This window comes from Sciurus carolinensis, chromosome 11, assembly GCF_902686445.1.
Source record: "Sciurus carolinensis chromosome 11, mSciCar1.2, whole genome shotgun sequence".
In the NCBI taxonomy this organism is placed as follows: domain Eukaryota; kingdom Metazoa; phylum Chordata; class Mammalia; order Rodentia; family Sciuridae; genus Sciurus; species Sciurus carolinensis.
Genome location: NC_062223.1, coordinates 123,864,654 through 123,936,742, shown reverse-complemented (window position 1 = coordinate 123,936,742; position 72,089 = coordinate 123,864,654). Strand labels below are relative to the sequence as shown.

Here is a 72,089-nt window from a genome sequence, read left to right as displayed (position 1 = left end):
GCTAACAAGGTGAAAGACCTCTGCAATGAAAACCGTAGAACACTAAAGCAAAATTTGAGGAAGATCTTAGAAGATGGAAAGACCTCCCATTCTTAGATAGGTAGAATTAATGTTGTCAAAATAGCCATATTACCAAAAGCGCTATACAGATTCAATGAAATTCCCATCAAAATTCTAATGACATTCTTCATGGAAATAGAAAAATCAGTCATGAAATTCATTTTGAAAAATAAGAAACCCAGATAGCCAAAATAATCCTTAAAGAGAAAAGTGACTCAGGTGGCTTACAATACCAAACCTTAAATTATACTACAGAGCTATAGTAAGAAAAGCTGCATGGTACTGGAACCAGAACAGGCAAGAAGACCAATCGACCAGAATAAAAGACACAGAGATACACCCACATAAAATGCAGTTACCGCAACCTAGACAAAGGAGTCAAACACATATATTGGAGATAAGATAGCTTCTTCAAGAAATGGTGCTGGAAAAACTGGAAATCTTGTAGCAGAATGAAATGGAATCCCTATCTCTCACCCTGCATAAAACTTAACTCAAAGTGAACCAAAGACCTAGGTATTAGACCAGAAGATAATGCTAAAAGAAAATGTAGGCCTAACATTACAACATTTCAACTCAGGAAATGACTTCTTTAACAAGTCTCCTAAAGCTTAAGAAGTAAAATCAATGACCAATAAATTGAATGGAATTTGACTAAAAAGCTTCTTCACAGCAAAGGAAATAATCCAGGGTGTGAAGTTAAAGCCTACAGAATGGGAGAAAATCTTTGCCATCCTCACCTCAGAGAAGGTGTTAATTTCCAGGACATGCAAAGAACTCAAAAATCTAACAAAATAATAAATAATCTAATAAATAAATGGACAAAAGAAGTGAACAAACACTTCACAGGAGAAAAAAAAAAAGATCAATAAATATAGTTAAAAAGTTCAACATCTCTAGTAATTAGAGAAATACAAATTAAAATCATACTGAGATTTCCCCTCTCTTCAGTCAGAATACAAGTAACAACAAATGTTGGTGAAGATGTGGGGAAAAAGATACTCGCATATATTGTTGGTGGGACTGCAACTCAGTGCAACCACTTTGGAAAGCAGTATGGAGATTCCTCAAAAAACTAGGAATGGAACAACCATTTGACCCTGTTATCCCACTCCTTAATGTATATCCCAAGGAGTTAAAATCAGCATACTACAGTGATGCAGTCACATCAATATTCTAGCAGCTCAATTCACAATAGCTAAGTTATTGAACCAGTCTAAGTGTCCTTCAACAGATGAGTGGATAAAGAAAATGTGTTATATATACATAATGGAATATTAGTCATAAAGAAGAATGACTTTATGACATTTTTCAGCAAATGGATGGATCTGGAGGCTATTCTGCTAAGAGTCAAATGTTGAATGTTTTCTTTGTTATGTGGAAACTAGTCCACAATAAGGAAGCGGGGTGAGAGGAAGAATAGAATTTCAGTAGATTAGACTATAGGGAATGGAGGGAAGGGAGGGGAATAGGAAAATAAAAGATTGGAATGAATATAACATAATTTTTCTATATACATATATGAAAATATCAGAGTGAATCCAGCCATCGTGTATATCCATAAGAATGGGATCCCAACTAGGATAAGATATATTCTATGCTTGTATAAGTATTTCAAAATTGATTCTGCTGCATGTATAATTAAAAAGAACCAATAAATTATTAAAAGTTAAAAAATGTGAATTCATTTTGGGGTACATTGAGCTTGAGGCACGAGAGGTATTAATTTGAACTGTTTGTGGGGTAGACAAAGCAGAAGGCCAGGATGCACAGAAAGAGCAGTGGTTCTCAAACATGAACCACTGTGGTCTGGTGGGGATAGGAGGCTCTGCTCTCTCCCCCTAATCTGCATTTTAAGGGTCATGACCAACATTCTTATGATGAAAGACAGGTTAATGAGAAAAAATATAACATATTTACTTAATCAAAATTTCATGTGACAAAGGGGTCTTCAGAAATGAAGACTTAGACCCTAGGGAAACCTGATCATTCCTATTATTATTAGGTTTGATGAAGAATAATGGGCTGTTATGTAGAAATGCAACTGGACCAAAATGTATGAACTAATGTAATATCTGAAAGGGGAAACCCAGCCAGGCCTGTCATTTCTGATTCTTCTTCTTGGCCTTTCTGTATGACACTCCTTCCTCCAAGGTCTAGGCCTTTCTAGAATGACCTCTTATGATCGTTTCTCAGAGAATAAATATCTGAAAATTTCTTCATGGCCAACTTTTATTCAGAAAGGAAGGGGGAAGATGAGAGTAATATTTCTATGATTTAGGACTGACTTGGAGGAAGAAGCATTCTATTTTCTAGAACTTATTTGAGGAATGGGAGTTCTTGATTTTTATAGTCTGCCCTGTGGAAGAAGGAGAAGGAGGGAGAATTGTATCACAAGATCAGAAATTGACTTTGTTCTGAACCTTCCCAACAACCTTTAGTTAAAATTAATCAGCATGCCAATGCACCATACATTGGTGTATCATTTTATGACCCCTGATACTGCCCAAGTTATATTTCACAATGTTTGGAGAAATTATTGTTGCTCTCAAATTGTGTGTGGGCATAGGTGGGAACAATAATAATAGCTAGGACAACACCAAAATTTACCCCATTCAAATACCAATGGTGCCAAAGATGAGAAAGACCTGATTCATATGAAGAAGGACACAGAACAGGGAAAAGGGTGCAAACATCTATCAGACTCTTTACATCAAGTACAGTTTTAATTATTCATTTTAATGTTCTCATTTAATTTCCAAAACACAATGAGATAGCTTTTTTATTTGATTTTGTTCAATTGCATTTTTTGTTTTGTTTGTTTAGTTGCTGGAGCTGGGATCTAACTGAGGGCCTTGTGTATGCTAGGCAAGAGTTCTGTCATGAAGAAACACCCTTTGCTCTCTTTTACTATTCTCATTTTATAGATATACCCAAGTATACATGGATATACATGCAATGAATGAAGGCAGAGAAGTGATAAAATATAGCTACAGTCTCAAAAGATGAAAGGATGACTTTAAAAATTTACTGCCTTCAGAGTCTATTCCTATTGTTTTCAATATATTTGCTATAAGTTCTGTTTGGTTCATTGTTAAACATAAGATCTAATGCCTCGTAATGCAATCCTAAAGACTTGTAGGAACATACTAGAAGTGGTTAGTGATTCTTTTTAGACTTTCTTTTTAGTAGCTTGGCAGGGCATGATGAGATTGATGATGGGGACCACACACTAATCTCCACTGGGATCAGGAATTCCTGGTGGGAAATTATAAATTGAGTAGAATTGGAGTCTCAAAACATCCAATGTTAGGTCTATTGTACAAGATGCAAATACTGGCTCAGTAATTTTCTTGGAGCAAATCGTGAAGGAGAACATAATTTTCTGTGCTACTAATCAATATTTCCAGAACCATGGAGCATGTAATAGGTTCTCATGTGGGTGAGGTGACAATCTGAAGTTCCATCACAGAGCTGTTGTTTTCCTTTGTGCAAATGAGAGAAACTTCTGGAGATATTTTTAGGTACAAATTATGGCATATTCCCTAAGGACCTTTTCTTGCACGTCACGATCAGATCTGAGCTGATTGCTATTCCTCCTCATCACCAGAAACTTTATCCCCCTGAGAATGGTGGGGATGAGGAGCCTTAAGGTTCAGGATAGTGAGGTCTCCAGGGGAAGGAGGTGAGCATTGATTCGTATTTGTGTCGACAACTTACCTTCAAGTCCAAATCTATATAAATTACAGACTCTGGAGAACACCACTTACTTGTTTCTCTTTTCAGTCCTAATTCTTAGAGTAGACTGAGGGGCAAGGAAAAAATGCTTATCAGAGATGCTGGGAGATCAACCAGCATTCTTCTTGGACAGAGACAAATCATGGGTGGGGAAAGCATGAAGGAAATGGAAACTTCTCAAGGATCAACATAGGAAGTCTTGCTCTTTGGAGACCTTGCTGTGAGTTTTCAGACAAACTTGAACTTGGAAACCAGCAGCTCCTGCCCTCCTGGGGTCAAAGATTTGAGGTTCATGGTCAACATCACCTTCTGCTCCCGCTTCTAAAGATCCTACTCCAGAAGCAATGGCTATGGAAAACGACTCCTCCGTTTCAGAGTTTATCCTTATGGGATTAACAGACCAACCTGAGCTCCAACTGCCCCTTTTTTCCCTGTTTCTGGTGAACTATGCAGTCACTGTGGTGGGAAACATGAGTTTAATTAACCTAATTTGCCTGAATTCACACCTTCACACTCCCATGTACTTTTTTCTCTTTAATCTGTCATGCATTGATTTCTGTTATTCATTTGTTTTCACCCCCAAAATGCTGATGTGCTTTGTTTTGGAGAGGAACATCATCTCCTTTGCAGGATGCATGACTCAGCTATTTTTCTTTTGCTTTTTTGTCCACACAGAGTGCTATGTGCTGACAGCCATGGCCTATGATCGCTATGTGGCCATCTGTCAGCCTCTGCTATACACAGTCTTTATGTCTCCTAGAGTCTGTTCTCTGTTTATGTTGGGCTCTTACTTGATGGGGTTTGCTGGTGCCATGGTCCACACAGGGTGCATGATCAGGCTTAACTTTTGTGATTCCAACATCATCAACCACTACATGTGTGACATCTTTCCCCTTCTCCAGCTCTCTTGCAGCAATACCTACTCCAATGAGCTTGTGAGTTCTGTTGTTGTGGCAACTGTTGTCATTATATCTAGCCTCCTTATCTTAATTTCTTATGGTTTGATTCTTTATAATATCACTTGTATGTCATCAACTAAGGGTTGGTTCAAGGCCATGAGCACCTGTGGTTCTCACATTGTAACTGTTGGCCTCTTCTATGGATCTGGGCTGCTCACTCATATAAAGCCATCATCTTCTGGGTCTGTGGGCCAAGGGAAATTTTTCTCTGTGTTTTATACTCTTGTGATACCCATGCTGAACCCCCTCATTTATAGCCTCAGAAACAAGGATGTCAAACTTGCTTTGAAGAGAACCTTGAAGAGGATAACAAGTTAAGCAGAGCCCCTGGGAATGCCTTGGTTCCAGTGTCCGTTGCTGGATCTTTTTCTCTGCTTCCTGTTATTCCTGATTATCTTTCTTCTTTTGTTCTTTCTTTCTCTTCATTTTTTATTCTACAATATAGGTAGAATTTCTAATGAAATATCTGAATATTTTTAGTGAAATAATGTCAGATAACCAGGTGGATTTATTCTTGAACTTCAAACTCATCCTTCATCCTAAAATGGCATTGGTATTGGTAATCAAAACAATGATGTATTGTAATCAAAACCATACTTAGTGAATCTGACATAACTTTCCTATGTACGTTTATGAATATACCACAGTGAATCTCAACATCGTGTACATCCACAAGACTGGAATCCTTATTAGAATAAAATATATCCCATGCTTGTATAAATGTATCAAAATAGATTCTACTGTCATGGATAACTAAAAAAACACAAATAAAAATAAAAAAGAGAAAAATGACACTTAAGAATATTTATAACTAAAATTGCTTAAATTCTAGAATATTTTTTAAAAAGTATATGTCAATTAGATTGAAGCTAACTTTAGAATATATAAACTTATTTGGTGATTATTGAATATTTGGAAGGGTTTATGTATAATTTACTAAAATACTAGTACTCCTCCGAGTAGTTCTCATTCCTTCTCATTCATGAATAAAGTCTGGGACATAACTTCCTAATGACTGCAAGGCAGACAGAATGGTAAATGGGGGCTCAGGTGGAGGTACTGTGCCCAGGCCAGTCAGGTTGGACCTGGTACAGATGGGGTTTCTGTCTAGTTGCTCTGGCAGATTTTATCCCAGAAAGAGGCTCCTGGGAGGCCAAGAGTAAAGAGGTCTCACTATGACTGTCAGGAACAAGAACAATGAGCTAAAATAGCTTCTCTGCTCCAAACAAAGTGGTTCCCCACCACCTGCACAGGAGCTACTCTGTCACAGGTAGAGGTACACAGCACCCTGTGGGCAAGAGGCCTTTGGGCTGCTGGTGGAGTATAGTTTCTCTTGTGCCAGGGCCAGGCTAGCTCACATGCGGGGTAAGGGTGTGGAGTCAAGACCCAGACTCCGGGAGTTGGGTGGAAGCAGGCTTGTGATGAGCAGCCTGCAAACTCGTTTATTGCTGGAATAGCTATACATTTTATAGGTTTCTTGCCCAATCACAATGTGCCACAGGGCATCATGCCACCAGGTTCCCATATGTGTTCCCTCGGTAACACTGAGTCAATTTGGGGCAGTTATTACTTTCCTAGGTAGCTGAAGCAGAACGCTCCTCCCTGCAAGTTTTCTTTATGCACTTGAGATGTACACTGCTGCCAGCCAAGAACTAGGATTTCTCCCAACAGTGGATTTTGTGTTTTGGGTGCCCAAGGAGCACAGGGCTGAGTCTCAGGCGCTGTCCTGCATGGTGGTGGGAATTCAGATGGGGAACCCTGATGATCACTTCTCTAGGTGAAAGCCCGAACCTTCATCTCCCTAGGGAAGATACTTCTGCCCATCTACAGTGACAGTCTTCAAGTGGAGTGTGAGACAGTTGCAGTATGATTAATCCAACAATGTATAAGGCTTCTACAAATTAGGGGTTCCTTGTTATTTTCAAGGACTTAAAATGAAAAAGTGAAACTGATTCTGAGTTTATTCAAAGTGAATGTGAATTCAAAGTGTGAATGAGAGACAGCTCTTACATTATCTACATATAATTCAATAAGAAAGTTTTAAATGGTGCTAACACTGATTTAAACTTGATCACTTTTTAGATGTCACGTGTAGGTGAGGTCAATATAGAGCCTGTCTTTCTGTGTGTATTGACCTCACAGAACAGAGAGTGGGATGATGCTTAAGAGAGGTGGGAGGTGGGTAGAAGAGGTGTTGGTCAAAGGGACTAAGGTTCATTTTGGAGGAATAGATTTTAGTTTACTGCAGGGAACAATGACTATAGTTAATAATCATATAGTACTTATTTCAAAATTGTTGAAAGATGAATTTTAAGTGTTCTCACTACAAATAAGAATAACTATGGGAAGTGATAATTATGTTAATTTGTGTGATTTTATCACCCCACAATGTAAATGTAATCATAACATTACATTGTATCCCATGGACTATATAATTTTATTTGTATTAACTAAAACTTAATCTTTATCATATGTCCTTTCATTATTTATTATTGAGGGTGATTATCAAAGAAATTAGAGATATAATCTTTAAAAATTCTTGATGAAGAATTATAAATATCTGTTTCAAGCACAAAGCATAATACAACTGATTTATTCCAGGAAAGAGTTTGTATTTTTATTAGTAATTATGAAAATGTCTCATATAAGAATATTATCTAAGAAATAGGAAAAACCATTTGTCTCCTCCTAAGGATATTTTAAATTTGGAGCAATTTTATTAGTATAGTATATAATGAATATTCTAGTGTTTTTTTTGCCATCTACAACATAATCCTTAAAAATTTACAAGTTTATGAAACATATCATAGATTCTTAATGTATATTATGAAACCCATGTAATCACAAACCAGGTCATATTTTATTCAGTAGTTTTAACTGTGTTTAATGGGTGGTTAGGTCTCAATAATGTAGACCCAAAATATCAGAAAATGAAGTTGTTATTTAACTTATTTTGTCACCTTTCAATCATTGTTACAAAAAATAAAAAAGGAAAATCATATCTTGGAATAAGAGGTAGTATATGCAAAACATAGAGACTTGTGTCCACAATATAAAATGAACATTTAAAATGCAACAATAGGCGATCCAAGATGGCGGCCTAGAGGGAGACTGCACCTCCGGTCGCTCCACAACCCAGGAGTTAAGAAGGGGAGGCATTGAGAGACTCGGACTGAAGTGGAGCCATGGGTGAGTCTGCCCACTGGGTAAAGCTCGGCCCGGGTGGCAGGCCCAGATAGAGGTGGCTTATCGGAGCCGGGCAGGGCAGCTAGAGTCATCCACAGGCAGTCCTGCGCACTCCGGCGGTGGGCCCCGCCCACACAGCCAGCTTCTCCAGGTTCTCGGAACGGAACTGGCCCGCTAGTGAGAGCCTGTCTGAACAGAGCACGCTCCGAGTCCCGGAGCCCCTGCAGTGCAGTGTACTCCTGCAAAGAACCAGCAGAGAGCCTTGATCTGCAATCAGCCTCAGGGATAAGGGCAGGGCAGCCGGAGACCTCTTCAGGCGGCTCTGCCCACTCCGGCTGCGGGCTCTCTTCACGGGGCGATCCAAGATGGCGGCCTAGAGGGAGACTGCACCCCCGGTCGCTCCACAACCCAGGAGTTAAGAAGGGGAGGCATTGAGAGACTCGGACTGAAGTGGAGCCACGGGTGAGTCTGCCCACTGGGTAAAGCTCAGCCCGGGTGGCAGGCCCAGATAGAGGTGGCTTAGCAGAGCCGGGCAGGGCAGCTTGAGTCTTCCCAAGGTAGTCTTCCACACTCCGGCAGTGGGCTCTTCCCACACGGCCAGCTGCACGGTGCAGGCCCACAGTGAGAGCATTTCCGCACAGAGCCAGTTCCAAAACGTGGAACCAGTATGGGGCTAGGGGCAGTATTCTTCGAATGAGCTGCTTTATCAGATTCCTCCAAGACATCAGGCTACTGAAGGCTGGGAGGTGATACACTGGAAATCTACTGGGACACTATAAGCCAATAGTGGAAAACTGCAATATCTCAGGGTCCCACTGACAACTGACCATTATGAGAAAACAAGGGAAGAAAATGTCCCAAACAAACCTAGATACTACATCAATAAAACCCAATGACAGCACAGCAGAAGAAATGTCAGAAAGGGAGTTCAAAATGTACGTAATTAAAACGATCAGGGAAGCTAATGAGGAGATGAAAGAGCAAATGCAGGCATTGAAGGAGGAGATGAAAGAGCAAATGCAGGCATTAAATGATCGCACCAATCAACAGTTAAAAGACCAAATACGGGAAGCAAGAGATCATTTCAATAAAGAGTTAGAGATACTGAAAAAAAACCAAACTGAAATCCTTGAAATGAAGGAAACAATAAACCAAGTTAAAAACTCCATAGAAAGCATAACCAATAGGATAGAACACCTGGAAGACAGAACCTCAGACATTGAAGACAAAATATTTAACCTTGAAAACAAAGTGGAACAAACAGAGAAGATGGTAAGAAATCATGAACAGAATCTCCAAGAACTATGGGATATCATGAAAAGGCCAAATTTGAGAATTATTGGGATTGAGGAAGGCTTAGAGAAACAAACCAAAGGAATGAACAATCTATTCAATGAAATAATAACAGAAAATTTCCCAAATCTGAAGAACGAAATGGAAAACCAAGTACAAGAGGCTTATAGAACTCCAAACATACAAAATTACAACAGACCCACACCAAGGCACATTATTATGAAAATACCTAACATACAAAATAAAGACAGAATTTTAAAGGCCGCGAGAGAAAAGAATCAAATTACATTCAGAGGGAAACCAATAAGAATATCAGCAGATTTTTCAATCCAGACCCTAAAAGCTAGAAGGGCCTGGAACAACATATACCAAGCCCTGAAAGAAAATGGATGCCAACCAAGAATCTTATACCCAGCAAAACTTACCTTCAAATTTGACGATGAAATAAGATCCTTCCATGATAAACAAAAACTAAAGGAATTTACAAAAAGAAAGCCAGCATTACAGAACATTCTCAGCAAAATATTCCATGAGGAAGAGATGAAAAACAACGATGCAAATCAGCAACAGGAGGCGCTAGCCTAAAGGAATAGCCAAATAAAGGAGAAACCAAATCATGTCAAAAACAAATATGAGTCAAGTGACTGGGAATACAAATCATATCACAATAATAACCCTGAATGTTAATGGCCTGAATTCATCAATCAAAAGACATAGACTGGCAGATTGGATTAAAAAGAAAAATCCAACAATATGCTGCCTGCAAGAGACTCATCTCATAGAAAGAGACACCCATAGACTAAAGGTGAAAGGATGGGGAAAAACATACCATGCACACGGACACAGCAAAAAAGCTGGAGTATCCATCCTCATCTCAGATAATGTGGACTTCAAACCAAAACTAGTCAGAAGGGATAAAGAAGGACATTACATGCTGCTTAAGGGAAGCATAAATCAGCAAGACATAACAATCATAAATATCTATGCCCCGAACATTGGCTCATCCACGTACGTCAAACAAATCCTTCTCAATTCCAGAAACCAAATAGACCACAACACAATAATACTCGGCGATTTTAACACACCTCTCTCACCACTGGATAGATCGTCCAAACAAAAATTGAATAAAGAAACTATAGATCTCAACAACACAATCAGCAATTTAGACTTAACGGACATATATAGAATATACCATCCAACACAGAATGAATACACTTTCTTCTCAGCAGCACATGGATCCTTCTCTAAAATAGACCATATTTTATGCCACAAAGCTACTGTTAGTAAATACAAGAAGATAGAGATACTACCTTGTACTCTATCAGATCATAATGGATTGAAATTAGAAATAAATGACAGAATAAAAAACAGAAACTTCTCCAATACCTGGAGACTAAATAATACACTATTATATGATGAATGGATAACAGAAGACATCAGGAGGGAAATTAAAAAATTCTTAGAAGTAAACGAGAACAAAGACACATCATATCAAAATCTCTGGGACACTATGAAAGCAGTACTTAGAGGAAGATTTATTTCATGGGGTGCATTCAAAAAAAGAAGTAGAAATCAACAAATAAACGAGTTAACACTACAGCTCAAAGCACTAGAAAAAGAAGAGCAGACCAATACCAAAAGTAGTAGAAGACAGGAAATAGTTAAAATCAGAGCCGAAATCAACGAAATCGAAACAAAAGAAACAATCGGAAAAATTAATAAAATAAATAGTTGGTTCTTTGAAAAAATAAATAAAATTGATAAACCCTTAGCCACACTAACAAAGAGAAAGAGGGAGAAAACTCAAATTACTAAAATTCGGAATGAACAAGGAAACATCACAACAGACACGAGTGAAATACAAAACATAATTAGAAGCTATTTCGAAAATCTATACTCCAACAAAACAGAAAACCTTGAAGACATCAACAAATTTCTAGAGACATATGAACTACCTAAACTGAACGAGGAGGACATACACAACTTAAATAAACCAATTTCAAGCAATGAAATAGAAGAGGTCATCAAAAGCCTACCAACAAAGAAAAGTCCAGGACCAGATGGGTTCTCAGCCGAGTTCTACAAAACCTTTAAAGAAGAGCTCATTCCAATACTCCTCAAACTATTCCATGAAATAGAAGAGGAGGGAACCCTACCAAACTCGTTCTATGAAGCCAATATCACCCTGATACCTAAACCAGACAGAGACACATCAAGGAAAGAAAATTTCAGACCAATATCCTTAATGAACATCGATGCAAAAATTCTCAACAAAATTTTAGCAAATCGCATACAAATATATATTAAAAAGATAGTGCACCACGATCAAGTGGGTTTTATCCCAGGGATGCAAGGTTGGTTCAACATTCGGAAATCAATAAATGTCATTCACCATATCAACAGACTTAAAGTTAAGAATCACATGATTATTTCAATAGATGCAGAAAAAGCATTTGATAAAATACAGCATCCCTTCATGCTCAAAACACTAGAAAAAATTGGGGTAATGGGAACATTCCTAAACATTATAAAGGCCATCTACGCTAAGCCCATGGCTAATATCATTCTAAATGGTGAAAAACTGAAAGCGTTCCCCCTAAAAACTGGAACAAGGCAGGGATGCCCTCTTTCACCGCTTCTATTCAACATCGTCCTTGAGACTCTAGCCAGAGCAATCAGACAAACCAAAGAAATTAAAGGGATACGAATAGGAAAAGAAGAACTCAAACTATCCCTGTTCGCTGATGACATGATTATATATTTAGAGGAACCTGGAAATTCCACCAGAAAACTTTTAGAACTCATAAATGAATTCAGTAAAGTAGCAGGTTACAAGATCAATGCTCATAAATCTAATGCATTTTTATACATAAGTGATGAATCTTCAGAAAGAGAAATTAGGAAAACTACCCCATTCACAATAGCATCGAAGAAAATAAAATACTTGGGAATCAATCTCACAAAAGAGGTGAAAGACCTCTACAATGAGAACTACAGAACACTAAAGAAAGAAATTCAAGAAAACCTTAGAAGATGGAAAGATCTCCCATGTTCCTGGATAGGCAGAATTAATATCGTCAAAATGGCTATACTACCTAAAGTGCTATACAGATTCAATGCAATTCCAATTAAAATCCCAATGATGTACCTTGCAGAAATAGAGCAAGCAATTATGAAATTCATCTGGAAGAATAAAAAACCTAGAATAGCTAAAGCAATCCTCAGTAGCAAGAGCGAAGCAGTGGGTATTGCAATACCAGATCTTCAACTCTACTACAAAGCAATAGTAACAAAAACGGCATGGTATTGGTACCAAAATAGACAGGTAGATCAATGGTACAGAATAGAGGACATGGACACAAACCCAAATAAATACAATTTTCTCATAGTAGACAAAGGTTCCAACAATATGCAATGGAGAAAAGATAGCCTCTTCAACAAATGGTGCTGGGAAAACTGGAAAACTATATGCAATAGAATGAAACTAAACCCCTATCTCTCACCCTACACAAAACTCAACTCAAAATGGATCAAGGACCTCGGAATCAGACCAGAGACCCTGCATCTTATAGAAGAAAAAGTAGGTCCAAATCTTCAACTTGTTGGCTCAGGATCAGATTTCCTTAACAGGACTCCCATAGCACAAGAAATAAAAGCAAGAATAAACAACTGGGATAGATTCAAACTAAAAAGCTTTCTCTCAGCAAAGGAAACTATCAGAAATGTGAAGAGAGAGCCTACAGAGTGGGAGAATATCTTTGCCAACCATACCTCAGATAGAGCGCTAATTTCCAGAATCTATAAAGAACTCAAAAAACTCTACACGAAGAATACAAATAATCCAATCAACAAATGGGCTAAGGAAATGAACAGACACTTCACAGAAGAAGATGTACAAGTAATCAACAGATATATGAAAAAATGTTCAACATCCCTAGTAATAAGGGAAATGCAAATCAAAACTACCCTAAGATTCCATCTCACCCCAATTAGAATGGCGATTATCAAGAATACAAGCAACAATAGGTGTTGGCGAGGATGTGGTGAAAAAGGAACACTCATACATTGCTGGTGGGGTTGCAAATTAGTGCAACCACTCTGGAAAGCAGTGTGGAGATTCCTCAGAAAGCTTGGAATGGAAACACCATTTGACCCAGCTATCCCACTCCTTGGCCTATACCCAAAGGACTTAAAAGCAGCATACTACAGAGATACAGCCACATCAATGTTCATTGCTGCTCAATTCACCATAGCCAGATTGTGGAACCAACCTAGATGTCCTTCGGTTGATGAATGGATAAAGAAACTGTGGCATATTTATACAATGGAATATTACTCCGCAATGAAGAATGATAAAATTATGGCATTTGTAGGCAAATGGTCGAAATTGGAGAATATCATGCTAAGTGAGATAAGCCAATCTCAAAAAACTAAAGGACGAATGATCTCGCTGATAAGCAGATGAGGACATATAATGGGGGGTGGGACGGGCTAGCATTAGGTTTAGAGTTAGGCTAAGGAGAGCAGTAAGAATGAAGGAAAGAAGGACTGTGTAGAGGGAAAAGAGGGGTGGGAGGGGTGGGAGGGGTGGGAGGGGTGGGGGAGGGGAAAAATATAATAAACATCATTACCCTATGTAAATGTAAAAAAAAAATAAATAAATAATAAAAAAAAATAAAATGCAACAATAAGGAAATAATTAAATCATTTAATTAAATTTTTGAATTAGGTTAAGTAAAAAATGAACAAAAGGGGTGAAGATGTATGGCATTGAAGAATGCTTGACTAGAATACAGAATTCCTGGGTTCCATGCCCAGTCCTGTCCAGAACAGCAACAATTTAACTAATAGAGCACTCTTTGGTTCAATCTCTAGTATGAAAACATTTTTTTTTCAGAACATAAGACTATGCACTCCACAATGGACTTAATAATCCTCTTAATGTAAGAATTTCACACATGTAAGGTACAACTTTGTGAGTGTTCAGATCAATGGAAACAAATGTCAGACCTTAAAACTTTCCATGATGTATGGAAAGTAACATAAAATTTTTTTATAAAGAAAAGAGAGATTAGGTATTGAGCTCAGTTTGATGAACATCTTGAAGATTTTGAAGGACAGTGTGGGGTAAACACTAATCAGTGCCTAGTAGAGCTTGCAGTGGGATAAGAAGGACTCTAAAGAATGTGGTCATGAAGGAAATGGAGGGGGAAACTGGTCATTTCCCTTATCTCCACTCTTTAGGTGAAAATCGAAGCAGAGCGACTTGTGGATGTAGTAAAGATACTCATAAAACACTGGAAGAGCCCCATCTGCACAGTAGGCATGCAACCTAGGCTATTAATATTCCTCTGCTTGTAGGTGCAGTGTGGTCTTTGATTGTATCCTGTCCTACTATCAAGGAGCCAGCAAGTAATAAAATGTTCAAGACCTCTCTGTTGAGTCCTCCGAGTTCTTGCTTTGGGATTGGTAAATACTATGCTGAAACGCAGTACTTGGGCTGAATGGATAGTGACTTCTAAATCATCTGAACATTCCCATGCAAAAGGACTACATGTTATGGTGCCTAAAGATAATTTCAGACAAGGAAGCTAAGTATAACTGCTATCCAGGTACTGTATTTCAAGGATCTAAAGTGTGATGTCTTATGACCAATGTGATCCAGGAAATATAAGTTCCAGGACATGATAAATAAAGGTAATCCCAAATATGAGGATGACAGATCTTAAGAATTCAGACTTTGTATCACAGTTAGAAGATAATCTATCAATATGGGTGTGGGTAAAGAAGCTCCTGAAAATCTTATTTAAGATGAAATTGAATACTCATGGCTGAAGGTATTAAAGGGATATTTATAAAAAATGGGGAAGAAAATGGGAAAAGACAAAAAGAATACAGGGAATAGTATGAAAACCAACAAAGAAGTGAGTTATGGAAACAAAAACAATCACAGTAAATGATGGATTCGCTGTGGACATGTTTTTAAAAAGTCTCAGTAACAACAAGAATATTGATATAACTAAATTTATGATTCCAATCATTTGTTAGTAATTGTGAATGGGGAACAGGAAGAACAGCAGTGTGTATATGAAGTGGTGGTGTGTGGTTATAAATCCTCAAATTTTGAAGGTAACTGAGCAAATGATGATCTCATGATGACAGCCCTGGAAATCATAACAAAATCTAAATTTGGTTTTGGGCACGTTGAGCTTGTGGTACATGATAGGTATTAAATAGAATTGTCTGTAACACAGACATGGCAGTAGGACAGATTGTACAGATAGACCAGTGGTTTTCAAGCATGGAGGATTTTGGCACTGTAGGGGTAGAAAGGTGGGGTTTACCCCCTTCTCCCCATTTTAAGGATCAGATCAGCACTCTTAAAATGAAAGAGATTTATAATAGAAAAATACAATAGATTTACATAATCAAAATTTCACCTGATGAAGGAACCTTTCTTTAGGAAGACCCAGAACCCAGGCAAACCTATTTATTCTTATGGTTGGGTTTGATGAAGAATGGGGTGCTATGTAGAAATGTGGTTAGACAAAAAGGGTATGTAATATCTGAAAGGGGAAACCCAACAAGGCCTGTCTGTTCTGATTCTTCTTGGCCTTTCTTTATGGTCTTCCTCAATGATTTAGACCAGAAGTCTTTCTGAAATGAGGCTTTAATGATCTACTCTCAGACAAGAAAGTTCTGAGAATTTCTTCATGGCCAGCTCTTATACACAAACTTCTATGTTTCAGTACTGACTTTGTGGAGAGGAGCTCAACTTTCAATAACCCACCTTGAGAAAGGAGAATTCTTTTTAATGGCTTTCCCTGTGGGAAAAGTAGAGCACATGAAAAGGTCAGAAATAGTCTGTGTTCTGAGTCCTTCCAATGTCCTTTGGTTTAAAGTACTCAGCATGCCAACGTGCCACACCTTGGCACATCATTTTCTGAGCAGTAATAAAAGGATATGTCATTATCTGGAGAAACTGTTGTTGGTCACAACTGTTGTGTGAGCTTGGGTGGGGTGGGCAGGCAGGATAGTACTGAAATCAAAAGGGAAGTGTGTAGGGAACTGTGCATTCCATATTACATAGAACACCCCCATGTAAGACTCACCTTACTCAAATTTCAAGGGTGCCAATGTGGAGACCCTTTGAGTCATATGAAGAAATGAATGGGGAACTGGGATGTAGCTCAGTGGCAAAGTGCTTGCCTCAGCCCTGGGTTTGATCCTCAGTTAAAAAAAAAAAAAAAGAAAAAAGAAAAATAATGGAGGAAGGGAAGGGGTATTAACACTTCTTATAGTGTTTTTGTATGTCAACTATAGTTCTAATACTTTATGGGAATTATTTCATTTAATTCCCACAACATGATGAGACAGCTCTTATATGTTTCTCAGTTGTATTCCTTTTACTATTATTGCTGGTTCTGGGATGTAACTATGTGTAGTATGCAAGAACTGTCATAGGGACATCCATTTTTATGATTTTCATTTTGTGGATATGCACAAGTATATGTACATATAAATATAAATGGAATCTAAAAAGTAGATACTATGTATGCATAGTACCATAATGATGAAAAGTTGGATTTAAGCTCAGACTGATTTGAAGAGGTACTCCTATTGTTTTAATCTCTTTGCTACAACTTCTCTTTTAACATCATGTTAAACATATGATGTAATATTTCTTAATGCAATCCCAGAGGCTTGCAGAAACATACAAGCTCTGTAAGGTTCTGTAGGGCATGAGGAAGAAATTGACAAATGAGGTCACACCCTAATCTTCCCTGGGGATCAGGCATTCCTAGTGGAAAATGACAAATTGTGTAGAATTTTGAGTCTCAAATGACCCAATGTTAGGTCTACTACACAGGTTGTAAACACGGGTTCAGTAATTTCTGCCTCCAGGGACTCACCCAATTTGGGAGGAAGGCATAAAATACAGCAGAAAGTTTTATGCTTCTACTCATCTTCCCCGGAACCATAGGGAAATAAATTCTCAAGTGAGTGAGGTGAGGTTCTGGAGGTTGATATGAGGCGACTGTTTTCCTTTCTACAAATGATGAGTAACTACAGCAGAAATTCTAAAATAGAAACCATGGCATCTCCCCCACAGTAGCTCTTCTAGCATGTCAGAGAAAGATCTGAGCTGACTGTTATCGCCCTCTTCGTCCTCAGAAACTTGTCTCCTCAGGACAGCAGGGAGGAAGCCCTTGAGGTCCTGCATCAGTGAGACCTGCAGTGCGTCAGGTGAGCACTGAACCATCTTTGTCATAATTTGCCTTCACAGCCAAAACTATAAAAATCATGGGTTGTGGAGAAAACCACCTTTTTATTTTTCTTTTTAACCTTAATCCTTTCAGAAGAATGAGGAGGGAAGGAACGATGTTCAGAGACACTGGGAAGTCAGCAAGCATTCATCCCTGATGAGACACACATGAAGGGTGGAGGAAGTAGGAAGGACATGGCAACTCCTCAAGGAGCAACATCGGAAACTGTACACTTCAGAGTCCTGGCTGTGTGTCTTCAGACCACCCTGAGCTTGGAAACCAGCAGCTCCTGCTCTCCTTCTGGAGTCAAAGATTTGAGTTTCATTTAAACATCATCTTCCAATCTGGCTTTTAAAGATCTCGCTCCAGAATGACAGCTATGGAAAATGACTCCTCTGTGACACAGTTTATCCTTAAGGGATTGACAGACCAACCTGAGCTCCAACTGCCTCTGTTTTTCCTGTTCTTGGTGAACTGTGCAGTCACTGTGGTGGGAAACATGAGCTTAATTGTTCTAATTTTCCTGAATTTGCACCTTCACACCCCCATGTACTTCTTCCTCTTTAACTTGTCCTTCATTGATTTCTGTTATTCATTTGTCTGTACCCCTAAAATGCTCTTGTGCTTTGTTTCAGAAGGGAACATCATCTCCTTTGCAGGATGCATGACTCAGCTATTTTTCCTCTGCTTTTTCGTGAACTCAGAGTGCTACGTGCTGACAGCCATGGCCTATGATCGCTATGTGGCCATCTGTCAACCTCTGCTGTATGGGGTCATCATGTCCCCTAGGGTCTGTTCTCTGCTGATGTTAGGCTCTTACTTGATGGGGTTTGCTGGTGCCATGGTCCACACAGGGTGCATGATGAGGCTCAGCTTTTGTGATTCCAACATCATCAACCACTACATGTGTGACATCTTCCCCCTCCTTCAACTTTCCTGCAGCAGCACCTACGTCAATGAGCTTGTGAGTTCTGTTGTTGTGGTGACTGTTGTCAGTGTATCTAGCCTCATGATCTTAATCTCATATGCTTTGATTCTTTATAATGTCATTCACAGGTCCTCAGCTAAGGGTTCATCTAAAGCCATGAGCACCTGTGGTTCTCACATTTTAACTGTTGGTCTGTTCTATGGATTTGGGCTGCTCACTCATATTAAACCATCATCCCCAGGATCTGTGACCCAGGGGAAATTTTTCTCAGTGTTTTGCAATTTTGGGGTTCCCATGCTGAACCCCCTCATTTATAGCTTCAGAAACAAGGATGTCAAACTTGCTCTGAAGAGAACTCTGAAGAGAATCACAAATTGAACTCTCCAGTTGGACTGCCTTGGTCCCTGTTCCCATTGCTGGTTTTTTTTTTTTTTTTTTTTTTCTGTAATTCCTGCTCTTCTTAATCACTTTCTATTTTTCTCCCCTGCCCCACCTTCATCTTTCATTCTATTCTATAGTTTGAGCTGGAGTTTTACTACAATTTTTGTTTTCACACTATGCTATGTGACTATATGGGCTTATTGGAGTCGAGACTTGTTCTTATACCAAGAAGACACCAAATTTGTCTTTATTCCTTGTGCAGATGGAGACCCTAGAGTGAAGTCTTTTCTATCTGTATGCAAGACTATCTAGTATGTTTTTTTATGTCTTCTCTATCCAAGGAAAGTTGGTGAGTTGAATGCTTTCTGACAAGTTTATGTCTTTAATTTTTTCTTGAGATTATATTGTTAGGTCCATTTTGTGTTTCAAGGTTTTATTGTCTAATAAATGCCTTAAGAAAGAGGGATCACAATGTTGTGGATGTTTAAAGTAAAAATTCCAAAAATTATTCAGTTTACTTAAAGAATGGTTCTTCTTCTAGATATAGAGGCTCCTATCTGAAATGGAAATGTGTACTTGTAGAAATAGAAATAGCCTTAGTGTTTATTTGTATTGGTATTTGAGGATATCCAATCCCAACCCTCTTTCCAGGTTTCTCAGACCTCACCAATAATTACAATGTATTGGTCAATTGATATTTTGACAGACACGGACCTGATATTTTCACCAGTTTGTCTCTGATCTCTAGATTTTTGTCATTGTTTTAAAATTTTCTTAATGGTATTCCTCACTACAGATAGTAGCATCATCAGTAATGTCAAGATTTTTTCCTGTTACATTATAAGGATTCTCTTTTGCAAAAAGAGTTCAATTTATTGTTTTAAAAATAAACAAAGAAACAAACAAACAAAAAAACTCTTACTTAGTTCGGAGGTAGAGAGATGCTTATGTATGATCCTGGATCTGATCCTTTGCCCACCAACAAAAAAGGAAAAACAACAAACAACTCCCCATATGCATGGGTTTTTGTCTTTACCCTATAAACATAAATCTCCTCATCTTATTCTATAGATGATAAAATATTTATGTAACTCATTCAAAGACATAAAGCTAACTATACAGAGCCTTGTTTTCAATCCCATTATGCATCCTGTAAAGAAATAGAAAGAAAGAAAGGAGAATTTTGAAAGAACAGACAAAACTTTTGGAGAGTTGTTCAGAGTGAACCTAGAAGTCCGGATTATATAGGAAAAATGACCTGAGCCAAGATACCAACAGTAGAGAGATAATATGCAAGACTTTGATGCCCTGGTAGAAACATCCACATCAGTTGTAGAGGTTTCATCTTAAAATAAGGTCACTTTTCATTAGTACTATTTGTATATTTTGATTGGTTTATAATAGTTATACATAATGTTAGGATTTATTTTGACATAACTATAAATGCTTGGAGTGTTTTGCTCCAATTAAGTTCCCAGTACACTTATTCTCCTCCTCTTCCCTTTACTCTACTGAGCTTTCTATTTATTTACATCAAAAAAATAGTGTCCAGTGGATGTATGTAAAGGTGAGATTCACTGTAGTATATTTATGTATGTGCTTACTAGAGTTAGGTTAGATTCATTTCACTGTTTTTCCTTTATCCTGTCCTTCCCGTGACTCAATCCCCTTCTTCTACTCCCCTGATCTTTCTTTTGTTTTGATGGAATTCCCCCACCCCATTTCTTTTCTCTCTTTCTCTCTTTTCCCCTGTAATTTTAGACTAGCTTCTGTATATCAGAGAAAACATTTGGAATTGGAGACTATAATGCTAAGTCCAATAAGTCAGACTCAGAAATTCAAGGGTTGAATGTTTACTCTGATATGCAGAAATAGTACTTTTCAAATCTATTAGATATTATAGTATTGTTTGGAGACAAAAATGGATTATTAATATAAAAATAATGGAAAACTGCTCTACAGATGTTTTTATTGTGTATATTGCACAGAAATGTTGTTGCACAGAAATATTGTCTGCTGTTCATTATTTTCCTGAATTGGTTCAGGGAAGATGCTCTTCAGTGGAAAAATCCTAGTCACAGGACCCCAGTCCAGCATCACTGTAGTTTTCATATTTATATAAAGATGATTTTTGAAAAGTTCTGAAACATTGATTTATATGAGTAGTCTTAGAAGAAAATGATGCAAGCTATGAACTTGAATTGACTCTCATTAAAATTATTGCTCCTAAAACAGAATAAGAACTTCTACTTATAAATTTATTTATTATAATGCATTTAAAATTTACTTTATCTAGCATAGTCTGAATGTTTAGGATCAACTTCTGCTTTTCTGTTTGTGTTCATTATGGGTATGATTAGACAGAGTTTTAAGAAAATTTCTCTGAAGCACATATTTGAATAAAGATATAGAAGACACAAGGAGGTATAAAACATCCATGGCTATGAAGCTTAGGTACACAACAAAAATTTAAAATATTAGTCACAGGCATAGCACAAAACTTGTGGTCTTAGTACCATGTTGTTGTCAGCAGCGCATTCTGAAAAAGAATGAATCATCCAATAGTGTGTCTCAGTTTTATAAAGTCTACAGGGTTATTGTACCAGTTGAACTGCTGGCATTTATTGCAAGTCTAATTGAGTTAACTTTTTAATCAAATCCACATTTGATGATATTTCTTTAAAATATTTTAAAATTTTAATCAATTAATTTTAATTTATTTAAAATTATTTAAATTTGTTTTTTTTTTTATTTATTTTTTTTACGTTTACATAGGGTAATGATGTTTATTATATTTTTCCCCTCCACCCCACCCCTCCCACCCCTCCCACCCCTCCCACCCCTCTTTTCCCTCTACACAGTCCTTCTTTCCTTCATTCTTACTGCTCTCCTTAGCCTAACTCTAAACCTAAATTTGAATGAAAAATTTTTAAAAGTCATGTGATTAAACTAGAAGAAAAATAATTTTAAAGCATTTTAACTTATTTGACAATTATGAATATTTGGAAGTGTATGTGTAATTTGTTAAAAATATGGATTATTCTTTCTTATCTTCTTTATGTTTGATAGTTCCCTATCAACACAATTTAAATTTTTAAAAACTGTCCTTAAACCATATTAACATATTAAGGACCTTTAATTTTTTTTTACATAAAAGCTTTTTCCTATTATAGTAATTTAAGTAGATAGGTAAAAATTAATTTAAAAGAGCAATAACCTGAGATTTAACTTCCTGTGAAAAAATGAAATTAGAAATCTCAGGTACTTCATATTTTGGTACTCATGGAATAGTTCCTATTTCCCACCTAGTTCATTCCATCACTCAAAAGTAATTGAAATGTCATTAATCTGATATGTTACCAACATTTTAAGGTACTTCTCACACAGTTCTTCCTTGTCTTTCATGAATAAAGACCAGAACAGAGCTTTCTAATCGTTGCAAGACAGAAGGGCACAGGTGAAGGCACTGTGCCCAGGCCAGTTGAGTTGGACCTTGTATAGCTGGGGTTTCTGTCTGGTTGCTCTGGAAGATTGCGGCTGAGAATGGGGCTCCTGGGAGGTAAGAGGGTCTGAAGTGATTGCTCACCAAGAGTTTGGCAGGAGCAAGAACAATGAGATAAACTGGATTCTGTGCTCCATTGTAATAATCTAACCAAAGAGGTGCCCTACCACCTGGGCAGCAGCTGCAGCAGTCACAGGGAAAGGGACAGGGTTCATTTTTGGCAAGAAGCCTTTGGGTTGCTGGTGAAGGATACTGACCATCACTTCTCCAGGCAAAACCTCTAACTTCTATCTCCCCAGTATAAATACTTCTGCCCATTTCTAGCTGAGAGTTGTGCAGAGTGTGAGGTAATTTCAGTGTGATGACTTCAACATTGCAGAAGACTGGTGCAAATTCAAGGTTCTTTTATTTTTGTTGTTTGAAACACTTGAAGTAAAAGAAGTGAAACTGATATTTGCTCAAAGTTAAGTGTGTCAACAAGAGAGAAGAGTTCTTACATTATTTAAATATAATTCAAGTTCAAAGTTTCAAATTGTGGTAACAATGATTTAAAACTGGATCACTAGATTACATAAGATCACACAGAAGCATCTTTTGGTGCCTGTTTATCTCATAGAACAGAGAGCAGAATGAAGAAGAAAGAGGAGATTTTGGTTAAAGGGGACAATGTTTCAGTTTGGAGGAATACATTTCAGCCTATTGCAGAGCATGGTGATTATAGTCAATAACTATGTATAGTATACTTCAAATTGCTAGAAGAATAGATTTTAAATGTTTTTACTACAAATAACAGTGAGGATATGAAATGATAGATATGTTAATTTGTGTGACTCAATCACTTCACAATGTATATCTGTACAATAACATCCCATTGAACCTTATAGATATATACAATTTTATTTATCCATTAAAAATAAAACTTAATTTCTTTCATTTATTTTTTCACAATTTCTCACTGATTGTACAGTACCCACCAGTCCAGGTGCCTAACAAAAGATGAATGGATAATGAAAATGTGGTACATATATAATGGAGTTTTACTCAACCATAAAAAAATGTTACTATGGCATTTTCTGGTAAATGGATAGAACTGGAAAAATCATAAGTGAAATAAACTAGACTCAGAAAGTCAAGGATCAAATATTTTCTCACATATGTGAAAGTTAGACAAAATAAAGAAAAAGAGGGAAGTGGAATTCCATTGAAATAAAAGGGAGATCAATGGAGTAGAGGAAGGGGATTGAGGGAGGGGGGCAAAAATGGGAAATTAGAGGAATGGTAGAATCGAACTGACCAAATTATGCTATTTATATATTTGAATATACAACAGTGAATTTTACTTTTATGTATATCTATAAAGCCCTAGTTTTAAAAATCCTACAAATAATAGAAGGAAGACCAGGAGAGTAGAGGAAGGAGAACAGGGGGAGGATAGGGAAAGAGGAAGTACTGGGAACTGAAGTGGAACAAATTTTATTTCATGCATGTATGATTATGTCAGAATGAGCATCAATTTATGTATGATTACAATGAACTAATAAAAACATTAAAAATAAGCATTGACTCATAAGTGCAAAACAGAAGAACAAATAAAACACCTGGAGAAATACAACCACCCCTAAATTTTAGAAGTTAGAAAGAAATTAAGTGAGCAATATTTTCTTTGTCATTCTTATCACTTCTAACACTAACACAGGACTGAGGAAACCATCAGCTCCTCACTTACACTGTGCCCTCTCTCATATGCTCAGAATTTAGTGGCATTGTGAATCCTAGAAGAGAATATGGGGATAGAATAATTGAAAAGCTCGAAAAGATTTTTAGGGAGATCTCTTCTACCTCTCCATAAAGCAGATGCTAATCTTTGCTTATGCTCAGTAAAGAGCTAGAAACTTATTTATTAAAGAAAGTGAAACAAGGTTCCTAAATCATATCACTATGTGTGCATGTGTGGTACAGTTTACTATATGGACAACAAGGGAGAAAGAAGAAGTTTTGCCTCATGAATATTGACACCATTAGCCTGTGCAGTGACATCCACAGTTGTAAGTGCTAAGGCTTCACTATGAGTTACCCATCAGCTTTTAGAGTACCTCTCCCAAACGATAGAACAGGGGCAGAGACGCTGGACACTCTCAGGGAACTTATAGTGATACAGGCACAATTTTAACATATAGAAACAATTAGAATAAAAGAGACATTTTGAAGAAAATATAGGAAGACAAGTTATGTCTTGAATATTTGTCATGAGAGAAAAAAGAAAGCAATTGTGAAAATTCCAGAAGAAAAAGTTGAGCTTTAGTTCCAAATCATAAACTAAAGGGATAAAAAAGTAGAAGAGAAAGTACTGTACAGAAAGAAAAAATTCAAAGCTTTCAGCATTTAAATAAGTAAAATTCCAGAGAACTTAAGTAGAAGTAAAATATAATAAATTATGCAATTTAAGAAATACTGAAGGCCTTGTACTTCCCAAATGGATTTAATTAACGATCTTAATGTTTAAATACAAACAAGTATAAGATACAACATTATGGAATGTTCGGAACAATGGGAACAAATGTGAAAGGGGAAAGTAAACTGTTTGAGAGAGTTATTGTGCTCCTATTTGGTCAATATATTGAATAATTTGAGGAACAGTAACTTCTAAATCACCTGGACAGTGACTTCTAAATCACCTATTTATTGTCCTTTCACAAGGCCCATAAATAGGATGGTACATCATAAAGACAATTTCAGACAAGCAAGGTCAGTGTAAGTGCCATTGCAGTCACCATTTCCCAAGGAACCCAAGCACAATGTCTTGTAACCAATGAGTGGGACAACTAAGAAGTTAGGAGAACATTTCCCCCATCACGTTGATCAAGGAGATAGAGAATCCAGGATATGATAGAGATTAAGGTAATCCTATACGTGATAATGACAGAGGATCCCAAGAATTCAGAATTTTTGTCATAGTCAGAAGTTATTCTATCATTATAGGAGTGGGTCAAGAAACTCCTGAAAATCTTATTTAAGAAGATGAAATTGAATACCCATGACTGAATGTAATAATAGGAAATTTGAAAAGAAAATGAAAGTGAAAGCACAGGTCTTTGAAGATGATGGATCCTTTGGGACTTAGAGACTAGATAAAGACAGTGAGAGAGAAAGAGGTGCTAAGTTTAAATTATGCACTGGTTGCTAGGCTAGTGGTGAAAGTAATGGAGAAAACAATGAACTGAGGAAGAGCAGCCTTGGAAATACAAGAAAAATCTAAATTCGGTTTGGGGCATATTGAGCTTGAGGCACATAAGTAGCTATTATATAAAACAGTCTGTGGAGTCTGTGGAGTTGACACGGCAGAAGACAAGGCTGTATGGGAGGGCCAGCAGTTCTCAAAAGTGAAAATTATGGCCCCGAAAGAGGGGAAGTTGTGATCCCTCTCCCCGATTCCATCATAAGGGTCAAGGCCAACACGCTTATGATGAAAGACAGGTTAATGAGAAAAATATAACAGATTTTCTTAATATTTTATGCTACAAAGAAGCCTTCAGAAATGAAGATTCATAGCCCAGGGAAACCTGTCCATTTTAATGGTTAGATTTGAGGAAGTATGTATCACTCTGTTAGAAATGTGATCAGACAAAAGCATATAGGCTGATGTCATATCTGAGAGGGGAAACCCTGCATAGCCTATCTTTTCTGATTCTTCTTGGCCTTTCTGTATGGTATTCCTTCCTCTTGTTTGAAGGACACGTCCCCTTCTAGAATAAGGGTCTTGTAGTCTAGTCTCAGAGAAGAAAGAATTGAAAATTTCCTCATGGGCAGCTCCTATACAGAAAGGCAAAAATTTAGGTCCGGCTTTGGGGAGAGAGGTTCCACTTCTTATGATCAACCGTAAGGAGGGAGAGATTCTTGGCATTTATGGCCCGTCATGTAGGAGAAACAGAGCAAGAGGAAGAAGAGCATGAGAAGGACGGAAAAGAACTTTACTCTGTGTCCTCCCTATTTTTTTCTTCAAAGTAATCAGTATTCCAATGTGCCAAACTTTGGCACGTCATTTTCTATTTTCCAAAACAACCCAAGGTATATGTGATGATATCTTGAGAAATTCTTATTGGTCAGAACTAGTGTGTGCTTCTGAGTGGAGGGTGCAGTGGAAGTATAGTATTGGCAAGTTATCAGCAGGAACCAGACATGCTGTGCATTCTGTAGTGCAGAGGAGAGTCTCTTGATTAAACAAAACAAAACAAAACAAAAAACAAAAAACTACTTCATCCACATTACTATTAGGCCAAAGTTGAGAAACTCTGATTTGTATGAAGATCATGGAACAGGTGAAGGGATACTAACACCTATTAGACTGTTTTTATATGTCAGGCACAGTTCTAATTCTTTATGTGAATTATCTCATTTAACTCCCACAATACAATGAGATAGCTCTATTATTTTACTTTTTAAAAACTGTATTATTTATTTATTTTTGTTGGTGCTAGGATTTATCTGAGACCCTGTGTATGCTAGTCAAAAGCTGTATCATGTTGACAATGCCTAGCCCTTTTTATGAACCTCATTTTATAACTAGACACAATTATATGTACATATAAATAAAGATGAACAAGGGTCATGGAAATGATATCATATATCTTCAGCCTCAGAGTTTGGTAGATGAAGTCTAAACTTAAACTCAGACTTGAGACTGTTCCTATTTTAAACCTCTTTAATACAACTTCTCATTGGTAGAGTGTTTAAAATACAACCTAAAATCTTGATGCAATCCCAGAGGCTTATAGGAACATACTAGAATTGGCAAGTGACTCTGCCCTGGATTAAGGAGCGGAAAACCTATTAATTAGTCTTGGGATCAGGAATTACTGATGGGAATTTATAAATTAACTAGAATGTGGGGTCTCAAAAGATCCTAAGTTAGGTTTATTATACAGGATATAATACAGGCTCAGTAATTTCTACCCTCAAGGGGCTTATTCAGCTTGGGAGGAAATCTTAAAGGACAGCATCATTTTATGTGCTTCTAATAAATATTCCCAGAACCATGGGACACAAAATAGATTCTCATTTGAGTAAGGTGATATTCAGAATCTCATATAAGTTACCTATTTTCCTTCTTACTAGTGAAGAGAAATTTTCAAATAGAAACCATGGTATATTCCCTGACATCTAGGAAGTAAGAGGCAAATTTTAATGGATTGCTATTACTGCCCTCACCATCAGAAACTTTGTCCCCCTTAGGACAGTAGGGAGGAAGCCCTTAAGGTCCAGTATCAGTGAGGCCTCTACAGGAACAAAAGTGATCACTGAACCATCTTTGTCATGATGATTTCAGTTCAAACCCAAAGCAGTGAAAATCATAAATACAGAGAACACTAGTTATTTATTGCTCCTTTCAACCACAATCCTTAGAGAAGACTAAGAAAAAAGGGAGGAAATGATGTTCAAGACACTGAGAGGTCAGCCAGCATTCTCTTTGAACAGAGACGTCATGCGGGGGGAGACGCATGAGGAAATGGGGATTCTTCAAGGATCGACATAAGAAGTCTTGCTCTTTGGATGCTTTGCTGTGTGTCTTCAGATGATCCTGAAACTGGCTCTCATTGTGCAGTTAAAGAGTGAGGGTTCATTGTTAATGTCACCTTCACCCCTGTTCTTACAGATACCATCCATGAAGCCAATTGCCAAGGAAAATGACTCCTTAGTGACACAGTTTATCCTTATGGGCTTAATAGATGAACCTAAGCTGCAACTGCCCCTATTTTTCCTGTTCTTGGTGAACTACACAGTCACTGTGGTGGGAAACATGAGCTTAATTGTTCTAATTTTCCTGAATTCACACCTTCACACCCCCATGTACTTTTTCCTCTTTAATCTGTCATGCATTGATTTCTGTTATTCATTTGTCTTCACCCCCAAAATGTTGATGAGCTTTGTTTCAGAGAGAAATATCATCTCCTTTGCAGGATGCATGACTCAGCTATTTTTCTTCTGTTTTTTTGTCAACTCAGAGTGCTACGTGCTGACAGCCATGGCCTATGATCGCTATGTGGCCATCTGTCAACCTCTGCTGTACACAGTTGTCATGTCCCCTCGGGTCTGTTCTCTGCTGATGTTGGGCTCTCACTTGATGGGGTTTGCAGGTGCTCTCGTCCACACAGGGTGCATGATGAGGCTCAGCTTTTGTGATTCCAACATCATCAACCACTACATGTGTGACATCTTCCCTCTCCTTCAACTTTCCTGCAGCAGCACCTACATCAATGAGCTTGTGAGTTCTGTTGTTGTGGGGACAGTTGTCAGTGTATCTAGCCTCATTATATTCATCTCCTATGCTTTGATTCTTTATAATGTTCATATGTCATCAGCTAAGGGCTGGTCCAAAGCCATGAGCACCTGTGGATCTCACATAGTAACTGTTGGCCTCTTCTATGGATTTGGACTTCTCACTCATATTAAACCATCAACTGCTGGGACTTTGGGTGAAGGTAAATTTCTCTCAGTGTTTTATACTTTTGGAGTGCCAATGCTGAACCCACTCATTTATAGCTTCAGAAATAAGGATGTCAAACTTGCTCTGAAGAGAACCCTGAAGAGAATCACAAACTGAATGAACAGGTAGGACTGTCCCCAGTTCTTCATCTTCTTCCCCATTAGGGCTCTTCCTCATCACTTTCCTTCTATTCTTCTTTCCCTCTCTTCATCTTTCATGCTACAGTTTGGGCATGATTTCTATTGTAATTTCTTTTCTCAGCATACAGTGTATCTATGTGGGCTGACTCTTGGACTTGAGACTCATCCTTCATTCTAGGGTGTCTCCAATACGGTCTTTATTCCCTGTATCAAATGTAGACACTGGGCAGATATCCATTTCTATCTAAATGTAACACTATCTAGTACTTTTTCTGTCTTCTCTATTCAGTGAAAATCAGTAAGTTGGATGCTTTCCAACAAGTTCATTTTTTCATTGCTTTTCTGAGATGATTTTGTAGATCCATTTCCTATTTCAAGGGTTTTATTTCATATAAGTGCATTAAAAGAGAAAGAAGTAACTAAAATCGTTGACATGGTAAGTAAACATTTCTAGAATTATTTAGGTTATTTTAAAAAAGATTCTTCCTCTAGAATTTTAGCCTCACTTTATCTGACAAAGTTGCCATTCTTATGGGTATTTGTGGATGAATGAGTCTCAGCTCTCTGCCTAGGTTTTTTAAACACCATCAACAATGGCAATGTTTTAATTAAATGATGTTTTGTCACAAATAGAACTGAAATTCTCATCAGTTTGTCTCTGATCTCTAGATTTTGTCTAGCATATTTTTTTAAAAAATAGAGAATGATATTCTTCACTATAGATCACCATATTACCTGTAATGTCAGTTTTTTTTTTTGTTTGTTTGTTTTTGGTTTCCTCTGTCATGCAAGAATTCCCTTTTGAAAAAGGATGTCTATTTACTACATTCAAAAAAAACCCCAAACAATAGCTGAGTATTTAGTTTGGTGGTAGAATATATACTTGTACCAAAAGCACCAAAAAATAAAAAATAAAAAAATTAAGAACAGAAAAAGGAAAAACAAACACACATCAGCAACAAAAGGAACAAAACCTACCTCCTGTTTATGCTTACCCTCTTAGTGATAAGTGTTGCCTGGTTCTTTAGATGAGGAAATAGTCATGTGACGTAATTAATACATCAAAGCCGAGGATACAGAATACATATTTTGACCCAATTGCACACCTTTATGAAGAAACAGAAGGAAAGAATGGAGAATTATGAAGGAACAGAGAGAACTTCTGGAGACTTGTTCAAAATGGGTCTATAAGTGGCAATTATGCAGAAGCAAAGCCCTGAACCAAGAGCATAGAGATGATCTGCAAGGTTTTGATGACCAACTAGAAAAATCCACATCTATTGCAGAAATCTCATTTTAAATTGGGGTCAACCAGGTGATCTACAAAGCAACATTCCGTTTCATCCTTTTATAATAGTGATCAATTTTTAAGGATGGTGAATCTAAGGAGTTTGGGTCAAGCCTTTCTGGTGAGATGTGTAATTTTTTCCTCAGTAGTAGTGTATGTACTTTAACAAACCCATTAGTTGTTACATCATTATGTTGAGATAAAAAATGTATTATTTATCTTAAAGCTGTATCAAACTGTGCTCTAAAAATGTTCTCATTGTGTATATTGCACAGAAGGTATGCCATCTATGGTTTGTCATACTTAAAATGAGTTCAGGGCAAATGCTTTCAGTAGATATATCTTAGTTGTGGGACAACAGTTCATTATTACTGTAATTTAAATATGTATATGATAATTGTGAAATTTGAAAAGTTCTAAAACATTGGTTTATATGAATAACCTTAGAGGAACATGATTCCAGTTGAGAACTTTAATTCACTCTGATTAAATTTATTATGTTTAGAGCAGAGTTAAGAATTTGTGTTATTGTAATTTCATCTCACAGTTATAATTAAATTGAATTCCTCAAGCATAGTCTGAATGTTTAATGTCTACTTCTACTCTTCTGTCTATATTCATTATAATGAATGTTTAGACAAAGTTCTTAAAACTGAAACTTTTTCTGAAGTACTACTTGAATAAAGTCATAAAATGATTTTTAAAGCTAGGGAATGAGGTGTAATATATATGTTATATTTTATATGCATGTATGCTATATACAAATATATTTCCTATTCTGTTATCATAGTCCCTTCATAAACATAATTTGAATTGGAAAGACATTATATTTGCTAGTTCCGTACATTTACCAGCAAATGCCATCATCATTTCATTCCTCTTTATGACTGTCTGAACTCCCTTGTGTATATATATCACATTTTCTTTATGCATTTGTCTGTGGGCTCATTACATAGCTTGGCTATTGTGAATTACACTGCTTATAAAGGATGTGCCTCTGTCCCTAAGGTATGCTGATTTTAGGTCTTTGGGATATATACCTAGGAACAGGATATCTGGGTCATGGGGTGGTTTCATCTCTAGTCTTTTGAGGAATCTTAATACTGATTTCCAGAGTGATTGTACTAATGTGCAGTCCTACTAACAATATGTGTGCATCTTTTCCCCTACATTCTAACATCAGCGTTATAATGATTCATGCATACTGATGTTTATAACAGCAGAATCCACAATAGCCACGTTGTGGACCCAGCTTAAATGCCCATCAGTAGATGAATGGAGATTAATGGATAAAGAAAATATGGCATATATACATAATGGAGTTGTACTCAACCAATATGAAGAATGAAATGATGTAATTTGGTGGTAAAGGGACAGAACTGAAGAACTTCTTACTAAGTGAAATAGGTCAGACTCAGAAAGCCACAGTTCAAATGTTTTCCCCTTATATGGGGAAACTAAACAGAAACAAGAAATAAAAAGAGGGATCTCATGAAAATAGAAGGAAGAGCAGTAGAGTAGAAGCAGGGAACCAAGGGTGAGGAAAGAACTAGAAAATAAATTTGACCAAATTGTGACACTTGTAAATGTGATGAGGTCACAATTCATTCCAATTGTTTATGTAACTGTAATTCACCAATTAAAGACAAACAGGCAAACAGACAAACAAATAAATAAGTGGAATACCAATAGAGTAGAAGAAGGGGATCAGAGGAGGTGAGGATGAAAAGAATGGGAATAGTACTGGGAATTGAAATGAACCAAACTACATTATAAGCATTTACCCTGCAATTATGCAATGCACTAAAATAATCTTAAAAAATAAACTAATATAAAAAATAGAAAACAGATACTAGTACACGATTATTAAAATGGTAAAATTTGAAAAACTGACAATTCCAAATTTTGACAAGAATATATAATAATAGGAGATCTCATTCATTTCAGATGGCAGTTAATAAGAATGCAAAATGGGGCAGTCCCATTGGAGGAGATTAGCAAATTTTTATAAAGGTAAACAATTCATCTTCTCCAGGATATTTACTTAATTGATTTGAAGATATCCTTCTACACAGAAACCTGATGTGAATGTTTACAATAGTTTTATGTTTTCCCCAAACTCCAAGTAACCAAGATGTTATCAAATGGAAATAGAGAAACAAGTTGCAAGATGTCCATACAAAATAATGAAAAGAAATGAACTCTCTAAGACCACAAAATGTGTGGAGGTGTCTTAATTGCACATTGCCAACTGAAAAAGCTAGAAACCAGGCAATCAAATTGTATGACTTTGTGGGACCAAAAAGTATGTATAGTGAAATATAAATGGTTTGGAGGGAGCAGGAAGGGATAAACAGAGAAACATGAAAGTTTGATGGCAGCAAAACTCTTCTGAATGATATTGTCATGTTGGATGCACAACACAATGCATTTCCAAACCTGCGTAATTTTGTAGCCCAAAGAGTGAACTTGAATATATGAAATTTGAAACTGTTCATAAGATCAAGGAATCTCAGAAAGAAATGCAGGTTATGAAAAGGAAATATAGTTGTATTAGAAATGCATGAAACAAGTTCACTGAGGAAGGTAGGGGAATAGATGCTGACTTAAATAACATTGAAAATGAATGGATTACTTAAAAGCTGAAGGAAAATGTTACTTTACACAAGAGCTGCCTATTGCTAATGAAATTGTTCCTGTGGAGCACAGATGAACAATTCTGAGAAGGCTATACCTGTATAATAGAAGTTAAAATTATGTAAATAGATGAAGGGGGAGCCAATTTTAACAGTTAGAGTAGGAATTTACAGATATGTAAGGAGAAAGGCTAGAATAATCTATGTGATAACATTACTATTGAAGACATTAGTAAAACTCCAATTTACCTTAATATACAGATACAAATACAAATAGTTTCATATGGGAACATTTATAGATATGTTTATGCATGAGTTAGTACGCAAATATTTTTCTTTATTCTGTCAACTGAGGGAGCCTAAAAGAAATGAAACCCCAACAACAATGAGTGCACCTAGCATCAGCTTTTGTTTTATAATATCATTGTCCAGTAAAAGGAATCACGCTTTTTGTAGAAATGGATGATTCCTGGATGGAGCTTCAGCTATCCTAGATGAACCTACTGCCTCTTATTGTGTCAGAAAGTAAAGAGGTGCTCAAAATTACAAATGAGGATAGAGTGTGGCTCAGTGGTAGGTTACTTGCCAACATGTGAAAGGTCTTGGATTCTATTCCCATCAAAGTAAAACAAAATAAAATCCTATACAACAACTTCAACTACACACACACACACACACACACCACACAGACACACACAGACACAGAGCGTGGGGGTGGGGCATGCTAAAGAGGCACAGGAACAAACTAAAAGAGCTCCAAATGGTCAAAGTGTTGTTGGAGTCCTAGGTTAGAGAGGTAATAAAATTGGGGAGTCCTACACTTATGGAAGATTCTTTGTGGGTGAAGTTGAGTGAGGAGTATAACAAAATTTAAATATTGAGTCAGAACATTCCAAAACAATTAAATTGTCATGAAAAAAATAATTCTTATTTTATACAATATTCTTACTAAAATACCTATGATCAATGAGTGCTTTAATTCCTATAAAATATACACTCTTGAGCAACCCCACCTGACCCCTGCACCTAGGTCGGTGCCATCACTGGTTGGTGGCAGTCGCGGAGCTAGCTGGCAGCTGAGCCAGGCCGCCTACATTGCGGAGGTAAGCAGTGGGCACATAACCTGCCCAGCCAGCAGGCTAAGGACAGACGTCATAACTGAGCGACCCCACCTGACCCCTGCACCTAGGTCGGTGCCATCACTGTTTGGTCGCAGTCGCGGAGCCAGCTGACTGCGAATTAGGCCACTTGCATCATGGAGGTAGCAGGTGGGCACCAACCCACCTGCCTTGTGGAGCAGATTTTTCAATCCAGACCCTAAAAGCTAGAAGGGCCTGGAACAACATTTTTTCAAGCCCTGAAAGAAAATGATGCCAACCAAGAATCTTATACCCAGAAAAACTTACCTTCAGATTTATGATGAAATAAAATCCTTCCATGATAAACAAAAACTAAAAGAATTTACAAAAAGAAAGCCGGCATTACAGAACATTCTCAGCAAAATATTCCATGAGGAAGAGATGAAAAATAATGATGCAAATCAGCAAAGGGAGGAACCACCCTAAAGGAACAACCAAATAAAGGACAAATCAAGTTGTGTCAAAAAAAAAAAAAAATGAACCAAATGACCAGGAATACAAATCATATCTCAATAATAACCCTGAATGTTAATGGTCTGAACTCATCAATCAAAAGACATAGACTGGCAGATTGGATTAAAAAGAAAGATCCAACAATTTGCTGCCTGCAAGAGACTCATCTCATAAAAGAGATTCCCACAGACTAAAAGTGAAAGGATAGGGAAAAACATACCATGCACATGGACACAGCAAAAAGACCGATTATCCATCCTCATATCAGATAAAGTGGACTTCAAGCCAAAGTTAGTCAAAAGGGATAAAGAAGGACATTTCATACTGCTTAAGGGAAGCATAAATCAGCAAGACATAAGAATCATAAATATCTATGCCCCAAACAGTGGCTCATCCATATATGTCAAACAAATCCTTTTTGATTCCAGAAATCAAATAGACCCCAACACAATAATACTAGGTGATTTTAACACACCTCTCTCACTACTGGACAGATCCTCCAACCAAAAATTGAACAAAGGAAACATCGATCTCAACAACACAATCAACAATTTAGACTTAACGGACATATATAGAATATACTATCCAACAAAAAGCGAATACACTTTCTTCTCAGCAGCACATGGATCCTTCTCTAAAACAGACCATATAATAAGCCACAAAGCTACTATTAGCAAATACAAGAAGATAGAAATAATACCTTGTATTCTATCAGATCATAACGGATTGAAATTAGAAATAAATGGCAGAGTAAAAAACAGAAAGTACTCCAACACCTAGAGATTAAATAATACACTATTGTATGATGAATGGATAACAGAAAATATCAGGAAGGAAATTAAAAAAATTCTTAGAGTTACATGAGAACAAAGAAACAACATATCAAAATCTCTGGGACACTATGAAAGCAGTTCTTAGAGGAAAATTTAGTTCATGGAGCACATTCAACAAAAGAAGAAAAAAATCAACAAATAAATGACCTAACATTACGGCTCAAAGTCCTAGAAAAAGAACAGAGCAACACCAAAAGTAGTCAAAGACAGGAAATAGTTAAAATCAGAACTGAAATCAATGAAATTGAAACAAAAGAAACAAATCGAAAAAACTGACAAAATAGATAGTTGGTTCTTTGAAAAAATAAACAAAATTGATAAACCCTTAGCCACACTAACAAAGAGAAGATGAGAGAAAACCAAAATTATTAAAATTCAGAATGAACAAGGAAATATCACAACAGACACGACTGAAACACAAAACATAATTAGAAGCTCTTTTGAAAATCTATACTCCAACAAAACAGAAAGCTTTGAAGACATGAACAGGTTTTTAGAGATATATGAATTACCTAAAGTGAACCAGGAGGACATAAACAATTTAAATAGATCAATTTCAAGTAATAAAATAGAAGTCATCAAAAGTCTACCAACCAAGAAAAGTCTGGGACTAGATGGGTTCTCAGGTGAGTTCTACAAAACCTTTAAAGAATAGCTCATTCCAATACTTCTCAAAGTATTTCATGAAATAGAAGAGGAGGAAACCCTCCCAAACTCATTCTATGAAGCCAATATCACCTTGATGCCTAAACCAGACAGAGACACATTGAAGAAAGAAAATTTCAGACCAATATCCTTAATGAGCATTGATGCAAAAATTCTCAACAAAATTTTAGCAAATTGCATACAAAAATATATTAAAAAGACAGTGCATCACGATCAAGTGGGTTTTATCCCAGGGATGCAAGGTTGGTTCAACATCCGGAAATCAAGAAAGGTCATTTACCATATCAATAGACTTAAAGTTAAGAATCACATGATTATTGCAATAGATGAGGAAAAAAATATTTGATAAAACACAGCATCCCTTCATGCTCAAAAAACTGGAAAAAATAGGGATATTGGGAACAGTCCTTAACATTGCAAAGGCCATCTATGCTAAGTCCATGGCCAATATCATTCTAAATGGTGAAAAACTGAAAGCAATCCCTCTAAAAACTGGAACAAGGCAGGGATGCCCTCTTTCACCACTTCTATTCAACATTGTCCTCGAAACTCTAGCCAGAGCAATTAGACAGACCAAGGAAATGAAAGGGATACAAATAGGAAAAGAAGAACTCAAACTATCCCTGTTCGCTGATGACATGATTATACATTTAGAGGAACTGGGAAATTCCACCAGAAAACTTTTGGAACTCATAAGTGAATTCAGTAAAGTAGCAAAGTATAAGATCAATGCTCATAAATCTAATGCATTTTTATACATAAGTGATGAATCTTCAGAAAGAGAAATTAGGAAAACTACGCCATTCACAATAGCTTTGAAAAAAATAAAATACTTGGGACTCAATCTAACAAAAGAGGCGAAAGAACTCTACAATGAGAACTACAGAACACTGAAGAAAGAAATTAAAGAAAACCTTAGAAGATGGAAAGATCTCTCATGTTCTTGGATAGGCAGAATTAATATTGTCAAAATGGCCATACCAACAAAAGTGCTATACAGATTCAATGCAATTCCAATTAAAATCCCAATGACATACCTTACATAAATAGAGCAAGCAATCATGAAATTTATCTGGAAGAATAAGAAACCCAGAATAGCTAAAGCAATCCTCAGTAGAAAGAGCGAGGCAGGGGGTATCACAATACCAGATCTTCACCTCTACTACAAAGCAATAGTAACAAAAATGGCATGGTATTGGTACCAAAATAGACAGGTAGATCAATGGACACAAATAGAGACATGGACACAAATCCAAATAAATACAATTTTCTCATACTAGACAAAGGGGCCAAAAATATGCAATGGAGAAAAGATAGCTTCTTCAACAAATGGTGCTGGGAAAACTGGAAAACCATATGCAACAGAATGAAACTAAACCCTTCTCACCCTGCAGAAAACTCAAATCACAATGGATCAAGCACTTTGAAATCAGACCAGAGACCCTGCATCTTATAGAAGAAAGGGTATGTCTAAATCTTCAACTTGTTGGCTTAGGATCAGACTTCCTTAACAGGACTCCCATAGCACAAGAAATAAAAGCAAGAATCAACAACTGGGATAGATTCAAACTAAAAAGCTTTCTCTCAGCAAAGGAAACTATCAGTAATGTGAAGAGAGAGCCTACAGAGTGGGAGAATATCTTTGCCACTCATACTTCAGATAGAGCACTAATCTCCAGAATCTATAAAGAACTCAAATAACTACATCAAGAATACAAATAACCCAATCAACAAATGGGCTAAGGATATGAACAGACACTTCACAGAAGAAGATCTACAAGCAATCAACAGATATATGAAAAAATGTTCAACATCTCTAGTAATAAGAGAAATGCAAATCAAAACTACCCTAAGATTCCATCTCACCCCAATTAGAATGGCGATTATCAAGAATACAAGCAACAATAGGTGTTGGTGAGGATGTGGGGAGAAAGGTACACTCATACATTGCTGGTAGGGCAGCAAATTAGTGCAGTCACTCTGGAAAGCAGTGTGGAGATTTCTTAGAAAACTTGGAAAGGAACCACAATTTGACCCAACTATCCCACTCCTTGGCCTATACCCAAAGGACTTAAAATCAGCATACTACAGAGATACAGCCACAACAGTGTTCATAGCTGCTCCATTCACATTAGCCAGATTGTGGAACCAACCTAGATGCCCCTCTATTGAGATAAAGAAACTCTGGTATATATATATACCATGGAATATTACTCAGCCATAAAGAATAATAAAATTATGGTATTTGTAGGCAAATGGATGCATTTGGAGAATATCATGCTAAGTGAGATAAACCAATCTCAAAAAACCAAAGGACGAATGATCTCACCGATAAGTGGATAATGACACATATAGGGGGTGGGAAGGGGGCAGGAATGGAGGAAGGAGGGACTCTATAGAGGGATAAGAGGAATGGGAGGGATGGGGGGGAGAAAAAAATAACAGAATGAATCAAAAACTATTACCCTAGGTAAATGTTTGATTACACAAATGGTATGCCTCTACTTCATGTACAAACAGAACCATAAGATGTATCCCATTTGTTCACAATAAAAATGAACTAAAAAAAATAAACCCTTCAATGCTGAGTATTTAAAGGACTAAAAATATTAAAAATAAGCATAATGAATAAACTTTACTAAATTATACAGAAATTTTTAGTAAAAACATTATACTCCCTAGATTTATGATTAGTGAAAAATGTAATGATTTTAATTATATTTACATCTTCATAAATAACAGGAGAGGCTCCTTTACTGTGTGCCCTTGGGATTCAAGAGCCCTTAAGGGGAGAATCATGTCTACTGACATGAATGAGTATGTAAACCCAAACACCATTGTTTCTTCCTTTCCTCATTTATCACCATGGGGAGATCCTAGGGGACACCCATTCCTGAATTTCTAATCAGGCCCCAAAGAATTATAAGTCCTAAGCAAATGTCATGTGCTCTGTGATGCACTGATTCGGATGTCAAGCCCATGGCTTTTCTTCCTACCCTCTGAGAAAATTTATAAGTAGAAGTTTGATATATATCTCAGAATGAGTCTTGGAACACTCGGATTGTGAAATCTGTGCTCTGATACCTTTTCTGGTGAAGGGAGAAGAATTTTGCAAAACAAGTGGTCAGCTCAGATACCTGGGAGCCAGTCACTTCCTCCTCCAGGACAGTAGAGGTGGAACATGCATAAAGGGTGATCATGTGAGTTCTCTAAATGGAAGTAGGGTGAGTTCATCTGGTCTCTCTCTGTCTCTCACTCTCCAAGTGACTAAAAATGAGTAGAATTATTACATTGAATCACAAGAAATTTAGCAGTATGGATCTGTGGATCAACCGTTTGCATATGTCTCATCTAAATTTTGCTGTGCTGGCTTGTCCTTCAGTTTTGTGGAAGGATGGCTACAGCAGTTTCAGGTGTATCGCAGGAACATACCAGTATAAAGTCCTTTAAAAAATACAGAGTTTATGTGTTATAAGAACAGAGTTTGGCAAATTTCTCAAATTTCTCAAATATTACCCAGCACTCAAATAAATGATGACTCTCCTTCATCTCCTCAAACCTGACCTTAGAAAACACATTCATCATCTTTCTTCTGGCCTCTGTGTAGCCAAGATGCAGGAGAAAGGAATGTGTACAAACACTGGGGTATATGGATCATTATAAATCTTAAGCCACCAATGATCTTTCCCATACCTGTTATCAATTGTTTACTTTATGGATTCTTGTGGTAAGGTATATGGGATCCCTATAGACTAGGGCATACTCCTTTCTCAGAAGAAGAATATTGGTATATTCTCTTCCTTAGAAGAATTCTTTCCTTTTTTAGCACTGGGGAATAGAGGTGTAGTAGAATAATGGAAACATGATTAGGGGCAAGGAATTGAGGGACCAGGTGAAGTAGAAGGAGTCTTGAGAGACACATCCCCACTACATAAGCTCATCAGCCGGGGAGGTTTGCCTGACAGCCACTTCACCTCTCTACCAGTCAGGAGAGGAGCAATTATTTTGTCACTTTTCAGTGAATATATACAAAAGAGAGTGAATGAAATGTTGAGAAGGAGGGTTCATTCAGACGACATGAAGCAAAAGATAAATTATCTAAATTCTGCCAATATCCTCCCCAACAATGACGAAAGCAGATAGCTGTGTCCTCTATTAATGAAGATTTCTTCTGTTCTCCCAGATTCTCAACAAGAACATGCTGACTGGAAATGACTCACTGGTGACCGAGTTTGTTCTGGCTGGATTAACAGATCGTCGGGACCTTCAGCTTCTCCTCTTTCACCTGTTCCTAATGATCTACATTGTCACCATCGTGGGCAACTTGGGCTTGCTCACACTTATTGGTCTCAATTCTCACCTGCACACCCCTATGTACTACTTCCTCTTCAACCTGTCCTTCATCGATCTCTGTTACTCTTCTGTTTTCAGTCCCAAAATGTTGATGAACTTTGTCTCAAAGAGGAATGTCATCTCCCATGTGGGCTGCATGACTCAGCTGTTTTTCTTCCTCTTTTTTGTCATCTCTGAGTGCTACATGTTGACCTCAATGGCCTATGATCGTTACGTGGCCATCTGTAACCCATTGCTGTATAAGGTCACCATGTCCCAGCAAGTCTGTTCTGCATTGTCCTTTGCTGCCTATGTGATGGGATTTGCTGGGGCTACTGCCCACACAGGCTGCATGCTTAGACTAACCTTCTGCCATGCCAATGTCATCAACCATTATTTGTGTGACATACTGCCCCTCCTCCAACTTTCCTGTACCAGCACCTATGTCAATGAAGTGGTAGTTCTGATTGTGGTGGGTATTAATATCACAGTCCCCAGTTTGACCATCCTAACTTCTTACGTTTTCATTCTTACCAGCATTTTTCACATCAAATCCACTCATGGAAGATCAAAAGCCTTCAGCACCTGTAGCTCTCACATCATTGCTATTTCTCTCTTTTTTGGATCAGCCGCATTCATGTATCTTAAATATTCTTCACCTGGCTCTATGGACCAGGGAAAGATTTCTTCTGTTTTCTACACTAATGTGGGACCCATGCTTAACCCTCTGATATACAGTTTGAGGAACAAGGATGTTAGAGTTGCACTAGCGGAAGTCATGACTAAAATTAAAAAGAGAGACAAATTTTAATTAGAAGAACTAATTGTATAGAGAAATTGAAGGACCTTAAAATTTCTACTGGTGTTTTTCATGAAGAGATTTTGCTCATTCAATTTCTACAGATAGTGTTTTATGTGGTTAGTAGTGTTTACCATGTCTCTTAAAATCTCATTGTTTTGTTTCTCTATCTCAAGAAACTCTAACAAGTTTTCTACATGTTAAAGCATGTTTATAAAGCAACATACATCCTGCTGTTTTTCATTAGGGGTAAAGGCAGACACCACTATTTTTTCCTTTCCTGGATTATTTCCTGGGCTCTTCCTAATCTGAAAATGTACAGAAAGCTTCATAAGTTACAAAAATTTAAAATTATGGTGTTCTCACCTAAATATAGAAATATGAGAAATGGTGTAGAGAAATGACAAATAAGATAAAAGCATTTTCATTGTTATCAGTTTTGATATAGGCATGAAGTTATGATGGAAAGTCCTCATTATAAGCTCTGTAAAGCTCAATACAACAAGATCGATAAAATGAAAGGAAACTTTTGGATTTCCTTTTCCCATTATTCTTGCTATTTGTTATCTTTGTGAATGGCAAAATTTGTACCATGTGACACTCATTTCTGAGAACTTATATCATTCCATTTAGTGTTGAAGAGTGCATGCATACCTATATTTTTTACTGACAAAGGCAGCATTAACATAAGATGATTAGAGACATAATACTGTGTATTCCAGTATTCTAGTAAGGGATATGGTAGTTCATATTATTTATCTTGCAACTATTACTCTCTAAAATGGCATCCAAGATTTTCATAAGAAGCATAACATTCTCATTTTTCTCTTTTGAACGCTAACACAAATGTACCACACATTAAGTTAATAGAACTAGTGGTCAACGTTTTACTTATCCAATGAGGGTCATCTGGAAAAATAAGTATATATTAGTATTACTAAACTATATTCCCATAAACATTTTGTGAGCTTAAACTTTATATCATGAATAAGACCTAAAAGACATTTAATATGGGGGCTGTTTCCTCTCATTTCTGCATTCCTCCAACACTTCTGTCATCTCCATACTTAGATTGTTAATATATAGGCATTAAGAAATGTATGTTCATTTGAAACTGGTTAACAACAATAATAAATGTACAATTATGCTTAATAAAATATGATTAATGATTAATGAAATATAAATAACAATAATAAATCATGGCAAGTTGGGGTTTTAATTTAATTTTTGATGGTGTATTGTCAGCATTATAAAATCCTCCTTGGCTCCTGTCAGAAGAACGAGCTGTGAGGAGCAGAGTTGGATGAAAATTTATAGCTGATACATCTTTGTGTGCACCATAGTGCTCAGGTAGAGGCAATGATCCAGAAAGGTGGGTGGGATTTGCCGGGCTGACCAATTTCTGCCTAACACAGGTCTCTTTTGATAGGAATTTTTACTTGCCGTTTCCTACCATCCTCAAGACCTTTTAGTACTGAACTGCAGTGTGACATTTCCTACCCAATTCTTCCCTTTCTTTGTCCTTTCTTAGGTGACACTTTCTTCCTGGTCTGAGGCATTCATCAATAGTTTCCGTTCTCTTCCATTTTATCCTTCATAGGCATACACCACAATAAATATCTCGCATGTTTTATTTCTTGGCATGTTCTTCCAGTGGGACACTCCTGCTTTCTATATGAGGGCATGTTGTGTTATTTAAGGCCTCAAAACTGGAGTTCAGTTTTTGAATTCATTGGGCATCATCTGAAGAAATAGAAGGAAAAATGGAAAATTGTGAAAGACCAGAGATAACGTCTAGAAAGTTGCTTCAGAATGAAAGTAGAGGTTGTATGAAAATGATTCCTGAGTCAAGATGGCAATACCAGAGAGATGATCGTCAAGACTCCGATGTTCAACCAGAACAATGTACATGCAGCTACAGGAGTCTGATTTTAAAGTAGGGTAAGAAGGGTGAGGTGTGAACCAATATTTCATCTTGATCTTTTAATAACAGTGATTATTTTTCTGGGATAGGAGTTTGGGTCAAGTCTTTTTGGCGAGACCTTTCACTATTTTCATTGTATCAAAAAATTCTTTTAGATATTATGTGAGTAACTAAAATAGTTATTCATAATAAAAATAATAGAAAACTATCCTTTACAAAATGTTGATTTTCTATGTTAAAAGAAGATAAATTGAAGATAAAATACATAAATATCTTGAATCACCGTAGAGCAGATGTCCCTCAGTGGCTATATCCTTGTCAAGGGAAATGGTTCTTTAGCACTGTTATTTTTATATTCATATGAAGGTATCATAAATTTTTATGTTTCTAAACATTTGTTTTTGTTGCTTTTTTTTTGCAATATACACATACTAGTTTACAAAATACACAAAGACTGGAAAACTCAACAATCAGCAAATAATGCAATTAAAAATTAACAAAATACATAAACAGGTATTTCATTGAAGAGGATAACCAAGTGGTAAGTAAGCATATGAAAAAATACCCAGCATTATTTGTTGTTAGAGAATTTCACTTTAAAATCATAAAGGGATACCTAAGAGACTGCTTATGGTCATATATATATATGTAAATATATATATGCATATATATGCATATAGAGTATATATTATTCTTTATTTGAAAAATAAAAAGTGTTAACAAACAATAAAATCTGTTGCTGTGTGCCATATGGTAAATGAGAGAATGACAAATTGCAACAAAAGCATTCCAACAGTCTTCTCTCTGAGCCTGACAGTAGGACTATTCAAACTATTTTCCAAAATATTACATCATCAAACCTATTATTTACCGAATTTTCCATGGATGTTCATGTCAGATGTTCTTTTTTCAAAGATATCAGTAATTAATTTAAATATAAATGATCTAGGTATTATAATTAAAGGATATAATTGTTCAACATGTGTAAAAACCAGACAATAACTATATGCTCTATACATATGTCACATTTTAAATATCAATACACAAGTAGGTTAAAAGCAAAAGAAGGGGAAAATAAGCATGAGGCATCTGAAGTAGAGCTATTAATATAAAATAAATTTCAAGAAAAAGTATTTTCAGAGATAAAGGGGAACACTTCATAACCATAATAGGGTAACTTCTTCAAGCAAGTATAACAATCTTAAATGTGTATGTACCTAATAACAGAATTTCAAAATACATGAAGTATTCACAAAACTGTAAAGACAAATTCACAATCATATTTGGAAGTTTTAAGACCCTCACTTTACTGGAAGGAGTAATGATATAGAAGGCCAAAGAACCTAACCCCCTAGATATATTTGTTATTTATAGAGAACTATACATAGAAATGACAAGTAGAAAATTAATAAGGTAGACTACATTCTGACATAAAATAAACTTTGTGAAATTTTAAAAATTGAAATAATGCAGACTGTGTTTCCTGTATGATTTAAATTTTTTTTATTTTTACAGACTGCATTTTGATTCATTGTACACAAATGATGTACAAATTTTCATTTCTATGGTTGTATACAATGCAGATCATACCATTCATGTAATCATAGATGTACACAGGGTAATGATGTCTGTCTCACTCCACCATCTTTCAACCCTGCCTCATCCTTCATCTCATTTCCCTTTACTAAATCTAAAGTTCCTCCATTCTTCTCTCACTCTGCAACTCCCACCCCCATTATATATCATCATCCACTTATCAAGGAAAACATTTGGCCTTTGTTTTTTTTGGATTGACTTATTTCACTTAGCGTGATATTCTCCAATTCCATGCATTTACCTGCAAATGCCATAATTTTAGTCTTCTTTATGACTGAATAATATTCCATTGTGTATATATTCTGTAGTTTCTTTATCCATTCATCTGTCGAAGGGCATTTAGGTTGATTCCACAATCTAGCTATTGTGAATTGAGCTATTATAAACACTGATGTGGCTGCATTATTGTAGTATTCTACTTTTAAGTCTTTTGGGTATAAACTGAGGAGTGGGATAACTGGGTCAAAAGGTGGGTCCATTCCAAGTTTTCTGAGGAATATCCATACTGCTTTCCAGAGTGACTGCACCAATTTGTTAATTGCCTCTATATCTTCTTCTGTAAAGTGTCTTGTCCAGTTCCTTGGCCCATTTATTGATTGGGTTCTTTGTATTTTTGGTGTAAAATTTTGTAAGTTCTGATGCTGAGAAAGTGTCTGATCAAATACAGTACCTCTACATGCTCAAAACACTGGTTGCTATTCTTTTAATTTTTGTTTATTAGGGAAGGTTTTATTTCATCCTCAAATCTGAAGCTTCATTTTTCTGAATATAGGATTCTTAGTTGGCATCCTTTTTCTTTCAAAGCTTGGTATATGTTATTCCAGGACCTCCCAGGTTTTAGGGTCTGGGTTGAGAAATCAGCTGAGATCCAAATTGGTTTCCCCCTATATATAATCTGGTATTTTTCTCTTGCAGGCTTTAAAATTTTATCCTTATTCTGTATGCTAGTCATTCTCATTATAATGTGACTTTATGTAGATCTGTTGTAATTTTGTACATTTGGGATCCTTTATTTCTCTTGTATTTGATTTTCCCTTTCATTCTTTAGCTTTGGGAAATTTTTTGATATTATTTCATTGAAAATATCGTTCATTCCTTTGGTTTGTATCTCTGTAACTTCCTCTGTCCTGATAATTATTAAATTTGGCCCTTTCAGATTATCCCATAATTCTTGGATGTTCTATTCATTGTTTCTTAACATCTTATCTCTGTGATTGACTCTATTTTCAAGATTATATATTTTTGTCTTCATTGCCTGAGGGTCTGTCTTCCAAGTGATCTAATCTGTTGTTGATGTTTTCTATTGTGTTTTTGTGTGTGTGTGTGTGTGTGTGTGTGTGTGTGTGTTTAATTTGGTTTATTGCTTCCTTTATTTCAAGGATTTCTGCTTTTCTTTTTTTTTTTCAGAATCTCTGTCTCTTTATTGACATGACATTTTGCTACCTGTATTTGCTTTCTTACATCATTCTTTACTTTGCGGATCTGTTTAACTGCATACATTCTCTCCATTGGAATTCAAAATATTCTCAGCTTCTCTTCTGAACAGGTTTACATGGGGTCTTCTGAAGTGTGATGCTCCCTTCTGGATTGCTGCAGTGAGAGAGGTAATCCCATAGGCAGAATTCTTGGAGGCAGGGTTTAGGATTAGGCAGGCTCCAGGCTCTTCACTGAATGCTAATTGGTCTGGAGATTTTAAATCAGCGCACCTCCAATGCCCAGTACTTGCTGGTCCATGAGAGAATACTTTACCCCAGGGCTTCTCTGGATTTCACTCATGTGGTGGGGGAACATTCTTAGTTCCCTATGTCACCTGCAGACCCCAAGTTCCCTGGTGTCAGATTCGGTCTCCAAACAATTTGTCCCACCTCCACACTTCCAAGTTCAAGACCAGATAAGTCCTTCAAGTAGTTGAATTGAAGAGGGAAAGGTATCACCAGTTGGGTTTCCAAGACCAGTTGTCCTCTCTCCATTTTTAATTTTCTTCTTGTCACTTAAGCACACTGTATGTTGTGCAGTGTGTGTTTACTGGGCCTGTATTTTGGGCCAAACTCGGGTTTGCCAGGAATTAGCTTCCTCAGTTGCCAACCCACAAGCTACAGCCTCAAGATGGTTCCTTCCTTTGTTCACCACAGGTCACCTGGAGAGATGGCGGCTTCTTTTCCCACACTGGGATATTCTACAACACATCCTTCAGGTTTATTGGGCAATGTCTTTGGTCTCTAAATGCTCCATACCCAGACAGGTCTCGAGTCTCCCAAAGATGCATCCTTGCTCCTTTCTCATAGCCAAAGAGGTGCTACAGCAGTCATAGGCAGAGGGGACAGAGCCCACAGATGGCAAGAGGCCTTTTGGGTTGCTGTTGGAATTTATGATTCAGGTGCCAAGAGCACAGTGCTACTCAGGAGCCGCCCTGCATGGTGGCTGGAGGCAAAATCTTCTCTAGGCAGAAGCCCCAACTTCCATATCTAAAGGGCACTTAACTTCTGCCCATTTCTAGCTGACAGAGGTTTAGCAGCATCTGACAGAGTTGCAGTATTTTTATGGTAAATATTTCCAAGCCTTCTACTAATTAGAGATCTTTAGTTATTTTGAAATACTTGAAAAATATGTAAAACTGATCCTAAATATTTGTTCATTCATTCAATGTTTGTCCATAGATATACTGGAGGTAGTAAAGGTGACCTTCATTCTAAACCCTAATTACAGTCTGACCTAAAACTCTTCTCACAATGTGATTTTCTAAACTTGGAGCATTTCATGTTCTTACATCACCTAAATAAGAATTCTTAGCATTTCCAGAGAAAATTCACATTTTAATGAATCACCAGGGTCCTCTTCTAAGTTGTTACAGAAGGAATGTCTGTCATGTGGGATACTTTCAAGTTTGCCCCAAGGAATTTTTGTTCCCTTATTAATTTTGGGTAGTCTGAGAGTAATAACTGGGATTCATTTTTTAGCAATAAAAAATGGGTTTTCTATTATTTTGAGTAAAATATTAAGTGTAATCTTAAATGTAAAATACTTGGGGGATTTCCAATTATTTTTCATGCCTTTTGCTGTTTCGTAGTTTACTTTCTGTCATTAAAGCCATGGCTTCAATATAATTGGAGATGACCCCCAAACATTTTTTTCATATTCTAATCTTTCTCCTGAGCTTCAATTAACCTTATTCATTTATCTCCTCCTTCATACTCGTTCTCGATTGCCAGTTGCTCAAAATGGAATGTGTAATTACAGCAATATTTTCTCTCTTTCTGAGTTCTCTCTGTTTTAACACTATAATTTACCCAAACACCTAGGTCAATATCTTGGGAAATTTTGTTGTCCATTTCCATCTTCTTTGTGAGAATTCCTGCTGAATCTTCCCTTGCAATGTCTCCTGTTTGTTTCTTGGAATTAGTTACAATAGTACTCAAAATTCAGAAAGGTTTGCATGATGTTTTTTGTTTTCATATTTGCTTTCTTGGTGCTGGGAATTGAACTCGGGGGTAATCTACCACTGAGCCATATCCCCTGCCCAACTTTATTATTTATTTTGAAACAGGATCTCCTAAATTGAATTTGAGAACTGCCTCAACCTTCTGAGTCATTGGGATTATAGGCATGCAACACCACAAGTGTTGTTCTCCTCCTCTTCTTCCTTGTTTTTTTCTTCTCTTCCTCCTCCTTTCCCTCTTCCTCCTTCTCCTCCTTCCCTGTCGTCCTCCCCCTCTTCTTCCTCCTCCTTTTCTTCTCCTCCTCCTCCTTCTCCTTTCTTTTCTTCTCTTCTTTTTTGTGAGTCATTCATTGACTGCTATAATTACCTCTGCAGTTTAGCTCACCTTCATTTCTCTAATGCTAGTCATTCCTACAAATGCCACCACATTAGTCTCATAAAATCAGCACTGTGGTTATTTCTGACCTCTGCCAAAAAATAAATAAAAACCTTAAATGGTTCCCAATGACCTCCCACAGGGAATAATCCTTTATTTAGGTACCTGAGAACCTCCTACACTACACTGACCCTTTTTCTGATCTGAGTTTATGCTGCAGTCCTGTAGGAGAGACCTTGGGAGCTCACAGAGAGACTGTACAAGTCCTCAGGGTGACACTTAGGGAGGGGGGAGTCTGCAGTCTTTTTCTAAACTCAGTAACTTGGATCTGGAGTGCTGCTAGATAACTTTTGTGGGTCCTTTATGTAAACATCGTACTGATATTTTTCCTGTTCTGCCTTCTTATCTACAAATAAAAGCAATGGCACTGTGTGAGGCTTTGCCAGTGGGGCAAAATATCTGTGTGGTATCCGGTATGAGTTCCAAGAATAATAAACAGAACTTCATTAATTCTTTCTTTCATTCTACATGTGCTTAGAGAGCATTTACTGATGTGCCAGGTATTGCTCTATGTGCAACAGAAAGAGCACTGAAGTAAGTAGACAAAATCCCTGCCATTTTGGAGCTTAGACTCAAACATATATGGGTGTATATATTGGTGGAAGACACCACAAGTAAAAAAATATATGCTATTTAGTGATAGGTGAAAGGAAGAATCCACTTGGATAAGGGACAGGCTTTCTTGAGTTTCTTTTTTGGGGATGTGCCCCATTTGTTGGAGAATCAACATGTATGCAAAATGGTGTACTTCCAATATGTTACTGTTTTGGTAGATAATTTCTTTTAGTTGTAAAGACTAATCTCTAGAGAAAACACTGGGGAAACATAGGTATTGTGATTTTTAATCAGGTCCCTAGGATTTACAAACTCATAAAAACCCTGTGGGATTTTTTTTTTTTTTTTTTTTTTTTTTTGGCATTAGTAGATGCTATTTACCATCTCATAGGATAAAGAAGACATTGGGTAAAGCGACCATCAGAAATCATGATCTGTACCTTAGGGCTTCTCAGAGTCTGGAGTATGGAGGGCTATACTTTGGTTCTCTCTGTCTATAGTCTATAACAAACAAAAGCAATACCACCAAAAACAAAGAATGTATTTTCTGGGCTGTAAATTCATTAGAGCTACCTGCCATTCATAAGACTAAAACCCTCTCCTGAAGTCCTGATGCAGAGGGTTGAGAGCTGGATTGTACCTATCCTGCTATTCTTCTAGACCTCATTTGGGGTAGCTGGTGAGTACTTGAAAAGCCTCATCTCCTCTCTGCTGAGAACACTATTCAACTTGAGGAAGAGGTGAGAGGTGGATTGTGAAGGAAGTTTAATTGAGATGCTGCAGAGCCAGAGGTAGACATTACCTTCCTGAACTTTATCCCCTCAGAAATTGCCTTTAAAAAAAAAAAAAAAAACTTTATATATTCCCTAAAACTTATGAAATGGAGAAAACACAGAGAAGGATGAAGGAAGGGATTAATTGATCTCCCTATTCTAGATTTCCATCTCATTATACTGGGGTTGGGTGAAGAGAGCTAGCTGGATTTTCATTTTAATGTTACTATTTCTCCTTTTCTCTCAGACAGGTCCCAGGGAGGAATGGTCTCAGGCAATGGCTCTTCAGTGACCCAGTTTATCCTGCTGGGTTTAACACAACAGCCAGAGCTCCAGCTGCCTCTCTTCCTCCTCTTCTTAGCCATCTATGTGGTCTCTGTGGTGGGGAACCTGGGCTTGATTGTTCTGATTATTCTGAATCCTCACCTGCACACTCCCATGTACTACTTCCTCTTCAACCTTTCCTTCATTGATCTCTGCTACTCCTCTGTCATAATCCCCCGAATGCTGATGAGCTTTATAGAACAGAACATCATCTCTTATGCAGAGTGTATGACTCAGCTCTTTTTCTTTGCTTTTTTTGTTATTGATGAGTGCTGTATTTTGACATCAATGGCTTATGATCGGTATGTGGCCATCTGTAAGCCTCTGCTTTATAGGATCACCATGTCCCATCAGGTCTGCCTCTTGCTGATGGTGAGTGTGTATGCAATGGGGCTTGTGGGTGCCATGGCCCACACTGGATGCATGCTGAGACTCAGCTTCTGTGATGGAAACGTCATCCATCACTACATGTGTGACATACCTCCTCTCCTGAAGCTCTCCTGCACAAGCACCTCCATCAATGAGCTGGTGGTTTTCCTTGTGGTAGGTGTCAATGTTATAGGGCCTAGCCTTATCATCTTCATTTCTTACACCTTGATTCTGTCTAACATTTCCAGCATCCGTTCCACAGAGGGCAGGTCCAAAGCATTCAGTACCTGCAGCTCTCACATAATTGTTGTTTCTATTTTCTTTGGAGCATCAGCTTTCATGTACCTTACACCTTCTCCTACTGGGTCTCTGGATCAAGACAAAGTATCCACAGTTTTTTATACCATTGTGGGACCGATGATGAACCCTTTCATCTACAGTTTGAGGAACAAGGATGTCCACATTGCACTGAGAAAGACTTTGAAGAAAAGGGTGCTCTCCTAAAGAGAAACTGTTTGTTATAGAAGCAAGATCCTTTTTTTTTTTTAAATTATATTTTTAGTTGTAGATGCACACAATACCGTTATTTTATTTATTTATTTATTTTATGTGGTGCTGAGGCTGGAACCCAGTGCCTCACACTTGCCAGGCAAGTGCTCTACCACTGAGCCACAACCCCAACCCTAGATGCAAGATCTTAATCAGGGTAAATGATATATGAAGCATGGAGAGAATAATAGGAAATCAAAATAAAATGCAAATGATATAATAATAGAGATGATTGCTAACTATACAAATCAGTTTATTGGCTAAGGCACCATAAGGAAGAGAAGGGTCAGTTTCTTCGTTCTTTCTGAGAGAAGAGTAAGTCAGTCTTTCATTCTCTAGGTTATTTTCAGAAACCATAAAGTTTTAAGTAGAAAAATATTTCATGATAATAAATCCAGAAATGGCAAGATTATGACATCTGACTTGGACACCTGTGGAATTCTTGCAAAACTGTGTCATGGAGATATTTGACTTTTGTGCACTTACAAGTCAGTCATTTATTCATTGACTTAATAACCCTCTTTTGAGTGATGAAGTGACGTTTGTTTTAGAGATTCCTTTGTTTCCACAATTAACGGACTAATTTGGGGGGTCTTTTCTCACTTTTTTTCTCTTCTTGCTTTAGTCTGAAGGGAGTTAGGTAAAGGGAAGTCAAAGATTTTCTTGCGATCCTTGTTCCTAAATAACCAATTAGAGCAGCTAGGATAAAGGGCCCTCCACTGGGTTCTACCTCATGGAGCCCACGACAGGACTCCATGTGTGTAGGAGGACATGCTGTTTCTTCACTGGGAAGAAGTTTACAGCAAATGTCTATCAATTAGATTTGCTTCATAGATTTCACAACAAATCACTCATGGAATTGTTACTCTATTTCCAGGGTGGGTATAAAATGAACATAGGGTTTCTAAATAGAGGAGGAGGAAGAATGTCAAATCTTTTGTGTGTTAATATCACACAGATTTTTGTTGTGCACTCACTCTTTTCCCTTACGAGATCCTAATGTGTCAACCTCCTTCCCTAATTCTCTTCCTACATAATAAATGCATCTCCTAATGCTGCCTCCTTTCCCACTACACACTGACACCCAACCTCCTTTCTGTTCCTTATACTCAGATGTCACTGCCTCTCAGATTTTGTACTCTCTATTTCCTCTGCCTGGAATGTCCCTGTGGCTCTTGTCACTGAGATCTCAGCTCACATGCCACCTCCGAAGTAGAGTCCATATGGATAATCTATTAAAATAGGTATTCTCTGACCTTCTCAAATAAGTACACAGTTACTCTCTGCCCTTCTGCAATAAGTACACAGTTATTCTCTCAAATGATAACATTGTGAGATTTTGACTAGCACGCTTCTGGATCTTACTGTAACAGGAGTTTACTTGATGCTTTGACTATATCGCTTGTCACTTTGAAACTTACATGGCTTTTTCTTTTCCCCAACCTTTTCCCTGATCTTCTTTCCCTAGACTTCTCCTCCCTGATCTTCTCCTTCCTTATGTCTCCTCCCTAATCTCATTTTCTCTGAATCACCTCTTCAGAAACCCTGTTCCTCCTGATGGGCAGAATCACAGCCTTTGGGACAGGAGTCCCCTATGTTTCTCCTTTGCTAACAAAGCATTAAACCATTTTTTCCTTTTTCTCAAATCCATGTCCTCATTATTGGATTGGCATTGGAGACAAGGATAGAGATTTTGACAACATTATCATTGAGAAATTTTTGTCCTTTCCTCAAATACATTTTACAATCTCTTTTGTAATCCCTAGCTGTGGTCCCCACCTAATTGTGAATTAGCATCCTCATATCAGAGAAAACATTCAACTTTTGCATTTTTGGCATTGGATAATTTTGCTTAACTCTATCCATTTACTGGCAAGTGCCATATTTTCATTCTTCTTTAAGATTGAGTAATATTCCATTGTGTATATATAGTACCTTTTTAAAAATCCATACATCTGTTGAAGAGCACCTGGGTTGGTTCTATAGTTTATTTATTGTGAATTGAGGTGCTGTAAACATTAATGTGGCTGCATGACTGTAATATGTGGATTTTAAGTCCTTTGGGTATAAACTGAGAAGTGGAATAGCTGGGTCAAATTAATTCATTAGCAGTGAGCTCTTTCCCGTTAATATTTAACTCTCTTTTGTGTCAACATTTTACATGATATAACTGTAGTTTATTTAATAAATGCCAAATGTAAATTGCACATCTATTCTATTTTAGACATCAAATTATCAAGACTGTTATAAATAAGAAAAATATAATGAAGACAATAGAAAGTGCATGTATACATAATATAAAAAACTATAGAAATTAAGGTGATAATTAAGATGATAATAAAGAGAATAACTGTGTTTTTACTTTAATGGTTGGGGTCAGTACAGGTTCTTCTAAGGAAGTAGCTTGTGATCTGAGATCTCAGGACAAGAGGAAGACAGTCACATGAACATTCCAAGGAGAGAGAACAGTTGATACAAAATCTAAGAGGCGGTGACTTCTGAGTACCCCATTTGTGCACAGTGAATCAAAATGCAGTCTGTAAAAAATAAACAAATAAATAATTAAAAAAAAATAAAAATCAAAGGGAAAAAAGAAAGTAAAAAAAAATAAAAGAGGTTGGTATGTCAGTGGTGTAGTGGGAGAGGGGTAAACATTGCAGATATATGTATTATGTGGGAAAAGAATTAGGAGAGGAGGTTGAAGAGCTACAATCTTGTAAGGGAAGAGTAGGTATTTTTAAAGCACAATAAAAACCCATGTGATACTAGCCACACAAAAGATTTAGCTTTCTTCTTTCTCCTCTATTTAGAGGGCCTGTCTATATTCATTTTATAACCAACCTGAAAATAATTTAATGGTTCTGAGAGTGATTTGTAGTGAAATCCATGAAACGATACACCAAACTGTCATGGCCTGCGAGAGAGGATGTTTCGTCTGATAATTTTCTACACATACCTGAAGATGCATCAGAAGCTACAGAACTGAAACCAGAATAGAAGGTGAAGTCCCCCTGATCTTGTGCGTTCACACTTCCAGCACACATGGCCCAACATGGAAAGAACACTGGAACGGGTACTACATGATCTGTTCTGGGTTCCAGATTCTGCAAGTGTTGTGTGTTCTATGTTCTCTCAGTTTTGGTTTCTGCATAGCTAATATTAAAAGTGCTGTGGTAGAGACTAAATAAAACGATACATCTTTACAAAGTGCTTAGTGTTCTGAACATTATACTGAAGTGACTCTAAAGAAGCACTTATCTTTTCACATAACTTCCCTGAAATCAGTATTGTACCTTATACCCAATGACACTCACTTTTACTGATTTGCTGGCAATTCTGACATAGCTGTCATTGTTTGCGTCTGTGCAAACTTGATCATATGTTTCAATGTCACTGAAAGTGAGTCAGGAGAATTGTGCAGGGAGTTAATCAGTTCATTGCATTTAAGATTCATTTATATGTGTATATATATGTATATATATTCTTTTATGTACATATATATACACACACACATATATATGTGTGTTTAGTCATACAGTTTTTATAACTGTAACTTTACTATAAATTTAAGGCAGCATTGAAGTATACAGTTATCAAATACATACATACATACAAGGATATGGAGAAAAGACCAGTGTGGAGGTTCTCTCTGCCAGATTCCACATGGAGGAGGAAAGGGTTAACTTCCAGAGAAGGATATTGGCAGTTTTTATATCTATTACCCAAAAAACTTATCTGCTTAATAAACACACAAGAGCCAATACTTTTCTCATACGAGAGGGGGCATGACGGGTCTGGCCATACCAACCCTGGCCTCTTACAACAACATGGAGTCGCACAACTCTCCTTTATTTATAACTTACAGGTAAAGGGGGTGAGGACTGGGAGGAGCTTCTTCTGTGATGGACAGAAAAGGGTGGAGTTAGGGAGACATCCTCTTAGGGGGAAAATTCCAGAAGGAGACAGGGAACCACTCCCACACAGTGCCACTGTACTTCAGTATCTTTCAGTTTGTATTCATGGTGACTTCCTGACCAAACTAATGACAAAAAAGTCATTGGATGAAATAAATGAGTAAAACTCTGAAATCAAGAGAGACTATGTTGAAATGATGTTTTGGAGACTATATAAAGTTTTTTTTTTTTTTTTTTTTGAAGTGAAGAGAAACTTCTGGGGAAATTCTCAAGTAGAAATCATGGAATACTCTACAGACTTACTCTTCTAGAATTTCAGAGACAGATTTGCACTGATGGCTATTATCTCCTTCATTATCAGACGTTTTAGGACAGTGGGAAAGAAGGGAATTTAAGATCCAACAGCAGCAAGACCTTCAGGGAAAGAAGGTGAGCCATGAATCATCCGTTTCTTGATAGTTTTCCTTCAAAGCCAAAGCTATGTAAATCATGGGTCTGGAGAATACCACTTATTTACTGCTCTTTTCAGCTGATTAGTGATGATAAGGAGAAGGGAGGAATTGCTGTTCAGAGACATAGGGAGGTTAACCAGCATTCTCCTTGAGTAGAGACACACTTTGAGGGTGCAAGAAGCAGGAGGGAAATGGGGATTCCTCAAAGATCAACATGGGAATTTTTCTTTTTGGAGTCTTGCTATGTGTCTTCAGACAGCAGTGAGCTTGGAAACCAGTAGCTCCAGTCTCCTTCTGCTGTTAAATAGTGAGGACTTATTGTTAACGTTACTTTCCATCCTTCTTCCTACAGATCCCAGCCCTGAAGCCAATATTATGAAAAATGACTCTTCCATGACAGTTTATTCTTATGGGATTAACAGACCAAACTGGACTGCAACTGCCCTGTGTCTCCTGTTCTTGGTGAACTACATAGTTACTGTAGTGGGAAACTTAAGATTGATCAATCTATTTGTCCTGAATTTGCACCTTCACACACCCACATACTTTTTTTCTCTTTAATCTGTCCTTCATTGATTTTGTTATTCATTTGTCTTTACTCCTAAAATGCTGATGAGCTTCGTTTAGAGGGAAACATCATCTCCTTCAGAGGTTGAATGGATCAACTATTTTTCTTCTGCTTTTTTGTGAGCTCAGAGTGCTATGTGCTGAGAGCCATGGCTTATGATCGCTATGTGACCATCTGTCAGCCCCTGCTGTACAGGGTCATCATGTCCCCTAGGGTCTGTTCTCTGCTGATGTTGGGCTCTTACTTGGGGTTTGCTGGTGCCATGGTCCACACAGGGTGCATGATGAGGCTCAGCTTTTGTGATTCCAACCTCATCAACCACTACATGTGTGACATCCTTCCCCTGCTGCAACTGTCCTGCAGTGGCACCTACGTCAATGAGCTTGTGAGTTCTGTTGTTGTGGGGACAGGTGTCATTATATTCATCTCCTATGCTTTGGTTCTTTATAATGTCATTCACATGACCTCAGCTAAGGGTTCATCCAAGGCCATGAGCACCTGTGGTTCTCACATAGTAACTGTGGGTCTGTTCTATGGGTCTGCGCTGCTCACTTACATCAAACCCGGGTTTGTGGGCCAGGGGAAATATTTCTCAGTGTTCCACACTTTTGAAGTTCCCTTGCTAAACCTCCTCATTTATAGCCTCAGGAACAAGGAAGTCAAAGTCGCTTTGAAGAGAACCCTACAGAGAATCACATGCAGAGCAGAACCAGTGGGGACGCCTCAGTCCCTGTCCCCGTTGCTGCCTTTTCCCTTCTCTTCCTGCCCTTCTTTACTTTTCATTTTTCATACTATAGTCTGGAAAAGATTATTATTAAAATATCTTTCCTTCCTTTAGCATAGAATGTAACCAAGTGGGCTTATTCTTGGACTTGAAACTCTTCCTTAGTCCCAGGATGTCTCCAGTCTGTCCTCTATATTCTCAATACTAGGTGGAGGCGCTGGACTGTTTTCTTTTCCTAACTAAAGAGAACACCCCCTCCTATTGTTTTCTTGCCTGTCTTCTCCAGCCAAAGAAAGTGAAGAAGTTGGAAGCTTTCTGATAACTTCATTCATTTATTGCTTTTCTAAAACAATTATATAAATCATTTCCTGTTTCAAATATTTTATTGCTTATACCTGCCTTAAAAGAGAAGGGATGACAAAAATTGTGAACATGGCAAAGTTGTAAAAATTTCCAGATCTTTTTCCCCATTCTTTTGGTAATGATTTTTATTCTGGGATTTTAGTCTCCCATCTGTAATGGAACTCTTTATTGGGTTAATGTTCTGTTCTTATGGATATGTGGATGGTTGAGATTCACCACTACCTACCTTTCTCAAATTCCACCCACATTAAGAATGCATTGGTTGTCTAATATTTTGTCATCAATAGAACTGAAATCATCATCTATTTCTTTCTTGTATGTGTAGATCATGTCTGAGATTTTGTTTAAAAATTGCACAATATTTCTGACTTAGACCACAGTCATGTTTAATGTCAAGGTTCTTTCTTCTCCAGCTGCATGTTAAGGGTTAGTTTCTGCAAAAGAAGATTTTTTTTCTTTTAAAAACACAAACAAAAATATGTGTAATGAATCTTACTAAATTGGGATTTAGTCTTTCAGTGTGTAAATTTGGCTACTCCTTTTTTTGTCTCTTAAAAGAATAGTTTGACTCAATTGTCCATATCATCTGCCACATTCTTCACAAGTCCCATTATGCTTAATTTCTTCTTACTCTGCTTTCCAGATGTGAAAATGGCTATGTGACTTGCCTGAGGTCATAGAACTAAAGATGCAAAACCCGATTATTGAGCTCATTGTGCATCCTATGAAGATACAGACAGAAAGAAAGGAGAATTGTTAAGGAAGGGAGAGATCTTCTAGAGAGCTGTTTCAGTGTGAGACTGACAGTAGGTGCTCTTTGAGGCTGATGTAGTTGGCCAAGAAGCCATAGCAGACAGACGACCTACAAGGCAATAAGAGGGGATTTCTGAGATGCCCTAAATTGAGTTACATGCCAGAGGGTAGAAGAAAGGTTTGGGTAATAGGATGTTAATTTAATTGATGGTTTCAACTGAAATCAATGAAGCAAAGGAAAACAAAACAAAACCCTGCTTTTCTTTCCTTTCCTACATGTTGAAGATTAACTACCAAGGCAAGGTCCCATTCTGGCTTTCAGAACCAACCAAACAAAAATAAGCAAAAACTTCTATGCATGCCTTATCTTCTCTTCCCAGGTCTTTGCCAGCTTTCGGTTGTCTTGCCCCTTACCTATAGCTAATGTGGATTCACTGTAAATAATTTCTTTTTCTAAAGCAAATTTTAATTATAAAATACCCTGGCTTCTTAGATTGGTGGACATTTTCCCAACCGCTTTCTGCTGTGTTTCTGTTAGTTTAGGAAATTTGCCTTCAGACTGGTTCTTTGATTTTTGGTTAGCATCTGTAATACCTAAATAAATCCTTTTATCCCAGATATCTCTTGGTCTCAAACAGTTGATTTAAGTAAACCTTTGATGATCAACTAGAAAAATGTACATGCCCCTTCAGGAGTCTGATTTTGAAGTGGTATAAGTAGGTTGAGCTACAGAGAAATGTTTTATCCCAATCTTTTTATTAATAGTGACAATTTTTCAAGAATGGTGAGGTTGAGGAGTTTGGTACGATCCTTCTGGTTAGACATGTCATGATTTCAGTAAAAGTATTTGAAATCAGATACTTTTGTCCATTTCTAGCTGATGTGTACTTGTAGTATCATGTAAGCTGATATGACTGCTCTAATGCTCTAATGATAATGCTTTTAATGTTTAGAAGTATTATATGGACATGCTTATAGATATTATATCATCATTTGTAGGCAAAAAGAGTTTTTAAATAATGAAAATAGTGCACTACAAAATTTTCTTATTGTGTGTATTACATAGATAATAAACTATACCATCACTACCTTGAATGAGTTCTTGGCAGAGATGCCTTTCCGCAGATGTGTCCTAGTCAGAGGACAATGGCTCATTAGCATTGTAACTCTGGGTGTGTAATCAGCATTAAACCTGGGAACTTAGGCATTCTAAATATGTGCTCTACCACTGAGCTAGGCCCCTATCCATTGTGATTTTGTGTTTATACAAAGATAACATGATTTTTGAAAAGTTCTAAAATACTGGTTTATAAGAATAACCTCAGAAGACAATGATGCCAGATAAGATCTTTATTTTAATCCATGATTAAAATAAATTCCAAAAGTATTTCATTTGTTATAATATTTATTTCACTAGTACAATGTGTTCAAAATTTCAATCCCTCATCAGAGTCCGAATGCTTAGTATCTACTTCTGTTTTTTTGTCTACATGTCACAGTTCTTGATTAAAAAGAGAGCTTAGTACTGTTCAGTTTAATTTTTTTCTTTAAGATACATCTTTCGTTAAAGACACATTATGATCCTTTAAAGACACAGAATGAGATGTTGTTTAACATCCATATTTATAAGCCATTTATTCTGAACTCAAAGGTGAAATGCGAGTCATAGGCACAGCATGTAACCTGTGATCTGAGTACAATATTGTAGGCAGCAGCATGGCCTGTGAAGAATTGCAGAAGACATGTTTGGGTAACCTTAAGATGGTGGCTGGCGTTGAGCCAAGAGGTGGCTCATAACTAGTGTTAACACGGTGTGATCTACTTTTGCCTGATGAGTTAATGCCTCCTCTGCGCTATCGGTCAACAGATATTCCTCATTCTTTCTTGATTGGTACCGAGGGGCGTGCCTCCATTGTGCTAATCCTAAGATGATTGGCTGCCTTAGGTATATAAGACACACACCTATAGGAAGAACCAAGGACAAGCAGTTAGTAGAGCGGATAACCGGATAAGCAGCTAGTAGAGAGGGATAACCAGATAACCAGATAAGCACAGATAAGCATGGAGAAGCAGCACCTCTGAATGATGGCAGAACGCAGGTTGCAGATTGTAGAACAGAGAAGTAAAGCCACACCTCTAGATAGCAGAGTGAAGGACGCGGGATGCAGGATGCACCTTTAAGTAGAAGCAGCAGAACTAAGAAGTAGCATCTCTGAAAATGTAGCAAGTCTCTTTTCCTGATAAGCAAAGTCTCTCTCTTTCTCTAAGCAAAGCCTTTTCTTCCTCTCTCTCTCTTCTTCTAAAACTTCCTCTATGAGCTAGGGAATAAGCAAACAAGCAAAAAGCAGTGCACTAAAGAGAAAGATAATAGAAGTAGCTCAGTTTCCAGACCACCTCAGATAAATACCCGCGCAATTGTTGCCGCAGGTGGTAACAATATCCACACGCAAATTGCCGTGGGCGGCGACAAAGAATGAGTCAGCAAGTAGACAGGCTCAATTCTGTGACATCAATAGGTTCCTTTTACGGGTCTAATGTCTAGTTTTGACCTTACATGTATAATTGATTAATATTTTAATGACTCAATAATATTTATAGGCATCATTATTTAAATTCAAGGTTAGAACTTTAAAAAGTTAGTGTTAGGTTTGGATATGAGGGGTTTCCCTCGAAGCGCCTGTGTTAACACAGACATATTCAGAGGTAAAATGATCAGATTATGTGGACTGTAACCTAATCAGTCCATCATACTTTGAATGAGTGGACTTGGTGGTAACTACAGGCAGGTGAGGCATGGCTGGAAGATGTGGTTCACTGGGTATGCCCTTCCACCTTCCTTCTGTTTCCTGGCCACTATAAATAGAGCAGCACTCCTTGACCATGTCCTTCTGCCATGATGTTCTGCCTCACCTTGGCTTAGTGCAATGGACGTGGTTAAGCACAGAATGAACTTCTGAAACCTTGAGCCAAAATCAACTTTCCCTCATGTACATTGTTCTTATTGGGTATTTTGGTCGTAGCACTGAAAAGCTAACTGATACAATAAGTAAATTAGATGTAATTTAATCTATGATATTAAATTTGGAACATCTAAGCTTATTTAACATTTATTGAACATTTAGAAGTATTATATGGGTTATTTGGTAAAGATATAGATATTTTGTACACATCTTCTTATTCTTCTATTTTATCATAGTTTCTCCATATGAACAATTTAAAATTTTTCTCCTACCCTATATTAACATGTTAAAAGCATATTAAGTCTTTTTTAACCACAAAGCTTAGTTGCCTTAAGTATAAGAGGCTTTAATATATTAAGTAACATTTACTTGTAAGGGGACTCTCCCAAGATCTGCCTTTCAGGGAAAGTATGACATTAGAAATTTCAAAAATGCTGTTTGGTGCTCATGGAATGGTACCTGCTTATGCACCAATTTTCTTCCATCACGCAAAGGAACTGAAATATTTTCAGGTGACTCATTTGACATAGCACCCACATTTATTAATTCATAGATGGTTTTTAGATGTTTCTCTGCAAAGTTCTCATTTTTTTTCTCCCACAGGAACGAAGATTGAAAGAGAGCTTCCTAACCACCACAAAACAGACAAAATGGCAAATGGGTATTGATCCCAGGCCAGTCAGGTTTGATGTGGTACAGCTGGAGTTATTATCTGGCTACTTTGCCAGATTTGGGCTCAGAAAGGGGATCCTTGGAAGTCAAGAGTAAGGAGTTCTGATGTGGCACAACATGGCTCTGGCAGGAGCAAGAACCATAAGATAAGCTGTTATTCCTGCTCCATTCTAATAGCTAAACAAACAGTCGCCCCACCACCCAGAGAGATCTCCAGCAATCACAGGACAGAGCCCATTGTGGGCAAGAGGCCTTTGGGCTGCTGGTGGTGTGCTGTGTTTAGGTGCCCAAGGAGCACCAGGCTGAGCATCAGGTGCTGTGTGGTCTACAGTTTAGTCTGTGCCTCCTGAAATCAGATACTTCTGTCCATTTCTAGCTGATGTGTCCTTGTAGTATCATGTAAGCAGAAATGACTGCTCTAAAAATTAGGACTTCTCTATTATTTTGAAGTATATAAAACAAGATGATGACATTGATTCCAAACCAATTTAACACACAATTTGTTAATGAACAACCTATTTTCTTATTTGAGTATGATTTCAATTTTAAATTTTTGAATGATTTCTAAAACTTTTTAAAATTTTTTGTTACTTACTTTTATATTTCACACTTTTTTTTGTTTCTGTTTTTGTTTTTGTTTTTTCTCTTTTGAACCAGGATTGAATCCAAGGGCATTCAACCACTGAGCCACATACTCAGCTCTTTTTTTTTTTTTTTTTTTAATTTTGAGACTCTGTTCCTTAGAACCTCACTAAGTTGCGGAGGCTGACCTGAAACTGCGATCTTCCTGCCTCAGTGTCCTGAGCTGCTGGTGTTGTGCCCAGTGGCTCGAGGCCCCACAAAGACCACCGGAGACCACGATCAACGAAGAGTCATTTATTAGCAAGCTCGAGCCTGGTCCTCCGCGCACTCGGTAACCGGTGATGCTAAGAGGCCCCGAGTCCATGTTTAGCAGGATTTTTATAATGAAAGGCAAGCAGTTTTACAGTGCTCTTTTTGATTGGCTCACATATAAAATTGCATACAAAGTATGTTATCTTAAGTTCTGGGTCACTCTGACCACCGAGAGGAGGGTGGTCATTATTTTAAGTTCACTTTTGTATCAGCAAAGTTTGCTTTTGGGTCAGCCTGACCGCTAGGGGAAGGGTGGTCGGCCACCTGACCTTTACAGACAAAATAAGGGAGGAAAATACTTTGCGGCTTTTCTGAGGGGTTGAGGGCAGTTTGGGAAAAGCCTCATATTTACACAAGTGCTGGCTTTTTCTATCTTTTCACTGGGATTACAGGTGTTTGTCACCATGCCCAGCTATATTCAGTACTTCTTATTGGTGACCATAAAACTTGGTTTTAGTTACTAAGAATTCTTTATCAGTAATTGCAAGTAGATGTGCAATTCACAAAATCTCAGAAAAACATATTTCACTAGCAAGCACAACTTTTATTAAGGATAATGAAGATATATCTTAGTGAAAATATTTCATGGAAAATGAAATAATCATAATTCCCTTTTAATTATAAGTGTATTTTTAATTTGAAATAATTTTATAAATATGGCATATGTTGAAAATGCAGATTTTTTTTCTTAGTTTACCTTAAGCACATCATACACATCGAAAATTCAAAAAATGTTCATTTGTAGTTTAAAAAACAATTTAAAAATCAATTAGGGGTTTTAAAAAAAGTTTATTAGAATTGATCAGTTAAGGACTGGGGAGATAGCTCAGTTGGTAGAGTGCTTGCCTCCTAAGCACAAGGCCCTAGGTTCAATCCCCAGCACTGAAAAAAAAAAAGAATTGATCAGTTAATTTTTTCAAAAAATTAAAATTAAATTTTTATTTTATTTTATTTTTTTTCTTTTTTTTATTGTAAACAAATGGGATACATGTTGTTTCTCTGTCTGTACATGGCGTAAAGGTATACCATTTGTGTAATCATAAATTTACATAGGGTAATGTTGTTTGATTCATTCTGCCATTTTTTCCCTTCCCCCCTCCCCTCTCACCCCTCCCCCCATCTATATAGTCCTTCCTTCCTCCATTCCTGCCCCCCTCCCTAAACCCAACTCCAACCCCAACACTAACCCTTCCCACCCCCCATTATGTGTCATCATCCACTTATTAGCGATATCATTCTTCCTTTGGTTTTTTGAGATTGGCTTATCTCACTTAGCATGATATTCTCCAGTTTCATCCATTTGCCTGCAAATGCCATAATTTTATCATTCTTTATGGCTGAGTAATATTCCATTGTATATATATCCCACATTTTCTTTATCCATTCATCAACTGAAGGACATCTAGGTTGGTTCCACAATCTGGCTATTGTGAACTGAGCAGCTATGAACATTGATGTGGCTGTATCTCTGTAATATGCTGATTTTAAGTCCTTTGGGTATAGGCCAAGGAGTGGGATAGCTGGGTCAAATGGTGGTTCCATTCCAAGTTTTCTAAGGAGTCTCCATACTGCTTTCCAGAGTGGCTGCACTAATTTTCAACCCCACCAGCAATGTAAGAGTGTACCTTTCTCCCCACATCCTCGTCAACACCTGTTGTTGCTTGTATTCTTGATAATCGCCATTCTAATTGGGGTGAGATGGAATCTTAGGGTGGTTTTGATTTGCATTTCTCTTATTACTAGAGATGTTGAACATTTTTCCATATGTTTGTTGATTGCTTGTATATCTTCTTCTGTGAAGTGTCTATTCATTTCTTTAGCCCATTTGTCAATTGGATTATTTACATTCTTGGTGTAGAGTTTTTTGAGTTCTTTATAGATTCTGGAGATTAGCGCTCTATCTGAAGTATGATTGGCAAAGATTTTCTCCCACTCTGTAGGCTCTTTCTTCACATTGCTGATAGTTTCCTTTGCTGAGAGAAAGCTTTTTAGTTTGAATCTATCCCAGTTATTCATTCTTGCTTTTATTTCTTGTGCTATGGGAGTCCTGTTGAGGAAGTCTGATCTAAGCCAACAAGTTGAAGATTTGGACCTACTTTTTCTTCTATAAGATGCAAGGTCTCTGGTCTGATTCCGAGATCCTTAATCCATTTTGAGTTTAGTTTCGTGCATGGTGAGAGATATGGGTTTAGTTTCATTCTGTTGCATATGGATTTCCAATTCTCCCAGCACCATTTGTTGAAGAGGCTATCTTTTCTCCATTGCATATTTTTGGCCCCTTTGTCTAGTATGAGAAAATTGTATTTATTTGGGTTTGTGTCCGTGTCCTCTATTCTGTACCATCGATCCACCTTTCTATTTTGGTACCAATACCATGCCGTTTTTGTTACTATTGCTTTGTAGTAGAGTTGAAGATCTGGTATTGCCATACCCCCTGCTTCACTCTTTCTGCCAAGGATTGCTTTAGCTATTCTGGGTTTTTTATTCTTCCAGATGAATTTCATAATTGCTTGCTCTATTTCTGTAAGGTACATCATTGGGATTTTCATTGGAATTGCATTGAATCTGTATAGCACTTTTGGTAGTATGGCCATTTTGACAATATTAATTCTTCCTATCCAAGAACATGGGAGATCTTTTTAAATTTTTATTTTTGAAATTAAACTGAATTTTTCTGCTTCTTTGCATGTCTGGTTTTATATTTTCTAAAACACAAAATTTGCATAATTTCAAAAGGAAATTATTAGCCATTTGTAAAATTGCAATTAGGTAAATCATACAGACTGATGATCAGCCATTACTATTGGGGATAAAAATACAAACACACCCCTGTAATCCCAGTGACTTGCGGAGGCTGAGGCAGGAGGATCACAAGTTTGAGGCCACACTGTCTTATAATAAAAAATAAAGTATTTGTTATATAGTTCAGTGGCAAAGTGCCCCCGGGTTCAATCCTTAGAATCAAAAACAAAAAACAAAAGAAAACAAAAAAACAAAATACAAACACCCATGGTAATAACTGGTGACATTCAAGGCACAGGCCTGGATGAGAAGTGATGACTATCTGCAATTGCGCGTGACTGCTGTCTTGTTAGTACTATGTACCCACCCCAACTTTACTTCTTATGAAGTTTTAGAAAAAATAGACTTCATAAAATTCAGACTTTCTCTTATGAACATATTAAAGTCCCATATTAGAGTCCCATTCAAGTGTGAAACCACCCATTGGGCCCAGAATTAAGCCTCTGATTGTACTATGTGAGGGTTTGGGTATCCCTACTATTGTCAATATTAGAGTCTAGATAAATTTGATAAAAATAGTTTGAAAAGAACAGTTGTTTTCCACATGTCTCAGTGAATCTTCTGAATAGTATATTGTTCAATGTTTAGGGGTACCCAAAATTTTCAGGTTTTAAATTTGACATTTTTCTTTTCTTTCCTATTTTGGGGTGTGGGGGCGTATGCCAGGGATTGGACCCAGGGGCACTTAACTATTGAGTCACATTCCAGCCCTTTTTAATTTTTATTTTGAGACAGAGTCTCAGTAAGTTGCTTAAGTCCTCACTAAATTGCTGAGACTGGTTTTGAACTTGTCATCCTTCTGCCTCAGCTGCCCAAGCCTCTGGATTATAGGTGTGTACTGCCAAGCCCGGCTTAATGTTTTTCTTATAGTGTAATTTTTAAATTCTTTATTAGTTCCTTTTAGTTATACATAATATTAGGGTTCATTTTAATATACTCATACAAGCAAGGAATATAATTTGCTGTAATTCAATCCTCAATACTTTCCCTTCCCCTCCCTTCATCCCTCCCCCTTTTCCCTTCCCTGTACTCTGCTGATTTTTCTACTTTTTTCTACTTTTCTTTTTTTTTTTAATTAGTGTCTTGTGGATATGCATGAAGGTGAGATTCCCTGTGGTATATTCATAAATGTATGCAGGAAATTTAGGTTAGATTCATTCCACCATCCTTTCCCCATTTCTCCCTCTTACCCTTCAATTCCCTTCCTCTACTCCACTGATCTCTCTTCTATTTTCATGGAATCCTCCCTCCTTTTCTTTTCTTTTACCCCTTATTTTGGTATAGTTTCTTCATATCAGAGTGAACAGAGTGACTTTCTGGGTCTGGCTTATTTCACTTAGCATGGTGGTCTCCAGATCCATTAATTTATCAGCAAATGCCACAATTTCATTCTTTATGGTTGAACAATACACAATTTTGTATAAATACTATATTTTCTTTTTTCATTTATCTGTTGACAGGCACCTAGGCTATTGTGAATAGTGCTGCTATAAACACTGATGTAGCTGCATTCCTATAGTGTGCTGATTTTATATCTTTTGGATGTAAACCAAGGGATGGGATAGCTGGGTCATAGGGTAGTTCAATTTGTAGTCTTTTGAGGAATTGCCATTTTGCTTTCCAGAGTGGTTGCATTAATTTGCAGCCCCACTAACAATATACGAGAGTATGCTTTTTTGACATTCTCACCAGCATTTATTATTATTTCAATTCATAATAATTGCCATTCTGACTGAAGTGAGATGAAATCTCAATGTAGTTTGATTTGCATTTCCTTAATTGTTAGAGATGTTGAACATTTTTCATCTTTCTTGGTCATGTGTATTTCTTCTTTTGAGAAGTGTCTATTTAGTTCTTTTGTCTATTTATTAATTGGGGCTTTTTTGGGTTAAGTTTTTGAGTACTTGATATATTCTGGATATTAATCTCCTATCTGAGGATCAGAGGGCAAAGATTTAGCATTCTGTAGGATCTCTCTTCATGGCCTCTATTGTTTTCTTTGCTGTGCAGAAGCTTTTTAATTTAATTCTCATTTATTGAATGTGAGTTTTATTTTTGTGCTTTTGGAGTCTTGTTAAGGAAATTGATACATGGGACAATATGTTGGCGTGTTAGACCTACATTTTCTTCTAGTAGTTCAGTGTCTTTGATCCATTCTGAGTTGACTTTTGTGCGTGGGGAGAGATAAGGTCAAGTTTTATTCTTCTACATCTGGATATCCTGTTTTCCAAGCAACATTTTTAAAAAGACTATCTTTTGTTTAACTAAAGCAACAGCAACAACAAAGGAAAGCAGATGTTGAAATTTTTGTTAAATGTCAAAGAAGTTACTCTAATTAATATGTTCCTAGTGAGGTATTAATAACTTATATATGCAAAAAAATGAAAAACCATGGTGACAAAAATATTGGTATTATTTCTTGAATCAATCTCAATTTACATAGAATGCTGAATACAGGATTTATTCTAAATTATTTTACTTAAAGAAAATGTTCATGAAGTCATCTTTAAAAAAAAAAAAAAACAGGCTATCTTTTCTCTAATGAATGTTTTGGCACCCTTTATTGAAGATCAGAAGTCTGTATCTATGTGGGTTGGTCTCTGTGTATTTTGTCTTCATATTTGTTTGGTGTCAATACCATGCTGTTTTTGTTACTATAGTTCTGTAGTATAATTTGAGATGCACTATTTTGTTTACTAAATTTGTTTATCAGCTCTAGAAGTCTTCTGGTGGAGTTTTTTGGGATCTCCTATATAAAATATCACGTTATCAGCAAACGGATAATTCAACTTCTTGTTTATCTATTTGTATCTGTTTAATTGCTTTCTCTAGTTTGATTACTCTCTAGAGTTTCAAGGACTGTGTTGGATAGGAGTAGTGAGAGTGGACATCCTTGTTTTGTTCCTGTTTTTAGAGGAACTCCTTTCAGTTTTTCTCTATTCAGTTTGATATTAACCTTAGGTTTTTCATATATCGTCTTTTCAATGTTGAGACAAATTTTTTCTATACCTAGCTTCTCCAGTGTTTTAAACATGAATGGATATTGGACTTTGTCAAATATTTTTCTGCATCTATTGAAATAATCATGTGACTCTTGTTAACTATATTTGTGTGGTGAATATATTAATTCATTTGCATATATTGAACCAAACTTGCAACCCTGGGATAAAAACCCACTTGATTATGGTTTACTATCTCCTTAATGTGTTTTAAAATGCACTTTACCAATATTTTATTAAGAATTATTGCATCTGTGTTCATCAGGTATATTGACCTGAAGTTTTATTTCCTTGAAGTCATTAAGTCTAGTTTTGTTATTAGGGTGATACTGGCTTCATAGAATGAATTTGGCAGTGTTCCCTCCTTTCTTATTTTATGGAATAATAATTTGAGAAGGATTGGTTTTTCTTTAAAGGTCTGGTAGAATTCATCTGAGAATTCATATGGTCCTGGGCTTTTCTTAATTGGTAAACCTTTAATAGCCGCATCAATTTTATTATTTGAAATTGATCTCTTTAAGTTTTCTGTATCTTCTTAGTTCAATTTGGGTAGGTCATATGTCTCTAGGAGTTTGTCTTTATCTTCAAGATTTTCTATTTTATCATAGTATAAACTTTTAAAAATAGTTTCTAATGATCCTCTGGATTTCAGTAGTGTCTGTAGTAATATTTCTTTTTTCATATCTAATTTTGTTAATTTATGTCTTCTCTTTCTTTGGATGAGTGTGGCTCAGGGTTTATCAATTTATTTATCCTTTCAAAGAAACAACTTTTTGTTTGATTGATCTTTTTATTGTTTTTATTCTCGATGCCATTGATTTTGAATCTGATTTTAATAATTTCCTGTCTTCTATTGAGTTTGGTGTTAGTTTTTTTTTTTTTTTTTTCTTTTTCTAGGGTCTTGGGTTGTAATGTTAGATTATTTATTTGGGATCTTACTATTTTTTTTTTAATGTAGGAGCTATAAACTTTCCTCTTCTAACTGCTTTCAGTCTCTCCCAGAGATTTTGATATGTTATTTCACTATTCTTATTTGTTTCTAATTATCTTTTTAAAAAAATTATCCCCTGATTTCTGCTGCTGTCCATAAAATGAGTATTTTTAAATTTCTAAGTGTTACAGTGGTTCTGTTTTTAACTTGTCATTGATTTTTAATTTTATTTCAACATGATCTAATAGGCTGCAAGAAATTATTTCTACTTTTTGTATTTGGTAAGATTTGCTTCTATGTTCTATGTGCATTCTTATTTGTTTCTAATTATCTTTTTAAAAAAATTATCCCCTGATTTCTGCTGCTGTCCATAAAATGAGTATTTTTAAATTTCTAAGTGTTACAGTGGTTCTGTTTTTAACTTGTCATTGATTTTTAATTTTATTTCAACATGATCTAATAGGCTGCAAGAAATTATTTCTACTTTTTGTATTTGGTAAGATTTGCTTCTATGTTCTATGTGCTGCTGAGAAAAAAGTGAATTCATTTGTTGATGGATAAAATAGTCTATAGATCCATTTTATTATGTACTTTTTAATTCTGAAGAATCTTCATGATTTAAGTCTGGATTACCTATATAGTGGTGAGAGAGGTATGTTGAAATCTCCTGTGTTATGGTCTAGTTGATTCTTAATAATGAGAAGGGTTTGTTTTATGTATGTAGATGAACCATTTTGAGGGCATAAATATTTATAGTAATTATAACTTCTTGTTGAATGATTCATTTAACCAGTAGGAAGTGATCTTCTTTGTTTCTTCTGATTAATTTTGGCTTGAAGGTTTTTTTTCATCTGATATTAGAATACCTACCCCTGCTTGCCTTCAGCTACCATTTCGTTTTATATATTTTCCTATCCCTTTACCTTCTGTCTGTGGATGTCTTTGAGTGTAAGGTGAGTCTTTTGTAAATAACATATTATTAGGTCTTGTTTTTTTAATCCAATCTACCAATCTTTTGACTGAAGAGATTGGACCATTTATATTCAATGTTATTACCAAGAGATGTTTTTAATTTCTTACCATTTTGATTTATTTCTGATGCTTAATTCAGACTTGGTTCTCCTTGAATTAGACTGTTTTTAACTAGGCTATCTCCTTTAGGGTTAATCTTACTTATTCAGGTTTTCATTTTTGCTTTTCATTTCTTTTTCATGAAATATTTTAATCAGTATGTTTTATAGTGCAGACAGTGGTTATGAATTATTTTAGTTTCTTTATCATCAAAGGCTTTTACTGTATCAGCATTTCTGAAGGACATATTGCTGAGTATAGTAATCTTGTTTGGCACCCATTTTCTTTCAGGACTTGCTATATATTAGTCCATGCCCTCCAGGCTTTTAGGGTCCACATTGAGAAATTACTTGAAATCCAAAATGGTTTATATCTAAATGTGACCTGCCATTGTTCCCTTGCAGCTCTTAAAATTATATCCTTATTCAGTATATTAGAAATTTTCATTATAATGTGCCTTAGAGAGGATCGCTTCTGTTTATGCCTATTTGGATTTCTATATGCCTCTTATATTTGGATTCCATCCTGTTCTGAAGATTTGGATAATTTGCTAATGTCATTTCATTGAAAAGATTGTACATTATTTTAGTTTGTGTTTTGAATCCTCCATCTACCCCAATCATTCTTAAATTTAGTCTTCTGATGTTAGCTCAGTTTTCTTGAATATTCTGGTCATGGTCTCTTAACACACTTTCTTTACTGTCAATTTTATTTTCAAGATTATACACTTTGTCTTAAAGCCTGAAAATACAGCTTTAAAAATTTTTTTAGTTGTAGGTGCACATAATACCTTAATTTAATTATTTTATTTATTGTATGTGGTGCTGAGGATTGAACCCAATGCCTCACACATGCCAGGTGAGTGCTCTACTGCTGAGTCACAACTTCAGTCCTGAAAATATATCTTCACAGTGGTCTAATATATTGGTGATGCTTTTCATTGAATTTTTATTTAGTTCGTTGAATTTTTTTATTTCCACAATTTCTGTTTGGTTCTTTTTCAGAATCTCTATCTCTTTATTGGAATGACTTCTTACTTCCCATATTTTCTTTCTAATTTCATTCCTTACATCTTTCTTTAGTTTGTGGACCATTTTACAAATTTTCCAAATTTTATCTCTGAAACTTTCTCCTCTGTGGTGTCTGTGGGGTTATTTGTTGAAGCATTATGGATTGTTTGAATGGTTTGTTCCCTTGCACTTTCATACTGCTTGTGTGTCTGCTTATCTCTTGGGATCATTATTCCTTCTTTTCTTAATCAAGGGACTATATTTTGTGAACATCTTTCTCATAAGACCTCTGGGTTGGGTGAATATCTAGGTATGGATACTTTAATTCTATGTGTGTTCTCTGCTGTTCCCAATATCAGTACCACTTTCAAAGAAGTCCCTGAACTCTATTTACTACAATCACTTCAGAGCAAAGTCACATATAATTCAACATTATGAAAAATTGAAAACTTGTTGATACTCTTCTCCACACTTCCTCTAATCCAGGTATACACTTGTAATAAAGTTCTAGAATAGGTTGAAAAACTAATGATTAAATGTTGCGAAATTGTTATAACATTATACAGGGTGTGAAAATGGGAAGAAAGAAAAATTGCCAAAAAAAAAAAAAAAAAAGAAAAAGAAAAAGAAAGAAGAGAGAAAATATAGGCTAGAAAAGAATAATATACATAATATACATAGTGCAAGAAAGAAGAAAAAAATGAATGGGAGAAATTTGAAACAGTAACAAGGAAAGTAAGAGGAAAAAGGAGGTAGGAGGAGCAAGTATAAACCAGAGCAAGAAAACAAAGATAGAGAGAATGATTCTAATTAATCTTTAAACATTAGAAGAAATAAATCAAGTGGATTGAGGGCACAATATTAGCTATTTGAGTAACTATCAAATCAAAATGATTATATATGTATCTCCACACGTCCAGGGTGGGCGAGTGA

The 72,089-nt window shown here is 36.7% G+C and overlaps 5 protein-coding genes and 1 pseudogene across 5 annotated transcripts; all 6 read left to right on the top strand.

Moving 5' to 3' along the window:
* The first annotated feature begins 4,142 nt into the window (after positions 1-4,142).
* Positions 4,143-5,075, top strand: LOC124958880 (olfactory receptor 143-like). Its single transcript, XM_047517424.1, has one exon. It carries the CDS (start codon positions 4,143-4,145, stop codon positions 5,073-5,075), a length of 933 nt encoding a protein of 310 aa, XP_047373380.1.
* A 9,639-nt stretch (positions 5,076-14,714) lies between these two features.
* LOC124959767 (olfactory receptor 143-like) lies at positions 14,715-18,809 on the top strand. Its single transcript, XM_047518143.1, has 2 exons — positions 14,715-14,727; positions 17,881-18,809. Exons 1-2 carry the CDS (start codon positions 14,715-14,717, stop codon positions 18,807-18,809), a joined length of 942 nt encoding a protein of 313 aa, XP_047374099.1.
* Positions 18,810-27,973: 9,164 nt separating this feature from the next.
* LOC124958906 (olfactory receptor 143-like) lies at positions 27,974-28,912 on the top strand. The gene has a single exon (XM_047517487.1). The coding sequence runs from the start codon at positions 27,974-27,976 to the stop codon at positions 28,910-28,912; it is 939 nt and encodes a 312-aa protein (XP_047373443.1).
* An 11,210-nt stretch (positions 28,913-40,122) lies between these two features.
* Positions 40,123-41,093, top strand: LOC124958528 (olfactory receptor 8B3-like). The gene has a single exon (XM_047516644.1). It carries the CDS (start codon positions 40,149-40,151, stop codon positions 41,091-41,093), a length of 945 nt encoding a protein of 314 aa, XP_047372600.1. The 5' UTR covers positions 40,123-40,148.
* Positions 41,094-48,821: 7,728 nt separating this feature from the next.
* On the top strand, positions 48,822-50,998 carry LOC124958624 (olfactory receptor 147-like). Its single transcript, XM_047516881.1, has 2 exons — positions 48,822-48,831; positions 50,064-50,998. The coding sequence occupies exon 2, from the start codon at positions 50,066-50,068 to the stop codon at positions 50,996-50,998; it is 933 nt and encodes a 310-aa protein (XP_047372837.1). The 5' UTR covers positions 48,822-48,831; positions 50,064-50,065.
* Positions 50,999-55,962: 4,964 nt separating this feature from the next.
* Positions 55,963-62,366, top strand: LOC124959696 (olfactory receptor 143-like; annotated as a pseudogene).
* The last annotated feature ends 9,723 nt before the right edge of the window (positions 62,367-72,089 follow it).

Bases quoted from the DNA above. Each gene is read 5' to 3' on its own strand.
- LOC124958528 (XM_047516644.1), top strand. From the start codon at position 40,149: ATGCTGACTGGAAATGACTCACTGGTGACCGAGTTTGTTCTGGCTGGA.
- LOC124958906 (XM_047517487.1), top strand. From the start codon at position 27,974: ATGAAGCCAATTGCCAAGGAAAATGACTCCTTAGTGACACAGTTTATC.
- LOC124958880 (XM_047517424.1), top strand. From the start codon at position 4,143: ATGGCTATGGAAAACGACTCCTCCGTTTCAGAGTTTATCCTTATGGGA.
- LOC124958624 (XM_047516881.1), top strand. From the start codon at position 50,066: ATGGTCTCAGGCAATGGCTCTTCAGTGACCCAGTTTATCCTGCTGGGT.